General features: G+C 40.3%; 1 protein-coding gene across 2 annotated transcripts; it reads right to left on the bottom strand.

The window, feature by feature from the left end:
- Window positions 1–22,439: 22,439 nt before the first annotated feature.
- ATG4C (autophagy related 4C cysteine peptidase) lies at window positions 22,440–49,136 on the bottom strand. Of its 2 annotated transcripts, XM_069861836.1 has the most exons (11): window positions 49,037–49,136; window positions 44,877–45,007; window positions 43,468–43,551; window positions 42,699–42,932; window positions 39,267–39,597; window positions 37,321–37,391; window positions 35,721–35,857; window positions 32,114–32,192; window positions 31,374–31,450; window positions 27,026–27,145; window positions 22,440–23,719 (listed from the first exon to the last, which is right to left on the bottom strand). In XM_069861836.1, exons 2-11 carry the CDS (start codon window positions 44,950–44,952, stop codon window positions 23,549–23,551), a joined length of 1,380 nt encoding a protein of 459 aa, XP_069717937.1. In that variant the 5' UTR covers window positions 44,953–45,007; window positions 49,037–49,136; the 3' UTR covers window positions 22,440–23,548. The 2 variants fall into 2 exon arrangements, with proteins under 2 accessions (XP_069717937.1, XP_069717938.1); XM_069861837.1 differs by lacking the exon at window positions 31,374–31,450 and having other exon boundaries at window positions 23,608–23,719.
- Between the last annotated feature and the right edge of the window lie 9,056 nt (window positions 49,137–58,192).

Genomic DNA, 58,192 nt, shown 5'->3' with positions numbered 1-58,192 from the left:
AGGATGAATTATACTGTTCTCATGACGTTTTAAAAAATCAAAATCAGTGAAATGTCTGCTCTGAATGTGTAAGAAATACATAGAGAATAAGATATTACTCTGCATCATTCTAAAGCTAAACAGAAGAGTGTCAGTCCTAGTGCCCCAGAGCCAAAAATAAAGGTAAGCAGAAATAAAAGCAGAGCGGATCAGTCCCATCTCGCTGTTTAAAATCAGTGAAATGCAAACAAGAAATTAGATGCAGGGTTTAAAAGTAACTATTTTCAAAATTCTATGCAGTGCCAAAAAAATATGTTATTAGTAATAAAACAAACAAGATAATAAATTATTTCCATGCAACCACAATGTTATCACTAAATCCAGGGAGGAAAATACTAATAATCTATCTAGCTTTCTATGTAGATAAACTGGCAAATGAACTCCCCCAACCAGGCTATTTATTTTTGTGCAGAGATTCACATGGTCTTTGTGATCCCTTCGAATTGCAGTGCTGCTCCCTTGACTAGGAGAAATGCAGTAACAAGTCATACTGCTGATATTCTTTGCTCTCATTTTTTTATAAACACCTAAATGTTTTAGCAAATGTTACAACTGAGTATTCTGTGACCAAATCTGCTGTGCATGGGAAAAAAAAAGGTGCAGTCAAGTCCGTATTGCTTCCATGTTAATTTGCGTTTATGTGGTTGGTTTACATATTATTAAAGCCACCCATCTGATCTATAATGGCAGCCCTGCTGACACTGTCTGACCCAGTTTGACAATCTGGATAGAAATTGTAGGGCTGGCTGTTCAATGTCTGTGACTTTAACAGCATTGCTTTGGGCCTGGAATCAATTCTCTCTGTTTACAGACCATTTCACAGCCCTTTACCTGCAACATCACTTGTGTCAGTCCCATAAATACTTTGGTGTATATAATGCTTGAATTAGCATAATGGTTTAGGCACAGAGCTTTAAGCACAAAGAAGGACATGTCAACATGTTCTCTTCACTTAAGCAATTAAGAGCCATTATGCTGCTTCAGTGGAAATATCATCAAGGTTAAAGACAATCCCTAACACCCCTCTAACCTTTTTATTCTAAGTCTAATAAATGAGGCATAGAAATTGAAATGTTAGTAAACAGTGCTACTTGCAAGCTCTTTTTGTATCATGTTTAATCAGACCTCTCATTCACCACTTGTGAAGTGTAAGGAAACGTACACTAACCAGGGTCACTAGTTAAAAGGATTATTTGTCTTTTTGCAAAAGTTCACCTCTATGCAAATGTTTGCTTTACACCTAATGACAAGTTATAGATGCTCTGACATGGCAATGTAAAGAAAAAATAAACGTATACATAGGTAACACACAAACTCAGTCACATAATAATTCTTGCTAAAAATCGTTCTCTGTATGTGTAGGTGGGCATTGTCTGATTTCTTTTTATGTTAACTCCAGGTTCTGTATTTTTCTCTCTGTCTTAGGAAAATGATCCAGTGGAAATCTATTTTTATAATGGCTTAATTTTTATTTTAAGCTGGCAAGATTCACTCAAGACCAGAACTAAGCTGTAGTTGCTCACGTGTAATCCTGGTGAGATACAGCACAGAGGAACTTCGGCACTGAATTTTCATGGCTCAGTTTTGGGGTGTGTGGTGGTTTGTTTAGGTTTTTATTTTAATCCATTCATAATACTCAGTGTCTTTGAAAAGCCTTAGGAAAAAGTGAGAGAGAAAGCAAGCAGCTGCAGCAGAGGAAGTTTTGATGGGGAAAGGCCCTAAAAGCATGAAGACACAGCAGCCCAGCCAGGCTCCCCTAGACCTCCCAGCAGGTGCTGCTGCAGACAACACGGCAGGATGACAGAGCAATCATTTCACTCCGAGACTGCCCTTGTCCCAGAAGAGAACAGTATGACCACTTCAAAGTGTGGTGGAAGCCAAGCAACCTCTACAAATGTGGTAATTAAAAGGGAAAGGATTTCTCCCTTTGGAAAGATTGGCTGGCACCACAGACACCAAGGTCTGTATCCCGTGCCTTGCAGTGGCACGTGCAGCCCACAGTGTTTCATTAAATCAGCTAAGGTAGCCCAGCACCAGCTTTTGCACCTCACAAGCCTCGTCTTTAAATGAAAGGGACAACCTTGGTGGTCCAAAGAGCCACTCAATCTCGAGGCTCTGTAGTCTTGAATTGGCAACACCTGGGATGGAGTTAGCTCAGTGTTTTCCCAAACTGTCTATCTCCTAAGCACCCTCCTAGGCTACGTCCTTCTTTTTCTACTGCCGTATTTGAAGTATTCATGTTTGGGAAATACTTGAGCTCTGTTGTGTGTCAACATAAATGTTGGAGTTTAAACAACTTTATTTTATTAATGCTTTGATTAATTCTTAATTTTTATTAATGATTTTATTAAATTTTTAACTAATGTTTTGAGTCACTTCACCAAATATTCTGGAAAAAGAGTGAGTGGGCAGTGTGGGCTACCTCAGTTGTCTAAAGGCTTAACAATTACATGGCAAGCACCTGTGGTGGCTACAAGCCAGGCTTCTCAGGCATTCGTTGCTGTTGTAGCTGTAGCAATGGCATCTTGGCTACTAGAAGCAATACTGCTGAACACCCAAAGGACAAGCAGTCAGTGGCAGATCTCTTCAAGTCTAGCTTGGAGCTGTACTTAGCAGACTTAGTGACATTGTGAGCACAACAGAGTTTGCAGTCTTGTCTCCATTCTTAGAGCTTTGGTCTTCTTTCTTTCTTCAAGCATATGATTTTTATATGCTCCGAAAAGGACAGTTTGAATCACTCTGATTTCAGTTTTTGAGGACCTCACAGTTCTCCAGGAGAACATGATGAAGTTTTGTATGGATCATCTCATCACACCTGCACCTAAACTCCATCCTCCCTTCTGCCACTCCGTGCTGATATACACCAGTAGCTGAAAATGGCTGTCTCACTCCAGAAGAGGTTTAAAGAAATCTCACTTTCATTTCAATACCATCAGCTTAAGCTGCAAACCCAGAAGCCTGATGGGAGTGAATTGCCTTCTTATTTTATGCTACCCCCTCAGGACCATCCTGAGAAGATTGCCAAATTACAGCAAAGGTTTCCTCAGAATGAGGCAGAGCTGAAATTAAGCTAGGCTCAGTTTTGAAGAGACTCAGCAATGGAAACTTTATAATTGAGCCATTTTGTTCTGCTCTCAATCAGCATCAAATCGAAGGACAAATTGCTCAAAGACAGCATAGGCTGCAGTTTGAAAACTGACAATAATAAGCAAACATTGCAGTCTGATTTGATCTGCTCTCGCTCCAGTGTAATAACTTTATTTGAAGGTTGGTTTGAGATACATGTTAGTGCCTGGAGGCCAAGAACTTGATTTTGTACTTCTTACAAGTTCTGTGCACTGTAATCTCTGTAATATATATCAGAGGAAGCTTGGCAGCCTCTCTTGACTAATCATCAGCATCATCCACATTCTTCAGGTGCAGGAACCACAGAGCATAGCCAAGCTGAGGCATCAGTGCGTAGCCATCCATATTTCATACATCATATGGTTTAATTAAAGGCTGTGAATTGCACATTCAAGGTGTACAGAAGCACCTGTGAAGCTCCTGCAACAGGATTTCTATTCCATGTTCAGATTTCATGCGCCAAGTTGTGTTCTTCCCATAAAGCAATGTTTGTGTTCCATTGTGAGGGTGCTCCTCTGAGAAGAAAGAAAACAGGCTGAAGAAGAGTAATTTGGTAGTGTTTGGAGCTTGGATGAGAAAACTGTTTTACAGAGATGCGAGGCATACAGAAGGGTCATTGCAGAAAGGTCTCTGCTTTCAGGAATAGAGACAGTACATTACACACTTGCTCTGTACACTTCATACAGTGCCTTCCAAAGTGACAGCTAGTTAATAGTCCCTTTTTTCTTCTATGTTTAGAGCTACAAAGATTGTTTTTAGTATATAGTAACACTTTAGCACCTTTTGAGGATCTCAAAGCAGATATTAATTAAGCTTCCTAGCACCTATGGGAAGGGAGTAAATAGCGCAATTGCCACTTTATAGAAAGGAAATGACTAGCCAAGGTCATCCACTGAGGCAGAGCCAGGAATAGCATGAAGGCGATAAAACAAGAATTACACAGCTGCCTTTTCTCCAAAGATGGCCCAAAACCAGGGCTCACTTGAACTTTTACTCAAATCTGGAGGAAAAAAAAATCTGCAAAACAATTAATGAGAATTTTTCCATCTACACCACAAAACCTCTGTTACATTTTCCAGCCCTAAATATGAACTCTCTCACTCCATCTGAGACAGGATCTGCTCATGATGAAATAAAACAACAGATATTATGCTCCTGTCAGGATTTTTTGATAAGTTTGGGAGTTTTGGGGTTTGTTTGTTTGTTTGTTTTAGGGTGATTTCCTAAATGGCTGCATGAAGGTAATGTTAATTCTGATATGTTTTCAGTAGCTAAGTATTAGTCTAATTTACCTGTTGCAACAGCCTGCAATATATCCAAAATTATAAATCTATAATATTCGTAGGAATTTCCTAGTTAAAGAAAACAAAGTCAGTTGCAAAGAATTATGACTACAACTGAGGATAAAAAAAAATTCCTTTTGAAATGTATTATGTTGCCAGACCCACACAGTGGTGACCCACCCCCACAAAGATACAGCTACATTTGCTTCCAACCAGCTGCTAGGACCTGAGCTCCTTGGCAGAAACAAGAAACAAAGCAGTCTCTGCAACGCTGTGGGAACTGTTTCTTAAGTTATCTCAGGCTGGAAGTAGTTTGTAGTTACTTTTCAGGGTTGGTCTCAACAATGGAAATCAAGAACTAGAAACAGAATGCAAAAAACATTTTTGAGCAACACAGCAGATCTTTGCCCATTTGAAACCCTCTCATTAGAGCTCCACAACAGCAGTTGTGCGACTGAGGTCACCTCTTCACCTCCTGAAGGCTAACTACCTGCCACTTGCCTTCCGGTACATTTAATATCTTCTATCAACGGTGTGGGACCTACCACAAGAAGTTGTTCTACCCAGGAAGAAAGAGCAGGTGTAGCTCTTGTTTGTCATTCAAACATCCCCATCCATTTCATACTATAAAAGAAATCATAATTGAAAGCATGTTCATTTGTTGTTGAGGGCAACTCTGTGATCATTTAGCTTTATCCAGGCTTTAACAAATGCTGCCACAGATGCTTATTCCACTTTTTTCTGCATGAAGAACTAAAGAGCACTTGTAGAAATGATATGTATGTCGATCTTTAGGTCACAATACTTCCCGAAGCTGTATCCCGAGTAGAAGCTGTCAAGTTAAAGGCATTTAAGAATTAACAGTCTGTACCCAAGACAGGAAATGGAGTTTATAAAACAGGTGGAGGAAGACCAGTATTCACTTGAATCACATTAAAGTAAATCCATTTATATTTTATTTCCTGTATACTGACTTGAATGTACATTTTTGTAATAATCAGGCTCTGCAGTTTCTACATGATATTTGCAGGTGGATTGGTGTGGCCTGGTAGACCTTCCATGTAAGAAATGGTCCCTTAGAGGAGAAGAGGGAGATACTGTCCAGACAATTCGGTAGCTTCCCCAGCCGAGGGTTTGGCTTTCCACCCTAGATCATAGCATTCTTCTGTAAAGCCATAAGTTGTACTTAAATACAGGGAAAAGTTAGCACCTGGTGCTCTAAGCAGTGTCAGTTCTCTAGATTTTTGTACAACTGCTCACTTATATTGGTATTGCTATCCTGGGTGCATATTAACCATGATTGAAACAACGCCCATTGGAAGTCTTAAAATCTTAACCACCAGTTTTACTTCTAAAATAAAGTAAACTGCCAAAAAGTTCTGATAAAAGTGACAATTTATATTTTTAAGTAGTACGTCCGGAATTTTCCTATAGCTGTAGACAAAGGAATTCTTACCCAGATAAGTATAAGCGCACCAATAAATTTAAGGTAGCTTATGCAAGTTAGGCACTAATGAATGTCATCTTCTGTTTTGTCATGAAAAAAGATCTTTCTGCTGCTAAAGGAGACTGATTTAGATTATGAATAGCTGTAGTGATTTGCAAAAATGGCTCCAGAGAGATAGACTGAGATTCCATATACTCATGGCACTTGAGGTTTCTGCCCTTTTTGTTGAAAATTAATTTGTCCTGTGGGTTATTGGATTCTAGCTCAGCCAATGTATATTGCTCAGTCATCACAAATTTACTTAAAATTTAGTGTGGCTGAAGTTCATTCAACAAGACAAAAGTCTACAGTTGAAAGCTTCTAAAAATCTTTTTAAAAAAATGGCTAACTGTAATTGAAAGCGGTGGAATCAAAGTAGATTCACAAAATGTTTTGCAGTATCAATATATGGTTTATTATATTAAAGACACTCTTCAGTTTCCTCTTTTGATGGTGAAAACAAATGGGTAGTTTACTGTTCCCTTGATGGAAGGGGCTTTTAGTGTTTGGCCCCATGCCTCGAACCCAAAACTTACATTCCTAAAATGAGAAAAGGTGCCTTGTAACATATTCTACAGCTTCCTACACTGCTTCTTTAATTTGACACATATTCTTTTTTATGGAATAGGGAGAGAATCTCTGGTTATAAAATGGCAAATGCCTCCCTTTACAAACTATACTATCTCTTTTCTTTTTTCGCTTCTATTTTTTTTCCTTTCCTTTTCTTTCCCTTTTTTCTTTGTTTACCCTTGCTGCATGAACAGAAATTTTGTTTGTATTTTTGGAATTCCCACCTACTTATTGCATTAATTCTTAGGATTAAACATTGGTGATGCTGTAAATTTGTTGTCCCAAAGACAAATAGGTTACGGTTAAAAAAAATCTAATACTGTTTAAATCACCAAGCTTCTTGTTTAACTTAAAAGGCTGTAACTAATTTGATTGATGGGTCTAAGTCATCTGTTAGCCTCCATATTGGTGAATCTGACTACTGAACCACCATCAACAGGAATCTGGAGGTAAAGGTTATCAGAAGTAGAACTATACAAAGGTAGCTGTGGAGAAAAAACTAACGTGGGCAATGATATAAGGAGCTATGATTAAAGAATAAGCGGATCTTAAACGTTCGCAGAGAGTGGTTTTTGATTAAGTATAAAGGATAAGAATCTTCTTGAAGAGAAATAATTCTCCTTTTTTTAAGCTTTATCAGAAACAGTTTCATGTCTCACTTAAACGATGGATTTTTTTAAAAAGAAAAATATAAAGGCAAATAGAACTGATGGTACATGGGAAAAGCTCATTTTGTGCAGAACTGCTGTAGATGGTTCTTAACTAGTATGTCCATAAACAGTTTGTTTGTGTTCTTTCTACCAGAAATTATGCTTTAAAAGACAAATAAGAATTTAAATTTCAGTTTAAATTTAATAATAAAATCAGTTCATATGCATCTCAGTAAAATAAGAGGAAATATTCTGAATAAAAATTCGTGCACAGTCCAAATCTCTGCTCAGCTGGCTATTTTTTATGTTTCAATTTATTATTTTTTTTTTATTCCTAGCTCTAGTGATACATCTGAATACAACTGATCAAGTTTAAGCTATGAGGCTCTCATCTCTTTGCTTGATACACAAGGCTTATACAATTGCAAGAAATGAGATACAGTGCGATAACCAAATCATGACACAATGGACTGGAAATTTTAGATTAATAAACCTCTTTCGGAAGAGAACTAAATAACTTTTACAGTTTTATCTATGGCTATTTGTTTCTTTGAAGATTTATGGTCCTTGCAACAGATATGCATTTTATCTTTCACTCTTCAGATTAAAGGAAGATGATTTTAAACAGGTTTCTGACTGGCATAATCTGGAATTGCAGATGATCTTCCTTTAAAAAAACGCTAAGAGTGAACTTGCAAGTCAAATGAGAATATCATTACACATGTCAGGGGGTCTGAGAAAAAAAATTTGCATGCAGCTAAAGAAGATCTAATCCTTATTATCACAGCCCGGTATCCTCTGGCGGGGCTTTATCAGGCAGGTGCAATCGGTAACACTTAACAAGGAATTAAAACTTTTCATGCTGCTGCTGCTTTAATTGATTGATGCTAAAAGTTTAGAAACTAAAATCTAACCAGCTATTACAAAGCTCCTTTAACCAAGCCTTCGCCTTTGAAAGCGGGATCCTCAATTGAAACTGGCAGCCCACATTTTTAGGTTTCAAGCAGCTCTGTCATTCTAGGAGGAATGTGTCTGCCACTTCACACGATAGCTTGAGCTGAAAGACATGTACTTTGAATCAGAGAATCAATAGAACACTTAATGGACAATTAGGAGAACAGCTGTAGGACTGTCAAAGGCCCATCTGTACACGGCTCAAACAGCCTCGCCTGGACAGGGCACGGCGAACACAGCTAACTGCCCCAGGGCACCCGCTCCCATTACAAAATCCCCCTTTCATTTCACATTTAATGTTAATATAGTATTCTTTTTTTCATGACAAATTTTAACACGTGTAGAAAATTATGGAAATTGCTCGGGCCATTTGTCAACTTATATCATGTGAATTGATCAATAAATTTCACCACTTTGTTGTTAATGTAGATAAATTTTGGCATTTAATTAGGCTACAGCGAAAATGTGGCCACTTTTAATTTCAGCAGATGCTACCTTTTCATCTGTAATACAGGAATACATTGGCAAATACAATCCAGTTGCTAAATATTTATAGACAACATGACAATTCCTAAAAGAGTTATCACCAATGATTTTGGTTCTGAAACAATTAACATTGTTTAAAAGAGCTCATGTGGAAAGCTGAAATAAATTCTGAACAGCAGATTAAGTTATGGCCATTCAGGTACATTGCATATATAAAGTACATAAATCTACGTGTTATTAACACATATGACACACTGGTTATTATAGGAATAATGTCTTCAGCACATATATGTTCACAAACATACATAAATTCTGATAAACCAGGGTACAAATTCCCACATGCACAAATACTCGTGCACTACACATATGTCTTCAGAGAGATCTCTATGAATCACACCTGTATAGTGATATTTATCTTTAATAGAGCTGCTTTGCAAAAATGTAATGAGAGAAACTGATGTCAGGAAGTAACATCACAGAAGGAAACGTTTCATATATAAACAGTTTGTGCAGAATAACTAAGAGTTGACAAAGGCATTGCTGTTTAAAATAATAAATACATTTAACTTCTAAAAATACAGAGTAAATTTCTAAACCACTATAATCGAGGATCAGCCTTTAAACTGCCGGATATTTTTTAAGCACACACAGATTTGGCCAGACAATAAGAAACATAAATGAACATTTTAGGCTTTCTATATGGCCTTAGGGACCCCAAGATTAAATCCTGCCTCTGACAGCCAGAGGCCCTAGACACAGCACTCAGCAGCAAGGCTTGACATGATAAACTGCCGTATCTCATTTGAGTGGGTAGGGGGAGGAGGTAGCCTGGTGGTGATACTGCCAGTGCCTCTGGGGTAGGAAAAGCCTTGAAATCCCATTGCTGGTTTTGCTATAAACCTCCTGACCAAGCAGGCTCCCACCCTGACCTGCAATATTTGCTAGAGAACTTGCTTATCATTTAGAGAACAACTGCGCTGGCAGCATGAACTTGTGTACAGGAGGAACCACAGAACAGGGAAATCCATGGTGGTCACACACACCTAATCCTCCTGAAGGACAATCAGTAATCTGAACAGAAATGTTCAGCATCTTCCCACACTGAGGCTGCAAAACAATCCTGTATTCAAGCACCAGGCAGATGGGCAGCCATCCAGCATGCTGTAGGTAAAATTCCTTTTGTTTGACTCCATCGTGAACATCTCAGTTTTCACTGCTAGGTAAAATCATCTAACTTGGTAAGAGGAAAAAAGAAAGAAAGTTAAAAAAAAAAAAAGAGACCCACTCAGACACACCAATCATTTTTAAAGTGGAGCTTCTGGTTTTGTGGATTTGTTACCACTGCAGAATGTTTTATTTTCAGGTTTTCAGAGAAAACAGTCAGCAGATTTCTTGAAGTTATTGGGGAGTGCAGGAAAAAGGACTGGAATAGTGTTCAAACTGATACTAACTGGCTTTTAGCTGAGGATTTGCAATTCACACAGAGAGAACAGGGAACCCAAATGCAGTAACGGCGGGTTATGTTTGGCATTTGAGCCACAGGGAAACATCTGGACAGTACAGAATATACTCAATAAATATGGAACATTCTAACCAAATCTTGAGTCACTGTAATTATCTCATCAGCCTTTCCTCTTAAACAGAAAGCTTTGTCTCAGCTTAACAAGGATTTTTTTTTTTTTGCATTTCACAGCACAGGCATTTACTGCTTCTGTACTGGACCAACACATGAGTTCATCAGTGCGTGCCTGTGATTCCTGTCCCTGCCAACACTGTGATGCAGAATCTCTTCCCTCTGAGAAGGAAGCGCTGCCATAAAGGAGGTGTTGGGGCCAGGCTCTCGCTGTGGCTCCTGCCATGTGTCACCCAGCCTACCTGCGCACAGACAGGCTCTCCTGCTGTGTCTACGCTCCCAACACTCTCCAAAAAAGCCGGTGCACATGTGCATACACTTGTACGCAGACACACACAGAAGGAGGAGAGCAGTTCCAGTGGAGGATGATCCAAAGACAGGTGGTGATGTGTCCGTGTGGCTTTGACCCAGAAGTTAACTTCTGCATGATATGACATGCTGGAAGAGTGAGAAAAATAGAAGAGTGGAGAAAAGTCTGTTGAGATGACACATTTGTGTTACCTTTTTTATATCTTTTGTGGCCTGGCACGATGGCCCACACGTTTAATGACATTTTTTCTAGGGAAATGAGGAGAACTTTGGAAAAAAACCTAGCTCAAAGATAAAAAAAATTCTCAGTGCCATCTGCTGCAGTTAAATTTCATGTATGCCCATAGAGGATCAATGGGGATACCCACTGCTGAGCTGTTTTAACCCTCACCCTTTCTCCTCATTTCTGTAGCAAAAGCAGAGGCAGTGAGCAGAGCGTGGAAGGACCCATCCCAGCCAGAGGCACAGCAACAAAGCCCTAAACCCTGACCTGGCAGCTACAGCTCCTCTGCCATGCAAGTCAGCTGTGTCGTAGTAGCTTCATCAGTGAAGTGAAAAGTGCTTGACAATTTGAGACAGCAGGACTTATTTCACAGCCTGATGGCACTATGAGGAATATTTACTAAGTTTTTAATGGTGAAGACCTAAACGCAACATAGGAGGGGGGTACACTAGAATGAGAAAGAAACAAGTCTATTAAGCAATTCTTATTTTTAAAAGGTGTCAATAACAACAAATCCTGGTCTGTTTCAACAGGAGAGCATTTTTGTGGGAGATCCCTATTTATCTGATTTATTAGAAATGGTCCATTGAGACACAAAGCATTTTTCTAATAAACCTAGAGGTTAGCACTATTGTTTGCAGTACAGCTGACCCTTGGATTTGCTCTAAAACCAGAATCATTAGAAATGCTCCATTGGCTATATTGGAGCATTTCTAATGAATCAGAGGGTCAGATCTATTGAAATAATGTAAAATACCTAGATTCATGAGAAAAACTCCATTGTAATGCACAGAGTGTTTCTAATAAATCCAGATTTTAGTGGAGCTCAACCCTGAATCCATTAAAACGTTATGAAAAAATAGTTACTGAGCATGCACCTTAAGTACTTTTCTCTGCGTTAATATCTCATTTATTTTAAAATGCATTGTAAAAACAGCAAAAGACATCAGTGAAAATTTGTTATTTAAAGTCTGCCATTTCCTCTACTTAGTTATGAGCAGAGCCACTGTTGCCTCCGGAAAGACACCCCCTGGTACCTCATAACACAGGCTTGGCTCACATTGTGCTCAAGCAGCTTCCAGGCAGGGGGATACTGCTTGTTGAGAGCTCTCAGGTATCTCAGTCTTTTCTCAATGTGGGACTTCACTGCTGGAAGGACTATAGTTTTCTTCACAGCCACTTAACAGAGATTGGAGCAATGCTGGTGCCAATTCCCAGCAGAAAGCTTTGTGGGTCCCCACAGGAGGCTGCTCTTAGCAGGATCACATTTTTCATGGATTACTCTGAAGGGAAGGTCCACTACTTTAGCTAGATATTTAAATGCCGGTTGTCTATAGCAGCTAAAGGCAGTTAAAGGTCATGTCCATGAGCAGGTTCACGGGCATTCTCCTCCCAGAAATATATAGTTACCAACTTCATAAAGAGCCAGGTCACTAAGAATAAGAAAAACATGTATATGATGGAAGGCAGGTCAGAAGTGTTTGGCTTTTGTATCCTACAAAAGAGGCTGAGCCTGAAGTGTCTTATCCTTTACTGACTAATAGATGTAGAAGAGAATTTTCCTATGGCTTCAGGAAGGGACACCTCAAGTTAAAGCCTCAGTACCAGCTACAGGTGTGATGTACTTAGTGCATGTGTCCTGAGATGAGTTGCCAGGTACCGAGGCTTCCCCAGTTTACTGGCGTCCTTCCTGATGGAGAGATTATGCTGGCTACACTTAAAGAGAAATCACAGCCTGCTTTGCCCTGCAAGTTTGATGCCTATTCTTAATTTACAATCACAAGACCAGCAATAGAATGGCTGAATTGGCTTTTTCTACCATTTTGACTGTACAAGACTATTCAAAACCTGGCAGACTTTCAAGTTTACTTTAAGGCAGATTCAGCAGCTGTAATCTTCTAAGACTGTGTGTCCTAAAGATGGGATAGTTTTGGTTTTGTGCAATTTCAGACTCTGTTCTTGCCGTACAGCTAAATTACACACCCATGGCAGGTGACATCTTTAACCTATTTGTCTATTCGACATTGTCAGTTTGATAACTCCCTGAAAACTGAGGCCTGATAATAAAAATGACTTATTAATAGCAGTATGTTATGGGCCAGAACACGAAAACCGAACAAGAAGTCTTTCTAATTTGTTATTTTACAACATAACAAGAAGAAGTAAACATTGGCAAATTTATTTTAAGGGCATGCATGAGCCAGTCCCTCAGTGCCTCTCTTGGATGATCAAACCCTTCCCCAGAGCAGAGTTGAGGCTAATTTTGTCGATTTTGCAGATGAGCTTCATGTGAAAGTTGCTGTGGCAAGTTTTCAGGATGACGACAATGATAATGCCTTACTCCTTTTTTGAAGCTAGTTCTGTATTATTGCACCTCTTCTCTTCCACTGTACGACTGCTGAAATGCCCCTGCTATAAACATAGCACTGCATGTACCGGCTGGGTACTACACTGAGGGCAAGTCTTGAGAAGGGTGTGGATCAGCAGCACTCTGGCTTCCCCCTGCTCTCAGGTAACACATCTCAAAGACTCTGAAAACATAGGTAAAAGGGATGCTTGTATTTATGTGCTCAGCCAATAGACCCTGAGTGAGTGGTCTGGGGTTCAGAATACCTGATGCAGTAGGTGAAAGAGCTGGCTTGGTCGTGGTTTAATAGACCCATGCTATGTTAGGCTGCTTTCTCCCTGGTGTTTATGGCGACTGTCTGAAGGCAGGGTAAGAAAGCACTTGAAAGTTTGGACATCACTGCTCTGTAATCCATGGAGCTCTCTAGCCCATGTCCCAGTTTCAAAGCAATTGGAAGACGTTGTCAGAAGGTTCTTTTTAGTTCAAGGGCAAGTCACGTGCCAGCTTTGGACAAAGGAGAATCTCCTTTGTGCTGTGCAACTCTGGCACCTCCAATGCTGCATATTTGTTGTTTAAGGGGTCATGACAGCAGCCACAACAAAGTGATGTGCAGCAGGGCTGTGAACTCCTCGAGCAAATTCTCACTTTTGCAGCTTTGTAGCCTACCTTGAATGTATTTCAGAACAGTTTGCTTAAAATTAAGTACAGAAGGACAATAGATTCATTGCATCCCCTTTAAAGGCTGTTCAAGGAACTAGGCTTGTGTGTGTCATAGGGTTTTATAGCAACAGTCTTTCTATAGGTCCCCATGCTTTCAGCAAATAACACAGAAGCTGGCTTGCCTCAGATGCAAACTAGGTTCTGTTTATTTTATGAATGCATACAGTCAGGGTTATCTGCAGTTTGTCAGCTTATGGTGCTGTTCATTTAGCTACTTTGTACCTATACACACAGAGATATATAAAAAGTATATGAAAAGTATATTAATATAATTCTATCTCAACAGATTCAATTCTTAAATGCTACATATACTTGTTTAATCTCTCATTTTAGAAGTAGGAAAGGTTAGATTATAACATCAGGTTAGCTCTCTTTGAAGCAGGTAATAATTAAGTTGATTCACTGTTGCAATTACTGTCAAATCCCCCTTAATTACCACGGATTTTATAGCAGCTTCATTATACGTCTGCTGTAATGCATTGTGGCCCAAAGGAGAAGTGTTGCAGGAAATTCTGCATAGCATGTATAATTCTAAGCTGCAGTTAAAGCTTCTAGTGAAAGCCTCTGCACTAAATTTATCTTTTTTTGACATTTTTTCCCCTATTATTTAAAGCAGTTGGACACGAGTAACACCACTAAAATATACACCTAACTTCATAAGTGAAAATTGATCTCTTCACAGGTATTAGGAATAAAAAATGGAGAAATTATAAAATTAGCTGTGAATTATTCTTGGAAAACTGCTCAGCAAAAATGAATGCCTCTGGTCTGGCATCATGTCAGGGAAAAAACTTCTGCCCCATCCTGCAAATCATATACCCCTGAACAACCTTTTCTCACTTGAGTAGTCCCAGTGAATACAGTTTTTAAGGCGGTAAGAATATGCTGGATCAGTCTGCTATACATCAGTATGTTCATCCGTTGTTCATTTCGCATTTTATAAACTGGATTATACAAATACAAGGTTCATGCACAACCAGTAGCTTTGATGGTTGTTATTTCACCCGCACATTGAATATGCTGCTCCAGTATACTATAAAAATATTTCATTAAAATAGCAATTTGGACTATAGTAACACCTATTTTATTATCAATTGTGCAAGAATTTTTAAAGCAACTCTTTTTTAGCACTGACCTTCCAACTAACTTTCTAACAACATAGCCTCCTGAAACTGCTGCTTTATGGCTCTTGTGTCACTGCTTGTTTCCATTGGAAAAATCTTTACAAATCAGGGTCTGTAAATTGAGCCTGCAACAGTTCAAAACAGATAACTGCATAACGCGTCCCATGGATTCTCTTGTAACGAAGGAATTTACTCCACAGAATATATTAGATGCAGAAAGGGCTTCAGTGTCAGTGACACTATTGGCAGCTGTGTTAACAGTTAAGGAGCTGGCTTTGTACAGCAGTACAGTTATTAAATTTCTCCAGAGACCATGACTCATTAATCAAATATTCATACATCTCTGTAAATACACACTGAACAGAGAATACCCTTAGAGTTGAGCATCCCAGCACAAGTGCTCTTTCATGTAACACTGACAAAATCCTGAGAACATGCGGTCATGTTTTGCATTTCTAATGCTCTATGTACTCTTTAGTACCCTAATTCCTAAAAACAGAACACAAATGATCTTACTGATCGCAAGTGTTACACAGTCACAATTAAAATTGCTTCACTATTGCTTCATGCCATCTTTTTAAAAGTGAAGACAGTGAATCGATTCTTCTGTTCTTTGTTTACCATCAGACAAGTAACTTTTTCCCATACGGATGGAGAAACCCAAGGCCATGCTCCTATTAATACAAGAATTTGTATTAGCATGAAAACAACAAACCACTGGTTGAACTGTGAAGGCCAAAGAACTTCATATATTTGCAAAGACATGAGCTTGTTGTATTTAACAAATACTGCATTCTGTGTTTCTGCACTGCCATAAAACTGCATCTCTTCTCACCTGCTCGAGGGGAGGTACAAACACGCCTGGGTTGAAGTTTCGACCTTGGTCAGGTTGAGATCACAGTTCAGAGCTGAGGCATCTCTCTGTGATCAGCTGAAGCTCTTCTCTATAAGACTTTGAAAAAAAATCAGTTTTCTGTTTGAACTCCCCATCCTGGTGCATTTGTATCTTGGGCTTTGGTTTTGACCATTGCAAGCTCTGGTCTATAATTCTGATTCAGATAGTCTGTGGGTCGAAGTAGTCAGATGACTTTATACTGTTATTTGTAAAGGGGGTTAATCATATCGCTGAATGCAGATTTTTAAAATCCTGTACTGTTGTGCTGTGCTGAATTCAAGGGAAAAAGAGAATGGAAGCAAACAACCTGAGTCTTTATGTCCAGCTCCTTGAAAGTGTGGACAGTACAAAATCCCAAGTGATCTTGATAAGAGAAGGAGGATTTACGGATAAATTCTGGAAAGAGGTGAGTCTCAGAATATATTCCTTTACAGTTTTTACATAGAATTCACCCCTGGAACCAGTCCCTAACTGCAGATTTTGAAGGGAAATTTGTAGACTTACATAACTTCCTTATATTCTGTAAGTAACTTGTAAATGGCCCAGTTTAAGGATTGAACTGATATAAGAAAATACCTCATTTTTCAGTTCCCTTTCTAAAAAATACAGATTCTCTAGCTTAAGCACCACCACAGTTCCTACCACATTAATTTCAGTGCATTTTAACTTCCTTTAACAAGGCTTGACATTTACATTTTAAAAAGAAAATCCTCTCCTGTATTTAATAAGGGCACGGACTGAGGCAGCATGGCAATAACCTCCCGCATTACTTCTGTGTAAGATAAGACCCAGGCCACCTTGCACCACAAGTCAGCACGTGCCAGTAAAGCAGTTGTGGGTATTTACTGTGTGCCACGCAGAAAACAGGACAAGGCTGCAATCACAATTCCCCTTTTCCACCTACCCACAGGGCCCCAGCCCTGGCCATCCCACAAGTGATCCCACTACCCTGCGTGACCTCATTCACTGATCCAGCAAACTGCTGGATGTGGATAAATACCTAAAACATTGACTTCAATTACATTCCCTTGGGGCAGAGGGATTCACTGGCGGGATCAGAGCATAGGAAAGGAAGAGATGAAAGTAAAAATAGAGCGTGAATGCTGAGCGGAGAGCCCACAAAGCCTTGGTTTTAACACATGCCTACACACCCACTAGAGCTAGATGAAAACAGCAAACATTTATTTGCACATCTTCTTGCATAAATAAAACCCTGCTGATTTGCTTTGATGGCATTTACGACCACATTTATTCATAAACATTAGAGTGAGCAAGTTTTTATTTGCAGGAGTGTTCATAGAAAACAAAAGCATCGTGAATTCTGCTGTGAATAAATACCAGAGAGGTCTCATATGAGAAGGGCTTCTGCAGTCATTAAGTAAAGCTCTTTTTACTATTCGCACCTTGGATCCAAACAATTACAGCTGCCCGTGAACTGCTTACAAACAGGGTAGGGAACTGTTTATAAAGCTCAGTTCATCCAATTAGACAACAGAAACCATCTCATGAAGATACCAAATCATAGGGTCAAATGATTACTCAGGGCTCAATCCTGACTCCCTCGAATGCCTCTTTACATCTTTTGGGGAGTGCAAATAAGTTACCAGCATTTTAAGACCCATTTACATAAGGTCGATATGGCCTAACCAAGATGGTAGGTGGCTTTAACTCTTTTGTGCTGCCACAAAGCAGCCACAGACTGACAGAGGCTCCAGCCATAGGGATGGCACAGGGAGTGTGTTCCACTGCCTTCCACACAGGGCCAGGGAAATGCATCCATGCTCCTACAGTGATCAACTGCAGGGTGGTAAAGGACCGTCAAGTAACCTGGTGTATTCTGCCCCCTTGGAGGCTCCTGGTAGTACAAGAAGAGCTGATGCTCCAGCCTCCCCAAAAAGCCGTCTCACCTTGGATGAGATTGTTGCATAAACAGAATGCAGGGTGGGTTGGATTTCAAATATGCTGTTTGTATTCATCTGTGGCATTATTGACCTTTTATAACGCACTGATGGTTGATTTTCACTCCATCATTCCAGTTAAGAGATTGTCAATAACTTTGGAAATAAATCAGGTCTCCAGAGAGAGCATTTTCTTACTGTAATTAATAGCAAAGAGGAGATCCCTTCCCCGCCTTGCCAAATACCCATCGTGTCCATCTGGCTGCATCATGAAAAACCGAAGTACCCACCTGCTTCCTGTTACCAAAACTTCCTGGGGAGGGGTAAGTTAAAGAAAAATAAAACGCAAAATACTTCCCCTATGTTAAAGCAATATAAGGGCAAGGGCATAAAAACAAACCTGGAGCCTGTTATTGCCTTTCTAGCATAGCCAGGCATGGCAGAGTCTGCCTGGGGCCACTGCATAGCCAGGCAGTGCTCAGGGAAGCAGGGGGATTCCTTCTTTCACATCCACGCTCCCTATTTTCCAACTGCATTTTCATGCCAATTGCAGATAAATGAACCTGATGTTTAAAGTGCAGTTAATGTACAGAGGGCAACCGCATGTTTGCTGTTACTGCTTGAACCGAGGAGCATGTCGCCATGTTAAATGTCAGTCAGGTGTATTTACCACATTGTTTTAGAAGTACAAGGTCATGCAGGCTCCTCTGGGAGGCAGTGAACTTACCACGAACAGATCCAGACTCAGATGGCCTTGCCTTGTACAGAAACCAGGGAAGAGCGAGTTTTGTTCAGAACACGAAGCCAGTGTTGGCTTTGAAAATCAGGCAAGGGGATGCGTGGTGTCACCTCAGCATCAGTTAGCACTGTGCCTGTAAGGAAATTCAGCAGCTGCCTTTACGTAGTTCTTACAGTTGGCTGCTCATGCTCTTGTCATTCAGGGGTGTCTCATTAATTCTGTGTGAAAAACGTAACTGCCAAGGGAGAACTGCTTGGAGGAGTCCCACCTGGCTGTTCTCACAGGAGCAGAGCTGCTCAGAGAAAAATTAGAGCGGTATCAGTTTTACAACTCTGCTGAAGCACAGAGGGTCAACAGGAAGGAAAACAAGACTTTGAAGAATTCTGCTGGTAGCCACAGATGGGTACTAACTTGGGAACAGTCTTGAGTACCTTTCTATTTCAAGTCCTTCTAGAAGTTGGTCTAAGATTCTCCAGAGCCTGTTTCTCTCTGAGGTCATTTGTCTCTACCAACATGAGTAAATAACTCCCTCTCCTAAACAGCCACTTTTAAAATTGCTAGTTCATGAGTCATTTCTGGGAAAACCCAGCCTTCCAGCCTCATTTTTCCCCAAGAGCTACCCCTGAGGGTCTGCTGGCTTGTTCCGCACAGAGTTAAACCAGTACACTGGGTTTCTCCACCAGTCTCCAGCCCAGCCTAAGACTTCGGGTTGGAAAGTTGTCAGAAATCTGCCACTGCCTTTCATGATTGCCTGTAAGGAAGGTGGGTGATGGCCAAAGGTGTTTTTAAAGGTCGTGAGTTTGGCTTGAGACGCCAATAGCCACAAAGCCAACGGGAAATGTGGTGGCTGGTAGGTTTTTCCCATGGAGGAGCTGCCCAGCCAGGTCAAACAGAGAGGTCCTTCAGAACATGGGCTACTTGAGCTTCCAGTCCCAGCTATAGTGCTGCTTGGGGAGGGACAAACACCGACACCTTAGCCGTTCAGTTATGAGCGTGATGAGCTTTGAATCACCAGGTAGAGGAAAGTCAGAGAAGACCCTGAGGTCACACATTAGCTTCAAAAATGAAGGGGATAACTTTGCTAGAAGGGGAAGGCAGAGTCCCAGCTAATAATTTAGAGTGCTGAGGTTGTGTCAAGCAAATATTAGATATTATAAACAAGCAAGAAATATTTCTTCTAAGGAAAAATGAAATGGCAGAAAAGGAAAAACAAAAAGGTTATCAGGAGATTAAAAATTCAGGCTTTGAAAAGAGTGACTATTTGCCACCTTCTGTGGTCTGTGCAGTCTGGTTCCACCAGGCAAGCAAGTAATCAGTCAGTGATTTGTGAAAGTCCTTTAAGAAAACAGGCCACTGCTGGGTGTGTGAGTAACTAATGCTCCTTCGGTTTGTGTTTGAAGGCAGCAGCAGCAACAGCAATGACACAAATTAATTGCATGGTTTTCAGGAGATAATGCAGACAAGGTAAAGAGAATTACTATGCGATTAACATAGTTTCCAATTAAAGTCCCCTGTAGTTACCAAAAAACATTAATTTCTAGTAACTTGGTAATTTAACTTGTGTCACCAGTGTACACAAGTGCACCAGGGCAAGATCTGGGTTTGTCTGTGCTTAAAAAGCCTATGGGAAACATGAAAAGCAATATGAAAATAGCCGTTAGTTTTTAAAAACTATTAGTAGCAGGCTTCAAATAAAACACCAGTGTGATAAACTAAAGGAATTACTAATAGGCTAAAGGACCAAAAAACAGGTGCAGTTCTAGCAGTGAAGTCTTTCTTGCCCTTAGTCAAAAAAGAAGGGGAAAAATAGCTGCTCAGCAAAGGTGTTTCAACCATTATGCTTCTTTATCAACAAGTTGCAACAAGACTGACACAAATAAACTATTCTTCCCTTCCAGATACGTTTGACTACATTTTTCTTTAACGCTTATATATATTTCCATTTGACCCTTCCTGTTACAAGAACGCCAAACCCAAGGTCTTTTGAGTAGAAGCTCCTTTCTGGAGACCCAGCCAGTTTAGGTGAGAATGCACATATGAGTTTTTTTAAGGTACCTGAACTTCAGCCACTGGAGCTCAGAAGGAAAATCCATGCTTTAGTCCCAGTTGCTACCATACTGCAGCACAGAGGTGCCCACAGCGTGCTTGCAAACGTGCAGCAGACATACAGGTATGAAGGCCCAGACACAGAAAGTTTGCAGAATTGTCAAGCCCAAGCAGTTTTGTATCGGTCTGATGACAAAACGTACTCACCAAATGGTGTCACTAGTGTTTTTATCATGTGCATTTCCAGAACCATCCTTCTGCTTTTGCCCTGCCTGTTTCTACACACAGTTGTATTGGTGACCAGTACGCAAAGAGTTGGTCCTTTGATGCACTCCTGACTGCCAGGCCTGTTCCCAGCAACGACATGAAGGCTGAAGTCTGCAATGAGGTAGGACGGAAAAGTCTTTCAAAAGAGAAGTGCGTCTTTGTCTATAGGATTAAGACATGTATCACTGTTGTACAGTAACTTTCACTTAAAAAAAATAAAAATAGCACAAAATTGAGAAAAAAAGTCCACTGTACAGCTATGGATTTTTCTTAAGTGTCATGTAACTCAGCACAACTTTCAACTTGGTTACAAATATTGCTGACTCCTGTGAATAAAAGCCTCTGAAGCTTATTACATTTTATTATTATTACTACAACAACAGAAGCTGTAAGTGGAAAAGACATTATTGATTCAACTAATCCACTGAATGCAGATTGCTCTTTACTGCGCATTTGTTGGCCTTTGGGCCAGCTTGCTTTTTAATAGCCTTCCCGAGTAAGGCTGCAACACTTCTAGGTGAGAATATTACACAGCGTCGTATTCCCCTGCAGGAAGCTTTTCCTTGAGCATCTTTCCGTTCCCCAAGGACGCCTGTCTTTTACCCTTCCCTCTGACTCCTCTCCCCCTCACCAGTGCACATACACTACCTGTTTGTAAACGGTGGCGATTCCCTCACTCTTCAGCTATAGATTAATAAAGCCACACAGCTCCAGGCTAAATCTGCCTTAAATCCATCCCTGCAGGCTCCTGATCCTCTGTGCACTTTAATTAGTTAATGCCTTCCTTGTCAAAAAGTAAGCAGAAAGGATAGCAGCAGTGAAACCAGACCATACCGATTATATCCCCCTGCTCTACAACAGAAGCTATTAATGGTGCAGCACAGGATTAAATTTTTTTTTTAAATGTGAAAGCAAAGCACAACTTGGTCTCTAATTTCCTGTGTGCTGCCACCCAAAGGAACCCCTTTAGCGGCTCTGCATTATCTTTGCTAAAGCTACATTAACTTGTGCTCCACTAACAGCATTCTTCCCTTTTCTAGCTCTCAATGACATTCACAATTCTCCTCATTTTGACATCTAAATTCCATAAATATGTTGTTTACTCCCTCTTCTGGGCTATTAATGAAAAATATTAAGTAAGATCAAGCCAAACATCCTCCCATACATGCAGCATCCAAAAGTAATATTATGCCAATTATTAGTAGGATTCAACATTGCAAAGGTTACTAATTTAGACAAACGATGCATGTGGGGTTTTTTTTCCTGAAAATAAGTGAACACAATCTCATTTTGGATTTTTGGGACATTAACTCAATTAACACGTGCAAGTGCCCACTCCCACCCTGACACGCGCACAGACCTGATCGAGTTCTGCCTGAAATCTACCCATTAGTCACTTCCTCCTCATAAAAGGAGAAAAGGTGCTTTAATGAATACACGTGATGCTTATTATTTGGATCGGCAACATTTGTGCCTTCTGTGCCTGAACGGCACTTAGAACAGGTTAACATTTGGTTTACAGCACAACAATAAAACTTGCCTTTATTGCAAATAAACAGAGTATTCACACCTTACAATATTGTTTTAGATGCAGGGTAATATTCACTCTTAGACGATCCAATATTAATATAAAAGGCACATGCATTTAATGTTTTCATACCTTTTTTATTTTCCAAGCAGTGTTAATAGGTATTTTAAATATTGCATTTACTTTGTTAAAATATCGAACTACTTATGTACATTTGTTTGCAATCTGAGAACACACCATCAAGTCATCGTTTGTACAGTAATAACAGGTATCAAAAAAAAAAAATAATCACAGCCCAGAATTTTTAACATCCACTCCCCCATTTGCTTTGATTTAAAAGCTGCACTCGTAGGAGAGAAGCCTCAACATTATCGTAGCTGAACAGGAAACAAACACCGCTCTCTTCTAATAATTGTCTTAAGCTGCTTTGATTGGTTGCAGTTAATATTAATAGTATAACCTTTAAAAATTGTGGGGAAAGGTAATACCTTATCTTCACTCCTCATATAAAGGCTCCAAAGCAAGTTTAATGAGAAACCATTATAAAATCATACTGCTAAATAGTATCTTAACTCACAATTCAGCCTATATAATTATACCAGTATTGCAACTGACAATTACTACTGATATATCAAACTTACCTTTCTCACCCTGTGCTGCTCAGAATGTGTGTCAAGATGACAGCATTAACTATTATTTGGGCTTACTTAGCCAGAGAGATGAGAGCTCTACCCTCACCCACAAATACAGAACTCAAATTTTGCTTACAAACAGGAGTAACATGGTCTCACAACCTAAAGATAAGCATCCATGACATAAATCCCACACATATCTGGCAGCCTCTGCTCAGGATTCGTGCTGGACTGACACAAGATCAGGGTCACAAGTCGGGCTTTAGGGACTGGCCAAGCTTTTTAAGCGTGCAAGACCAGGATGCAGGCACATTTTAGCATACCTGGCTCTACACAATGCCTCTGCCTTCACTAGCGCAACATGACGTTAAACTCACCCAACTAGCAGTGAGCAAAAATAATTAGTAAGTACATTTCTAAGTGACATTTCAAAGACTATTAACATATAAAACATTATAAACTTTATGAAAATAGACCATTTTCAGCACAGCTTGCCTTTCTGGGGGAGGAGCACACATACACATATTATTTTTTATTTTTCAAAAGGCAAGTGTACTCCTGGACAGCTGCCAATAATCCTGCGTAAAATGTCCTTACAACAAGACAAATTCCTCTGTACTAAATCTTTTTAATCTTTTCTTTTCATCCTCAGAGAAAAGGTCATTTTCTTCATGGAGTGGACTGGAAGAAAAGTCATAGTCTCTGGAATGACCCTTTACAAAAGTAAACAAAGGATATTTCTCCTTAGATGAAGACTGCAGCATCTACAATGTAAAACACACACCAGATAAAACGTTAATTGGAAATAAAGAAATACAGTAAGTAATGATATTTATCTGAGAATGACTGCAAAGTAAAAAAAAATAAATGCATTTTTAATTGTTATTATCATCAGATTAAAACAGAAGCATTGCACATTCTAAATACCCCCTCCTCCCATTAAGCAAACATTTACTTCCACTTCCTCTTCAGGTAGCTTTTAATTTTATGCCTAGACCTGCATCTTGTTCCATGCAGATCACCTCTACGTGCTGTTTGTCTCAGTGCAGCTGGAGCTCTTGTGGGAAGATAAAAAACTCTGCAGAATAGTTAATGGCCATAACACTCTCCTCAGGCACAGGTAGGAATTCTGTGGCAACTGAGCATCTCAGGGAGACACTTCTATGGTAGAATCAGCATCTATAATAATCAATATTTTTACTAAAAGTTTAAATGCAAAGCCAGTCACGGGCCCGTGGCTAAACCCAGACTGGAAGCAGTAACAGGCTGTAAGAACGAGGGTGCCAAAACCCTACTTCTATAAATAAGAAACCTGAGCATGTAGGAAGCGGGTAGTGGAAAATGATAGATGCTAAAACAGAACAGCAAAATAACTGTAACAGTAGATAAAAAAACTGCCAGTTACTGAAAGACATTTCAGCCTTTCAGGCTGTTTTGGACACTTAATTGTTCAACTATTTTTTACATTTTTTTTTTCTTAACTGTCTTCCCTGGAGCAATGCAGTGCCCTGCAGAACTACATTAGCCTAAGGGCATGCACTGTGTGGACTAAGAATCACTAAATATAAATTCAGAAGAACAATTAATCTACTATAAAGGAGTAAAAAATCCCTGAATAGATCTTTAAACAATAAGTACTATTTAAAAAAATAACAATCAGGGCTGCAGGGAGTGTTAAATTTTTTTTTTTTAAATCTCACTCTTAGTTAAAGCCTTGATTTTTACTGTGGTCTGAAATTTTCCACTTTATCCTGGCCTTTGTCCATTGTAATGTGAAGCATGGGTAAAAGAGCAAGGACATACAGGAGAGAGGCATACAGTAATAAGCAAAAGAAGAGTAACAAACATTAGAAAGAAGAAAAGTTGGCAAGATGTACAAATGCTTTGTTTTTTGAGAAGACCAGGTAACTGGATGCAAAGCCTTCCATCTCTAGGGGTGAATACGAGCTGTCTTAGGAGGAACAGAAATCAACAGCCGCCAGAAAGCTCTTTGCTGGTCTGTGCAAAGTATGGCTGGACTTGGGCCAGCTGCTAACTGCAAGTTTGCAGTGGAACACTCATCCAAACGTGGCATCTCAGGGAACAGATAGTGACCAAACAACCGCTGCCTCTTTACAGAGGGTCCCTCCAAATCCCGGCAGAAATATGCCTGCAGCTCCACTGCCGCAGTCTGTTTTCCACTGTCCCTGAAACCTCCTTCCCTATGGGTACCTGTAACACCTCTCTCCACGTAATCAGGGAAGGGATGAAATGCTACATACAGAACACAAACTGGACAGACCAGCAACAGGAGCCAACTGGAACCTGGTTAAGATGACTGCAATTATTATCAAGCTACATCTCACACAATGATCACAGATAACTGGAAACTCTCCAGAACACACAAATTCTTTAGAAACCGCTGTGATGATTTCCACAGAGAATTTCATTGATAAACAAGTTTTTTTTTTAGTATTCCAGTATTAGACTTGGACTGCCACTGTGGTCGCTGCAACACTTAATTCTTTGTGCTGAACTGCATCCAAGTTCATCACCCCATCAGCCCAGTTCTTTAGAGAACTCTTCATTTCTACTGATAACCTGGGCTACAAATAGGCATGTGCAGTTGTAGCCCAAGTGGATTATTTATATTCTGTCATAGGTTTTGATAGCTAAATGATTCACTGCATTAAGCGGAAAGACCAGCCTGGTATCTGTAGAATAACAATGCAGCCAGGAAAAGGCAGAGGCATCCCACAGCCTGCACAAGGCCAGGGCTTCTTGCTGACCTCCTGAATCTGCCACATGCTGTTAAAAAGCCAGACAGAAACTGCTGTCCCTGTTTCTGCTGTACAGAAACAGAGGGTTACTGGAATGTAATTTGGATGGAGTTACACTAGTCACTGCATTTAGGCCCTTGATTTCAATGCCCTAATTTCTCTGTCACTGAATACACTGCTCATAAGGCTCATCCTCAAGAAATAAAAGCTAAAACTTTTCTCCCACCTCTTATTGCCCACAGAAGTAGCAAGAGTCTAAATTTTTTAGTCCAGCCTACAAAAGGCACATTGGGAGCATACTGTGCTATACAGTTCAAGAGTTATCACATTCAAATTGTGAACACAAGGAAAAATAATGGAAGAACAGGAAAAAACAAAGGACATGGAGGAAGAATTGAAAGATCCTAAATGTTTCGCACATTGTATTTTTATCCAAACTGTCCTCTGTTTTCAAACTTACTATGCCTGAGATACATTTATATAAAATAATGTCACCAGTGTTAGAGTAGCTAAAGTACCAGAACAACAGCTGTGAGACTTAGATCAGCCATGAGAGTTTTCACAACACATGTTCAGAAAAGAAATTTCCTAATCCCAAACTTGAAAGAAAAGAAGGAACAAAGGAAATTTCCACTGCAATTGATTTTGTAATTTTTTTTTTTTACCATACTATTACATTCTTTCTTATACATGACAGAGCAGGAAAAAGAAACCTTCCACTTATCTGTCACTTAGGGACTTCTACTTCTTGAAATCTATTTTCTACCCCCGTGTGTGAAAAATCAAAGAAACAACTTTAGCATCATCAATATCTGCTGAAGATGATATAGAGCATTAAGTTTAAAAATGTTTTGGTTTTTTTCTCTAACACTAGTACCACTGCACAGGCCACGCAAAACACTGTAAAACGCTAACTCTGCGTGCAGCTGTGGTAACTCCTGTGGTCAGAACATCAATATTGTGACCAGCTGCTGCTGCCTTGGAACCTTTTCGCAGACTATTCTTTAAAATCACAACACACAGCGATTGGCTGATACAACGTATTAATAACGCTGCATTTCACACACTTGCACGCTGTAACAATCCGGGGGGGGGGGGGAAAGTAAGCGACACTGGGAGCCAAACGATGGAAGCGGCTCCCTGGGCGACACCTGCTCCTCCAGCAGCCACCGACCCCCCGGTTCCCACGGCCGCTCCGAGCCCCCGGCCCGCAGCATCCCCGGCGCACGGGCGCCCCCTGGCGGCCCCGAGGGAGGACGACGCCCTTGGGCTCCCTCCCCTCGGCCCCGGCGCTGCACCTGCGACACCCACCTTCGTTATCTCCTCAGAAGCCTTCTCGAAGTCCTGCACGGTTCTGCAGTAAAATCCCACGGTGCAGCTCGGATCCATCTTTTTGAAGGACATCTTTTTGGGAGAAGGACAGTGGAATGACTGCAAATTTCAAGACCAAAAACCATGACAGATGCTTGAGAGCGGTACCTACCAGTGCATTTACTCTTTTTCCACTAACAGCTTTAACACACGACCCCCGCACCCCTCGAATTCACACCCAGCGCACACTTTCAAGGTTATTGCTTCCACTTTTGAGGTTATTCCTTCCAAATCCCCTCAAACATTCAAGTAATCCCACTCTCTCCGCATGTCTAAGACCTCCCGCTGTTTGTGCTTCGTTCACCAAACTTGCACGAACCGACCTGATAGTTTGAAATTTGTCAAAGCTCTGCCGCTCCGAGCAGCACTTTATGAATATTCCCAAGGCAGAGGAGGTGAATGCTTTCCTGTAAATTGAATCTGTAACAGCTTTTGCACTATCTTACAATCACTGCTTTACTACCGCCACCCATTGCCCCTTTCCCTCCCCCAACCTCTATAAAAGAGACATAATGGAATAAACCAACCTCATGCATTTTCCTTTAGTAAATGAAACGGGTTAAAAATCCCACAAAAACCACAAAAGCAAAACCACATTACAATAATAAGGCACAAGTAGGAAGAAAACCAAACATGCCCTGCTTTATAAATGTTTTTTCCCTAACGTGAAATCTCTTTTCATGACAGATGATGCTCTGACAGTGCTGTGAACCGATCCTGTCAGCAGCCATGCTGCAAGAAAAAACAAACAAATACAACCGCCCCTCCCTACGCTCCTCATTCACAGTTTATGAAAGAAAAGATAAGTATCTGCCATCTACCTTGATTATATGTTTGTTTATTTCACGAACTGCGGTTTTGGAGAAGCTCACTGTCTAATAACTGAAATGATTTGGTCACTGCAGGCTGTCTCTCAAAGGTGAGTCTCTTCACTCTGCTTCGAAGTAGCAGGACTACCTCATCACCCCACCTTCGTTAAATCACCAGCAACCCTGCTGCAGCTGCTCGGAACAAATGCTAACGCACCGCATTCACACCACGCTGCCACAGAGACATCGCTGCACTGAACCGCAGGTTTTGTTTTCCATGAACTTCCCCAGTGATCAGTAGTCTTGAGGGGCTATTCTGCGCAGTTTCCTTTCACATTTACAGGTAAGCCGTGCACAGCTTGCAGCGGTTATAGCGCAGTGCTGGTCAGCCCAGGAACACGGCAGCAACACCAGGACAGAGCAGCGGAGGGGATTTCTTACCAGCACCCCTGTGTTTCCTCCATAAAGGATCACTGGCAACTCTTACAATGCAATTTGAGCATAACAGCAGCAGCCCTGGGCAGCTAACACCAAGCAGTCTGGATACTAGAAACCTGTTTTATCGGAAGGGTGTGTTTGCCAGTCAGAAAAGTGAATCTACAGAAGGCTACAGCACTTGTTACCTGATTGATCTGAGAGCATCTGTCAGTGTAACAGTGCTACACATTGAAAGAGATTGTTCCTCACTTGTGATTACAAACCTGAGAGGTATTTCTATTAAGCCTCTGCTAAAAAAAAAATAGCAAAGTGGAGAAGTCTGATTTTAGTCACTGTTTTTTCTACTAATTCTGTTCAAATTTTATATGCAGGAATTGTATTTTGAACATTCATTCCCAAGTCATCAAATACACAAACCAAACCCTGCCATACACATCACATTTCAGCACCAACACTGGAACTACAGTTGTGCTGTGCTCTTCAGGGCAGTACTCCTAATGCTACACAAATCACTGTGCAACAAAGAGAAGTGGGCAGGCATTTTTTTTCCCATTCCTCCAAACAAATGGATTCTGGAAGCCAATACAGAGTGGATTGATTTCCAACTTATTCCAGACAATTTGTCAATTTTGAAAATACTCCCTACAGATAAATCTAACAAGCTACGATCCACACTAAGAAAGCAATTTCTGTTTACTTTTGACATTTCTGGACAAAGATATAATACTATTAAATGCACAAAGCATTAAATTGCAATATATTTTCTGTCTGCAGAAAAGCATTGGGATGCGATCAAACCAAACTGGCAGCTTGTGTACCTTCAAAATACATTTTAAAACCTTATCATTTTTTGGAAATTCAAATTAATGCCAGCCTGCAGCACAATCGGGAGGATTAGTCGTGGGAACAGGAGCTAGAAAGATGTGTATTTTTTGTAGCTCGGCCACTGAGCTACAGTGTGACCTTAAGTAAGACACTTCAGCTCTGCATCTCTGTGCTCTTCCCACCTTTTGTCTGGCTTACCCAATTAAACTGTAAAATCTTCAGAGAAGGCACTCTATTTCACTGCAGTTATTAGCCTCAAGCAGCAAGGATCTCTGGCTGCTGCCACAATACAAACAGGTAGAGCTGCGACTCTCACCAGCTCTCCTCCTTCCAAATATCTCCACAGGGTAAATCTAAACATATCTTTAAAAATAATGAATGTTTCTGTCTAAGATATTTTTATACATTTTACTTCTGTATATTTTTTTAATTCAAAACCCTGTCACTTTCTAAAGAATCCTACACTTCCATATTTTATGTCACACTTATTAATGCATCTTTTTAAGTATAAATATTGAAAAACATGTAGTGTTGCCTTTAAGTTGGCCCTAGGACTTAACATTAACCCTGCATAAGTCCTTTTATAAGTAAAAGTGCTTCTCCTAAATACCAATTTTGATTAAGGTGTTAGGATCAATTCCAACATATATTAACAGATCTTTCTTTTCATGACAGTAATAGACAGGACCGCTGCAGTTCATTCCACTCTTCTCAATTTAAGCTAACTCTCAGTTTCTCTAAAAACAGAAGCCATGAAGCCATGTAACTTCATTACACACCACGGACTTACATTTTAGGTATAAACAGTCAAGATCACCTGCTCAGTTCCTCAGGTGTGAGCTTAAAAGTTGCATATGACTGACTTGCAATGTTCACAGGACTTCATAAGAATTCTACATTAAGTAATTAGTATTTCAGGCATGGTGGAGATGAATACATACTCCTCTTCCTTATTTAAATGCAATTTTTTTTCTGCAGGTGTGTTTCCATGTTTAGGAGTATGTACCTTCACAGAACAGAGTGGCATGAGGAACCACTGATAACTCCATTCTAGAGCAGTGATCCTGTCTTAATCAGTGGATGCACCCTAAGGGTATTTCTACACTGAATGAGGATTTGCTCCAAGGAGGCTGGAAATTCATGTGGAAGCTAGACGCAAGATCAAGAAGAAGAGTTTGTATGGATGCCATCAAGTACTTCTCCTATAAGTACTGTGGTACACATTTTCCCATGGTACTTGTAAACTGAGTCTTTAATAACCTCCTTCAGCTCTACCTGTGCAAGTTATTTGGCAAAAGGTTAAAGAAAAGAGAAAACATCATTGTAAAAAAAGAAAAAAAACAAAACCAAAACCAGGCATGATTTTTAAAACCTGGGCAGAGCCTGAAAGACACATTCACTACACCTAGATGGATGTACTCAGAAAGCCATGGCCCAGAAAGGATGGGAGAGAGAAAGACCAAATGCAGCACACACATTTCAGACCTGTCAATTTCTTGGAAACTACTGTTACATAAAAATAGCTTGATTAAAAATAATAATAAAACTTGTTAAAAGAAACAGTTTGGAAGACTTGAGTAAAATTAACCCAATTAACCAAAAACCGCACTGAGAAGCCTAAAAAATTTCCACTTGTATGAAGCTAAAAGTGACCTCCAAAGCTGTTAGGAGCAAAAGTTACATTTAAATTGATAACTGGCTACTCCAGCATAGAAATATTAACAATTCCTGGATAAGGAAGCAGCAGGTAAACCTATCAGAACTTTAGTTCCAAACTGACAGCAGGCTCCTACTAGCGAATACTGCAGTAATTCCCTCCATTATGTCGACTGCAACTTGAGCGTAAAAAAAAGATAAAAATGACCAAAAAGACAAACTAACAAAACCAAATCCAAATAATTCAAGTGTAAAACCTCCAAACAGTGACTGTTTTCTTTGATGGAAAATTACTTAGATGAAGTGATCATCTATTTTTGCAGTTTTCTGATCATTAAAAAGAAACAGGCAAGGATTAATGAAGTAAAAATTAAAAGCCCATATTGAGTTTTTAACCTCTGGTCATTTTTGTTGATTATAGGCCTATAAAGCAGGGCAGAACGTTGATAAATAACATGTAACTGTAAACCCATAAAGATGCAGCTAGCTAGAACATCTCTAAATAATTAGTGTTTGATTCATATGGGAAGAAAACAGTGCCAGGTCTATATCCACACTACCTCAAGAGGGAAATCCTTTATGCTGACATCTACAAAAGATTGGCAGTAATGAGGATCCATGTAAATCAAACTGTCATCTACAAGGACAAAACAGAAGACAAGTAATTCAAAAAACACCTTATTATTACACTGCTTACAATCCAATTTCTATGCAGAACAGCTGAAAAAAAAAGCCAGCAAGTAACTGCTTGCCAGGCTGATATTCATTGACTGAAGCATAGGTTTTTGCAGGACAGATTAACTTTTGCATAATCAAATATGCTTGTATAAGCAGAATTTTTATAAAGTGATGAGACTGTCATTTAATTTTTGGTGATAAAATTACTTTTACAAACACACAATTATATTCTGGAGTTTGCATATGAAAAATGTATTGTGCTACTTCATCATGACAAGAAGAATATATTGCTTGTCATTTCAGCATCAACTAACACCACTTAAACCAGTAAAAAGTAAATACGCAAATAAGAACTGCCAGATAGGAACAGCAAAGGCTCCTGAAGTTTGGTGAAACAGATAAATTATGCCTTGTTTATGCAACAATGGAAATTAAATGTACATTTTACAGAATCCAATTACTATACAGGGTAAATGACAAATGACTGGACTTTGGTAGATATGATGAATTAATAAGGTACTCATTTTGCTATTTTAATCATGCTATTTCCCACTGGTTCAATATTAACTTCCTAACTCTTAAAGAAAAATATTAAAGAGACATAACATATTAAAACACTAACCTTGAAATCCAGCAAAGTAATATGACTGCTTGGGTTTGCCACCAATAATACCAACACAATACTCAAGGCTTAAAATGCCCTGTAAGCAAAACGTTAAATAATTAGGACAGTGTTAAACACAGTAAGTATTAAACTGAATTAAAATCTTTGCTCGTCCTTTACTGGTTTTAGGCAAATAGCTTTTTTATTATTTTTTAAAGACTGAATGAATAATTTTTCTGGGGTTTGACTCAATTCTTAGGACCTTACACCTGACCAAAGTGAAAACATACCATCACATACTCCAGAGAAAGTCCCCCCTTTCCATGAGATGCCTGTTCATTGAGAGAATTGGCAGTGTAATTGTCAGGGAGAGGACAAAATGCAACGTAATAAGAGGTTTAGCGCAGGGTGGTTATTCAGAATGTAGAGACGTATACATTTACATTCTGTGGCCCTGGGGGCTCTCTTTTTGCACTCCGATGTAGAAGTCTGTCTACAGTATGAACTTTTACATCATAGGGAGAAATGCCAGTTGAAGCAAGAGTAATTACAAGTTACACCTCTAAGAATAGCAGCAGAAAATACAAGAGGAAAGAGACACACACAACAGACAAGCCCCATAAATCTTACTGGATTTTGGCTGTGAGGGTAGAGGAATCAGAGCCATCAGTGTGTAGTAACTTTAAGAAAGAGACACTGCAAATACACCTAAGGGGACATGGGGTGAAATACAGGAATCTTTTCAGTCTGGAGGTATAAAGGAAGAAACACACACCCCCAGCCACTGCAAAGCTAGGGGCCACCAAGGACAAAAAGGGTTGGAATACCAGCCATGGGCCACAGTCATAGCAGTGCTACCAGAGTATTTCTGTTGATTCACATTGTAATGAATTGAGTTCTGTATAATCCACATGTTGGTGTTAGCACACAAACCTAGCAGACTTATTACATAATAACATTTTATGATATACCTTCTAGTGCTGGGAGAACGATTTACCTGTATGCACACAGTTTTATCAAGGTAAGAACATCTCAGTGGTGAAACTGACTGAAATTCCTCCATTGTCCACAAGCTCTGGATGCAGTCAGACAAGAGAAACCAAAGAAATCGCCCTTGATCATTTCTTTATTAAAAGTATGTAGCAAAGGAATGGAAGAAGGCACAGAAGACTCCTCCCTCTCCCTTCAACATATTTCTACTCTTCACATTTTCATGAGGTTCTGTTTCTTAACAGGGCTCATTAGGATTTTTATGAATATTCAGTCTTGGCTTAACATAATTCTCCATTAGTTATCTCATCAACTCCAGTGGGAGCTGGATTTTGCCAACACTGGGCACTTCCCAAAGCTGAGCCCAACTGTTCTAATGCAACTGAAGCCCAAGACCATTAAGTTCACAAAAAACTGAACAGCCTTTAAATGTTCAGAAATCACAGTGTTTTTCTTGTGGCACCAGACAAATCTTGGGTCCAAAACTTTGGACACTGGCCCAAACTGGGACAACAATCCAGAAGACTATCAGTTGAGCTAACACAACATCTCCAGTAGCTGGCAGTCAGATGAGAAGCATAACCATGACATTACCATTGTATGAGCAGGGAAGATTTCTCTCAACAAAACAATGGATTTTTCATGTACTAATAAGGCCAAAGCTTCTCGAGATACATTTTTTTTCTGCTTAGAGAATGATACCTTCCTGCAATGTAACAAAAACTGCTGTACTCCTCACCTGAGATGCTAACAATGTCAACTTTGATATTGTTTATACATGTTAAGAGAATGTGCTGCTTATTTAGAAGACAAATGAGGAGACTTTTATAGAAACTGCTCCTCAGCAGCTGAGCGTTACAGAACACACAGATCAGAGGCAAAGGCTGACACAACTATCGAGGACACATCCTCTGCCAGTGAAACAGAAAGGAGCAAAGCTACTTAAAGTAATGACAAACTGTTTAATCTATGGGAATTTTCTTGTAAAGTGAATTATAAAAAAAATTATCAGTTGTCATCCACAAATATAAAATCCTTCGTAAATATCACCTCGTGCTACATTCTAAAATCTAGACCCCTAGAAATTCAGTCGCTTGTTGTGAACAGTCAAGACAGAGACTGGAGTGACTGATAGACACAATTGAAAGCCCTCTTACCACAGTCTCCATTATAACTGAGCACAAAAGGCAGTACCAGGCTTGGCGAATGAGCAGCAAAAATCACCCCGGTAAAGACCACTGTACAAAGCAAGCTTAGTTAATGTGGCTATGCTAGGGAACCCAGTGCCACACAAACCTATTTTACTCTGGCAAAAGAGTTTGAGAGCTAAAAAAGCCTCTGCAAAGTAAAACTAGCCATAGATATCCACCAATAACAATAGCCAGTATTAAAGAACCAACATCTTTAAAACCTCTTTTTGCTGAGAAAGCCTTGTGAAACCACAGAAGCAACTGTCTGTTAGCTTACAAATGATGGCACCACATGTTTCCCTGCACCTGACTTATTCAAAGGCTCTTCTGCATTTAACACAGAAAGTACAGTAAGGTTCCTGTAGATCATGTCTGAGACCAGAGGCTTGGCTTGGCTGCGCCAGAATAAATCAGAAAAGAACTAAAGCTCTTCCAAAACTAACTGTCTGGATATACAAGGAAAAGAAGCAGGAAAGAAAAACAATTTAATAGTTTACCACTTAAATAAAAGGCTTCATCACTCATACCATTAAAAAAAAATGTTTTCCTAAAATTTTTCAGAGAAGAGACGGTCACAAAAGAAGAAGAAGAAAAAAAAAAAGATGTAACAGACACTTGGATTTTGTTCCTGCTACCACACTGTGGCATTTTCAAAATTAAAACAAGAACTTAAAGACAGAGAACAGTAGCACGGAAAACAATAAAGCAGCAGGGCTGAGAGCAATCTCTTCCCTAAAAGTAGCATTCCTGTGCCCCACAGGTAGGGCTCCCATACATCGTCGGGCGTTAGCATCGTAAGTAGAACCTCTGCTGAAAAACAGGACAGCAGAGAATTTCCTCTACTTTCTCCTCAAGTTATACTTATTTCCAGTTCATTTTTGTTTGCAGTAGATGCTTGCTACTGCTGCATGACTGTCCTTAGAAATGTTCATCCTAATGTCCAGACAGTGAAAAAACACTTGAAGTAGTAACTAAAGGTATTAAAAAATTCTATCCCCTCTCTTAAGGGGAAGAAAAAGACAAAAGAAAATGGGAAGGCCACACAAGCAACAACCTTAAACTATTTGACATTTAAGAAGATAAGATACAGAATAGGGAATCTGGTATATTTATATTTTAAAATGCTGACTGATACTTAATATAGCACAACTCTAATAGCATATGTAACTAAATTACCATTTGTAATTCGAGCTACTGCATTAATGTCTTTTCAGGTAGGACTTTAGGAGTAGGACAGTTATCACTGCTTTACCAAGGGACATCATGTGCTCTGCAATTACAGCTGATCTTGTAATAGGGAAATTTAAAATCTGTAAAGTCAAACTTTACAACCTCCAACTGTAAAATCACCACCACACATTTAATAGGTAGATTACCATAATGAAGTCGCTTTTCATATCACCTAGTTCTACTGTTTGAGAAATGATTGAACTTTCATTTCATACCTTTACAAACTCTAAGTAGTCCATGTTTGTTCTCTCTCCACCGAGTCTCACAGGTACTAATATAATTACAGCTTTTGCATCTGCTTTTCCAGAATCCATAAAAGAACACTGTCTGTCAATAACATCTGAACTGTAGACTGAAGAGACACACAGGAATATTAATACTTAAAAATATACCCACGAGCTTTTACAAAGACACACCAGCAATATGTCATCACTTAGTCTGACAAACTACAACTGCAGTCCTTCCAGGTATTACTGTCCTCCTGAAACATAACTCCTGAGTGACTGATAAAAAAGTGTTACACCTCCTTTTTTCAGCTTGTAGACTGGTAATCTGCTGCTGCTCAGATAAGATACATTACCAAGGAAATGCAGAAGGGGTAAGCTAGGAGAAGTTAAAAAAAAATTTATTCACTTTGTATAAACTACTTCTAAAAGGAGTCATTTCAAACTTGAAGGTCTACAACTAACAGGAACATCTACACAATAAAGGAAAAAATACGATGATTGGTTTTAATAGATAATCAAGTTCACTGCCAAAGTTAATATGATGCAGCCACTGAAAACAAGTGAAAAAAACCTAACGCAGTATTATTGTTTATTCCCTCCAAACTGAGAGAGATGCCAGAATCACCACCAGAACAAAGAAGTGAAAAAATAATAGAATATTAAGTTACTCTGTCATTCTAAGTCAGGTAAAACTGGTTTGCAGTGCAAGATTAAACTGCATCTCTCTAAAACCAGCATGATTGACTACCCAGGGACGTTGGTCTTTGTTTGTCCTATGCCAAGATCTGTTATGACATAACTAAGATTCCTGGCGGCTAAACATGGCTACTGAAGTAATATGCTGTGCTTAGATTTGAAAGACTTTAGTCATTAGTGTGAAGTTTCACCACACGTCAAGTTTATCTTGTCATCATTTTCTGCTCCTGAACACCCAGAGCTCTAAGCTGCTCTGCCTGTTATTGATTATTTAAAATGCCACGTTGGCGCAGAGGAAAAGTTACCACTGACTCTGGTTCATGATCCTGATCACATCTTTGAACTCTAAGTGAAAATGACTTCTTACTATTCTAAGAGACCACTGCAGGTTTGGTTTTTTCTTCACTAGAAAAATGAATAAAACAATTCTGCGACAAACAAACTGTAAGTAACAAATCTAACTGCACTGAAGGATTTCTCAGCAGTTTGGTTGGTTTTTTGGTGTTATTTTTAGTACAATATGGAAGATCTTACCAGCTTATCACTACAACACCATTGAAGCGAGTACAATACTGATTATTTAAGTCCAAAATAAAAAGTTACAACAGGCAGATTGTAAGGAGAAGTTGTTATCTTGCTGGATTTGTAATTCCACTATCTTCCACTGTAACATACCAAACAAGCAATGCACAAAGCTTTCAAGCTGTGATGTCTGATTCTCAAAGAGAATAAACATCTGCGTATCTCGAGAACCCCTTTGTCTACATAATCTAAATTTTGTGGATCCATTTTTTAGTTTATTTTCTTCCTTTAGAGCTCTATGGTTAAGTGCTTACTGAAAGACATAAAAAGCATCTAAAATGTTTGCAAAAATCTACATAATTACATTTACCTGTACAATCCTGAGCAACATAGACTGTTACTCCTTGTAGCTCAGGGTCTCTTGCTTCTTCAACAGCTTTTCTAAGTACAAACACAAAACTATTTAACTCATCTCTAATTTGAAAAAAGTTAACAGTAAATAAACATAAAATATTTGATTTTTAGAAAGAGATTTGTTTTAATTGTTTGAGGGTTTATTTGGTTTGGTTTTTAATGCAAGACATCTTTCATTCCTGATAAATAGGCATGAGGGTGGGGGGTTGTTTGTTTGTTTGTAAACACTGAATATCAAGACCCAGTGTACATTCAGCAAGTTTTTTCCAAGCAAAGATGACAGTGTCTGTCCCAGAAACCAAGGGAAAAAAAGCCCAAAGAAACATGTTAACTTCCAATGACTCACGTATTCGCTACCTAATTTCCTTCTGTTTATAACAGTTTTCTGTCATGTATGCTGGGATAATAAAGGCCAAATTTGCTGACAAAAATATTATTTTCACCTGTCTTTAGCTGACCTCAATTCACGTAACTACCCCCAACTAAGCACCCCATGTCTACGGAAATGAAGACTGGCACATAAAAAGCCATAAGGTTTCACCAAAACTTTCAAAAAGATAACTGCAATGTTGGGCTATCCTCAAAAGAGTAATGGACCTAAAAACTGAAGAGAAAATACATGTCAATAGTCTGAAGTGTGACCATCAATCAACGACAACATTTGTAAAGAAATTAAACTGTTGAAAATAGAAGATTACCCTTTGATGTCAATACACCCTTGCATTACAAGGCCACTATCCTTTTATTTCACAATATATTTTGAGGAATCGTTTAATGCAGTCATTCTCAAGTTATGAGAGAGCTATACATTGTTAGCACTGCTGCAAGAGAGGAAGGAGATCCAGGAAAGAAAACCTTTGCAACGCTGGAAATCACCCATGGGTTTGTTTTGAAGCTAATCCTGGACAAAATCCCCCCCACTCCCATGAGGCAAACAGCCTACTGCAATTTAAAGCAAGCAAAAGGAAGTCTGACAGCTTCTATCATCAGAAAAAATAGAATAAAACATGTAAGTAATTATAACCTCTCGCACCTCTGCATATATTTGCATGTATGCACACACTTTGTATACTTTTATACCAAATACTATGTATACTTTTATACCAAATATCACAGTCTTTTATTCACAGAGATAAACCTACAGACCTTGGCTTCTTCTGCTTCAATAACTTATTAGCGACTGAGTTTATAGATAAACTGGATTCCATTAAGAAAATAAGGACATAAGGCTATATAAAACCCAAAACAACATAAAAAAAAAAATCAGTAATATTCAAAGAAATGGCACGTAAAGGCACAGAGTATGGAGGAACTTGACTTTTGACTTTTTTTTTAACCACACTGAATGTCACAGACCCTTTACTTTTACTGTGATATAATTATAATATTAATAGTCCCATACATTTACAGTTTCACAAGAATTCGAGGTGTGCGAAGAAATGCTGAAAACATCAATTTTATCTCTGACATTTCATTACACTATCAGTACGTTACAGCCCCCAAGTTACAGTATAAAAAAAAAAAATCTATAATGTTATGCATGTTCCAAGGTTGAAAGAGTGGTTTGTTCTTAGAACATGTTATTAAACATAGCTCTACTTAAAAGCCTGGATTTGGGAGAGATACTTGGGACTTCCACTGTCCGAAGTACAGGAGAACAGGAATCTTTTTTTCCTGAAATAAGACTGAACAAAGGCAGGAGAGTTCCATCCCTGCACCTGTCGCTATTTCCCTTCCTGCCTCTGACAAAACAGCTAAATATGCTATTACTATGGGTATTTTACAAAGCCAATAATGAGCAGTTAGATGCTCAATTAAGCTGAAGTAATCTCATGACACCTTGAAATGCTTCTCCTGTAATGTGTAAGGCATGGTAACAACTGAGAATAAAGGTATTTTTACCTTAAAATATGTGCAACAACTGCAGGCCCATACCAATCTCCTGCAATTTTTCCAGACTTCTTTCCATATTCTATCAGCTGATGTAAGCCAAAAGCTGCCAGCGGAGAGTCGCCAAACCAAGAAATTATTTTTCTATGATAAACTTCATTTCTCAATTCATTGTCATCACGGTTTCTCCTCTGTGTTCGTTTATGGTGATTTGACAGGATCTTGGGTTCTCTTTCTGCTGTAAGTGATGCTTCGAATGATGCTGTCAGCTTTTTCACTGTATGGGCTGTCCATGAGTCAGAATCTGAACTGTCAATGTCCAACGCATCTGGCCAGACCCAGGCTGCAGCAAAAAAATTTAAGATGCATATTAGGCTTAATATTAACTTTCTGGTGTAACAAAGCACATCCTTTTCTCCTCCACGTACCTCAAACGTATATATTTTGCATACTGAGATGCAAATGTCATTGTGAAAATGTAAACAAAGATTTTGAGTGGAATATTATTTGCTTTCATTTTCTGTTCAATGACAGATGAAACAAAATACTACTGAGTGTACATTTGTTAGCAATTTGTGCTGAGGTACTAGGTCAGACTCCACAATCCCAGTCAGTTGAGATATACCTGACTACAAGGCACAGGTTAGAACTACCTTACATATTACAAATATGCAAGTTAGCTACTCAGTACCATCTCAAAAGTTTTATCCATGTCAAGCAAAAAGCTGCTTTTAATTCTTCTGGTTTGTCAGTTATTAAAAACATAGGCAAACCTGAGGAATTATTCATGTAAAAACAAACGCTTTTTTCCTGGGAAACTGTCAAAGGAGAACAGCTGAAAAACGGACAAGATTTCTTTTTTCACTAAATTTGTGAATTTTTTATGCAGATCACACAACAAACTTGTTTAAATACTACCCAACCGTGTCTACAGTCTGCATGTCTAGCAAAATGCCTCTCTACCAGTGCGCCCTACATGCAGTGCTCCTCTGCAGCACAACGGTGGCTCAGCACATCTAGAGCACAGCAACACTTCCCCTGTCAGATGACTAAAGGTCTCTCCCACAAGTTCCAAACAAAGAGCATGTGAGGAAACCTCTGGAACACAGCGAACATTGTGTTAGATCAGAACATGTCCTGAAGGTCTACACTGAACATCCCAGAAAGCATGGGGCAGGCTGCCACAAGCAAGCAAGGAACAAACCCTCTATACGGGGTGCTTTTCCTCTCCAAGACAGATTTGCATGAGCTGCTGGAGGTGCAGAAAGCTGCAACTACAGCAACAAGAGGAACCTTTCTGACAGAGAACAAGAACTGCAGCCCTCCTTGTAATCCTTACTGAAGTATCCATTCAAAAGTTTTCAAGAAATCAAGAGGAAGCACAGAGGCAATTGTGTTTCAATTCTAAAATCTAACTCAGCGCTCCAGTAACGTCACAGGTATTGCTGGCAAAGGCCATGATCCACCTCACCCACTCTTACTACACTGTGACAACCACCCCTATCAATGCCGCCTACCACACAACACCCCTCTGTGAAACGTCACATTAATTTTTCACTGCACACCCACACAGATCATTTGTAAGTTCAATGTAACATCACAGGTCTTGCTATTCCTGTACTGCGAGCTCCAAATTTAAGTCAGTATCTTAAGCACAAGCATTTCAAAGTAAAACTTACCGGTACCATAATATTTAAAATAAAAACTCGTTTACAGCATCATTCCGCAATATCTGGAACATTCCACATAACAGTGGAAGTGTAAGCATTCCAGCTAGCAACAACAGTCAAGTTTTGCTTTTTAACAGAAACAATACCATTAAACTATAATGAAAACATCTCTGGGAAAAGAGTAAACAGCAATGAAAAACTTCATGTAAACACTTAAATATGTTTCAAAAGCTACCCAGACCTCATAAAAAGCTTTTCAAAAGATAATTCACCAGCTGTCAGAAGCTTAGCTGATGAGGAAAGTAGTCCAGAAAGACCATACATATTCCATTTTTCTACACATTTGGATTGACACAGAAACACCAGCACTGTGCAATCGCTGATCACTTTCCAAATTAGGATGCATGGGGCATGCTGCAAGGAATTCTTTGTAACCATCGATTTTAAAGATATAAATTTGGGGCTTTTTTTTGTTTGGGGTTACTTCAGAATGAGCCACTGTGTATTCCTGCTCACAGGCAGTCTTCTGATCAGATTTTCTTATTTCTTTGAATGTACACATAACCAAAGTTGTGTTTAAGGGATTTGTGTTCTCAGCAGAAGTATTTTCATACATTTTGATATCTGCAGTCAGTTGAAAGGGATAATGTATATTTTATGACTTAAATATCTAGAGCAAAAGGAACATTCAGAAAGCCAATCTGACAGTTCAGTCATGACACTGCCAAGAAAGAAGACTTTGTGATGCAGCTTGTTTGGGACTATGTTCACAGCTTACATCATATTTGCACAGTAAGTACAAACTATTATCAAAACAGGCTTTCAGAACCATCTTCTCCCAAAGGGTTCCTGAGGGGCAGCAAATGGCTGAGTAAACAATACGCTGCATTCTCTCAACATGCTTGGGTGGCTTCAGGCTCATGTCTGGGATCATTTTGACAACAATCAGTGGTGACAGAGGACAGGACCAATTGTTTGAAAGGAGCAATGTGGTAGATTATGAAAAGAATCAAGAAGAGGATGGAAAGAAAAGGTATTTAATTATGAAAATCAAAAACACCTCTATGCAGGACATGGCTCAGCTTGGAAGAATGGGGAGGACCACGCACACTTAACCTTTAAAATCAGGAAGTGTTCCAAGTCTCCTAAAGCTGCTGCCTTGAAACAGCCGTGACAGTATTTTGAGACAGACAATGACAGGGGAAAAAAAGGAAGTTCCTCTGAAAGCATATGAGGGGGGAGGGAGGAAATTAAATAGCTCAAATTTCAACACAAAGAATGATGTATTGAAGTTAGATTAGAGTCCTTCTATTAACTCAATATATTAATACAAGAGGAATTGCATAATGTACAACCTGAAGACTGATAAAAGAACATCACTTTTGATATAGCCCACAGCTATGGACTGTGGAACTCATTTCCACACCTTGAGTTCAAGAAACGAGCAAGATTCAAGAGAACTGGACACCTGCATGGATAATAATACCTAGGCACAGGATCACAAATTGTTGTGGTATTTTACTTCACAGCTAAGCTTCTGTGGAGTTTCCAGTATCTTTCTCTGACACACTTTTGCATTTCCTTTTTCAGAAATGGAAGAGTAGGACAGGTAGTTCACTGCTCTAGCACAACGTAGCAATTCCAATATTAGTGAGGAGTCCAGAAGCAAAGCCAGCTTGTGCCTCAGATTTGGGGTACATAAAAGACCACCACACCCGCTACAGAACACCCATGTTTATCATGCTGAATAAAAAGATCTTTTCTTGTAACTCACCTCTACCAAGAAAATGAAGCATAAGACCTTGAGCCAGCAGCATTTGACCAGTTCTCAGTGTGCAACCCCAACCACAGTCTGTTGTTAATGCAGACCCCTTTATCTGAGGAAATTCCTCTCTGTAAGTCAGCCATATTCTAGAAATAAAATCTTTACGAAATTCCTCAACATTTCCTGAAATCTCCGTCTTGATTTTATCAAAATTGGACCCATCCATAGAGAGATCACCAGATTCTGAAAGGCAAAGCATGAATTTAAGTTACAGTTTGGTGTGGCATTTCTGTTACTAGAAGGAAAGTAAGAACATTCAACTACTCTTTCAGAAAGAGAGGGCAAACTTGCAAAAAGTAACAATCGCTTCAAATACAAGAAAGGAAAAGTGGAAGGCAAACACAATAGAAATGTGCGAGCTCGCAGGTAAGCAACTGCTTATTCCACCTAAACACCAATGGCCAAATAGACAGAGATTCTTAGAAATTCGCATACCGGAAAATGATAATGAAGGTATTGGTGCAGTTACTCTGCACCAAAATTGCAGTGTAAATTACAGCACTAGTATTTACAGAACGAAGAGGACTTAAGTGTAACATATGAATAAAGCAGGTTAGGATGGGTTCTGTTAGTGGTGGTTTTGCGCATTTAAATAAGCTTTTCATATTTATATTTTGCATTCAGTAACAGTTAATGAGGGTACTTCTAGAAGACTAAAAATATATCCACAGAGCTCCTGCTGAATAAAATTGGAATGAGTGAAGTGCTATGAACATACCATCGGTTTTGAAGTGGTAACATTTTCCCAGCAGAAAGACTGGAGAATTTCTACTGAAGTAAGTTTTAGTTTTCAACACCCAACCTAAAACAGATGCAAAGAACAAACACAAATTTGTGAATCTGAAATTTCAAAAAGGAATTTCTAATATCATCTGGTTAAGCCAAGGATAACCCATCAAAGGGGAATATAGGGAAAATGTACTGAAATTGGGTTTTGCTTTCATGAATAAAAAAGCATTTAATAGATCTACAAAACAGAGATTAGAGTTCTGGTCTAAAAGTAATAACGTTACCCATAGATCAATGTCTGAATATTAATACAATGGTTCTACTGTGCAGAAGTTGCCAAGATACAGAAATGCTAAAGCTGAGCTCAAGTTGTTTTGTCTCTATTGTGAATCCATTACTGTAGTTTGATTCTGTGAGGTTTCCAATTCCTACAATAACATACAAACCTCACACATGACTAGTGAAAATGCAGAGAATACTGCTTTTCCTGTAGGGTTAACTAAACATACTTCATCATAAAATTAAATTGCAGATTTCAGACACAAAAGAATAGTACGATATGCTGTACAAACTCAAATGGACAGAATTCAGTTTTTAGGATCTGACAATTGTCCCCAGACAGCAGCTTTTTCACTTAAGTGTAAATCCTATGCTCTTTTAGATCCCAAGACTTGAGTTTCTTTAACTTTTCCCTATCATATGGGATGTAACAACTACTATTGTCCTTCAGACATGTGTTAGCCCTAAAGAAAGCAGAATAAAAATATCTTTTCATCTTGGCAGACATCTCCAAGGCTCAGTTATGAGAATTAACAAAATTTTTTTCAGAAGCCAGGTAGTAAATCTGAGCAACCTTGGTCTTAGAGGGGAAGTAGGAAAATTGAGGGGAAGTAGGAATATTAATGCTAATGACAGATTAGTAAGAGGCACACTTGAAAATTTGGTTGCTTGTAAACAAATTACTGATGTTCAACCATGGAAATGTATGTTACTCAAGTGTGTGAAGTAGATTATTCAGTGGAGTTTGTATTTCACATGCTACCCTATTTTTCCCAGAAAAGTAAATATAAAAATAAAAAATATTTGTACAGATGACTCCATATGATCCCTGTTAAAAAGTTTATGAAACCCTAGTGTCACTTACATAATGCATTGACTGTTTCCAAAAGAAGTAATTTTCAAAGAGGTTATGCAAATTTATTTGAAAAACTAAAAGCTAAAGAAGTTTGTTTAATTAGGCTGTTTATAGTATCGAAGTAAAAATGGTTTCAAGAGCCATACTGCATTTTTAATATTAGTATCAGTTAAGTCCCTGGATCATGATCCCATTCATGTCAACAAGAAACATTCCATTCATCTCAATGGAGATAGGATCTTACCAGACACTGTTGCACTTACTGTATTTCATGTTGTGCCATGCAGACATAAACTTTGATTTTATCTTTTCTACTTCATCTGTCCCTGTAGCTTCCATATTGAAATCCTAGAGAAAAAGCCATCGCTGTCTCCTACAACATTCAATAATGCTACTGTAAAAACAAAAACAGAAACATATTCATAGGTGTAGATAACACAAGGTAGAGCATCACCGACAGCCCACTTAGGTACTTAAGCCTAACATGACCAGGAACAGTAATAAACTTGCAGAATCCTCCACTACCAGGTACTGAGAAGCAATCACATGTTCCATGAATAAGTAATAAAACCATTTAATTCCAAGTATACACCAATAAAATGACTATGCAAAGCTAAATAAAATATATTGTCCTCCAACAGCTCTCTATTGCACAACAAGGTGCTAAGGGGCATGGTTTAGTGTTTGATAGGAATGGTTGGACTCGATGATCCGGTGGGTCTCTTCCAACCTGGTTATTCTATGATTCTATGAAATGGATATAGAGTGTACAACCTGTGCTGGCATATGAGTACACTCATTCTAACTAGCAGTGAAATGAAGAGCTACGATGCATTTTGCTAAATAAAAGATGCTATTCTTTTCTGCTAAGTAGAATACAATAAGCACTACTTTTTCCCACATCACAGGTTCTGAGCACCAATAAGCAAATTTTGGTCTAAAAACCACATCAGTTTCAGATTTCTAATCAATAGTTTTCTAAACCAAACTTTACAGGCAGTGGAGGAACTGAAAGACAAAGTGCAAGATGCCTTGCTGTACAAGTGCAAGGCAGAAAATGTGTAGTATTTGAAAATGTATGTAGTAGTGAAAATACGTGTAGTAACAGCAACATGATTTTGTATAGAACTAACTTGCTGAAGGTAACATGAAAGATTATTAGAATACTGTCATAAAATCCATGTTTACACCTCTTCTAGTTATCATCTGCAGTGCAAGAAAGGCTCTCTTCTGATTTGATTGTGTTGTCAACAGTCATCCAGCTGCATTATGAGAATAAGAGGTATAAAATGGTGGTAAAAACCAACACAGTGAAGATCAGCTCTGTAAAACTGCTCATAAATTTCCCACAGTGGGGGCAGGGATCAGGAATTCACTTTACTGACTCTTTCTGAACCGCAAGATGGATTTCACCTTAAAAGCAACCTAAACTGGTAAGAATACAGAAAGAATATATACTACCTTTAACCCCATTCCTACAAAATCCAAGAAAATGGGACAGAACTCCTGCCCTATTTATAACAGGAAATTTGCTATTAATTAATAGAACTTCCTTCACTGCATGCATTCTGTCAGTGGACACTTCCAAATAGTAGGTACAGGAAGTTCTACTAGTGATATTTGGTAGCCCAAACTCTTGCACAGAGAGCTCAAAAATTTGGAGCTCCTGCTTCAACAGGAGCTTTTGTAGGACATCTATGGCTGACAGATAGTGGTATATCACTGTAACCTTCACCAAGTTTTTAGCTAAGTTCTGATAACATCAGATGACCTGGAGAACACTGAACTATCTTGTTTCATTAATAAAACTGAACCAGGCACATACACCACCACTGACACTATATATACCCTCCTTACTTTACAAGGAGAATCTAGAATTCTGTTCACCTTTCCACATGTTGTTCTCCATTTAATTGGGATAAAAAGCAGGATGAAGACTAAACCACATTACTTCTCTCCACTGGAAGCATACTTCAAGTAAAACCTAACCACTGGTAGTGTAATCAAAGCCAGTGTGAAGACTGGGGTGCCAGTGTCTTCAGAACCTGAAGGTACGCATGCAGATGCACTGTTTCTGCTCTCTGCAGGTAGGGCAAGGAAGACGGCAGTCCACTGCCCAAGTCTTCTGCAGCATGTTTTTCTACTACTCCGTTGTATTATTTCACAAAAGTCTGCCACTAGCATTTTGTTGGAACAAGAGGGAACGCAAGCTCACAAGCATGGAGGAAGACTGTCTTTTTTTGATAGTGAAAATAACAAATGGCTACAACCCTTCTTTGATGAGCTTTGTGTTAGGCTGGGGCATTGCAGGGGAAGGAAAGAGAAAGACAATTTAGGGTTGAGTTTTATTTTCTTGTCCTTTTTCCCCTACAGAAGAAAAGAGGAAAGGCTCTGCATAGAAATGTATCATGAACTCCAGCTGGTAAGACGAACTTCGTCAGAAGTATTTGGTCCAGCCTGGCCTCCCATGATCAATCGGCAACAGTCATTTACGCAGAGGCTACTGACTGCCTTAAAAGCCAATACCTATATAGCTTTCTCTGGCTAAAATTAGGAATGAAACAAACTCTATTGTTCCCAAAGGGCCTGAAGAAAAAATTACTGAAATGAGAAAGAAGTTCATTTTCCTTTAGAAGACAATGGCCATCACAGCACATTTTTCTATCACCAGGTTACATTTCTTCCCTAGCATTACACTAAAAAGTGGAAAGGACTTGGAAGAAGTACATTAACACAAAACAGGCACGTTTATTTCACTGGAAAAATGCAGGCTCTTCCCATCAATGTAAGAAGGCATCAATAACATTTCTGGTGAAACGAATGAAACAGCATCAGGAGAAGGTCACAGGGAATGCAGATTCAAGCCCAATGGGCACAATGCAACCACTATTACTAAATATAAAGCTAATGCTGAAGCTGTCTTCTTTAAGAAGTTCTCTAGAACATACATTGCTAAGACAAGGTTACTTCCCAGAGCAGCAGGACACACCTATGTCTGAGGGGACAATGGCAGCAAGGTGGCTGTTAGCAGTGATGGGGAAAAACCTCCCTAACAACAGAACTGGTTTTCATTAACAGAAAAGCAACTGAACCTGCTGGTGCAACCACAGCAAATCACAGAACCACTAAGCTGGAAAAGACCTCTTAGATCATCAAGTCCAACCATTCCTATCTGCTACTAAGCCATGTCCTTGAGCACCTCTACCCATCTTTTAAGCACCTCCAGGGATAGTGACTCAACTACCTCCCTGGGCAGCCTCTGCCAGTGCCTGATGACCCTTCCTGTGAAAAATGTTTTCCTGATGCCCAGCCTGAACCTCCCCCGGCAGAGCTTGAGGCCATTCCCCCTTGTCCTATCACCCGTCACTTGGGAGAAGAGGCCAGCTCCCTCCTCTCCACAACCTCCTTCCAGGTAGTTGGAGAGAGCAACATGGCCTCCCCTCAGCCTCCCCTTCTCCAGGCTAAACAACCCCAGCTCCCTCAGCTGCTCCTCATAAAACTTGTTCTTCAGCCCTTTCACCAGCTTTGTTGCTCTTCTCTAGACTCGCTCCAGAGCCTCAACATCCTTCTTGTGGTGAGGGGCCCAGAACCGAACACAGGATTCGAGGAGCGGTCTCACCAGTGCCGAGTACAGAGGGATAATAACCTCCCTGGACCTGCTAGTCACGCCGTTTCTGATACAAGCCAAGATGCCATTGGCCTTCTTGGCCACCTGGGCCACTGCTGGCTCATGTTCAGTCACTGTCAACCAACACCCGCAGGTCCCTCTCCTCCAGGCAACTCTCCAGCCAGACCTCTCCCAGTCTGTAGCACTGCACAGGGCTGTTGTGCCCCAAGTGCAGGACCTGGCACTTGGCCTTGTTAGACCTCATGCCATTAGTCTCAGCCCATGTGACTATCCGTACGAATCACTTTAAGAACAAAACCCCGTTCAACTTCTTTTCTACCTGGAAAGAAATCGAACCGGCCGCGATGACCGTCAGCAACGCCCCCCGAACCCCCAGCAGAGGCACGCCAGGAGGTCCCCGGTGAGGAGTTACCCCTCTCCAGCCGCAGCCACACAGTCACAAACAAACTTTGCAAAGGGCAGGTGAGAAAAAACACCTTTTTTTTTTTTTAAACAACCCTCTAGCAAAGACCAACGCTTTACCCACGCGCGGCTCCAGGCCGAGCCGGGGCCGCCGGCGGTGCCGTCCCGCTCCGTCCCCTGGCGCTCCCGGCGGCAAGGGCAGCGGCCGCGGCGGGCAGGGCCCCGGGAGAGCCGCGGGCGCGCTCCCGGCCCCACCGGCCGCCCAGGACCGGGCCGGGGCGCCGCTACCGTCGCAACATCCCGTTCCGCTCCGGCCCGGCCCCCGCGCGGCCGCGGGACCGGCGGTTAAGCGCGTCCCCGCTGGCACCGAGGGGTCGCGGAGCCGCCGCTTACCCGCCCGGGGAGCTCCGTGGCGCAGCCGGCCGGGGAGCAGCCTCCCGGGGGCCTCGGCCGTGGGGGAGCGGCGCGGAACTACAGCTCCCGGCAGGCGCTGCCGCGGGAGCGAGGCCGGCCCGGTGGCGGCCCCGCGCGGGGCACGCTGGGAGTTGTAGTCCGGCCGCGGGGCGGCTCCTGAGGGCGGGGCGGGAGCCGGGGCTGGGAGCGGCGGCGCCGCTGGAGTGGGTGCCGTATGGTGGGGTTTGGGGCTTTTCGCTTGGTTTTGTGTTGTTTATTTATTTTTAAAATTGTGTCTTTTGACTCTGCTACAGCAAAATGGTTCCCAGAGCTGCACGTTCCCTGGAAGGCTGCAGTGTTTGCGTCTCCAGCCGACGCTTCCCAGGCGTTTCTTTCTCTTCTGACCGCACCTGCGTCTCCCCCCGCTCTCCCAGAGTCTTTGAGGGTTTTTTAAGTCTTCTGTAAAGTAGGTTTTTCATTAATCTGTTAGAGTTAAGCTGCTTAGAAACAATCATTGGCTGTGTGAGAATTAATTGATAAGTTTTGCTGCAGCTGTTTTGTATGTTTAATTATCTTGTCATATAAATCTGTCTTGTATCGAGCGATAACATGCAGACAATCTCCAGACGTGATGTTTAGTTGTCTAGCAAGATGTAGCTGTCTTAGATCAAATGATAACCTGAAGGGAGTCTCCAGACATGGTCGAACACTCCAGAAATATAATGAGCAATCTTGGAGAGATTTATATGGTTCTTCGTCTAAAACTAGTTTGTATACCCACCACTTTTGTAAGACGGTGTGCCTTTTTCAGAAGGGCATCCAATTCAGTGCTGAATTGTAAAATAAAAATATTATTATCTTTGCTTCAGAAACTTTGTCCTTTGCAATATTTTACCAGTGAATGAGCGTTTCTCACAGATGTATCAGGAGGCAAGAGTTTAAACACAAAAAAAAGTGCAGGATTTGGGGAGGATGTGACTTGGATTTGTTGAGTGTCGCTGCCAAGCATCCTGTAGAGAGATGATGTTGTCTGTGTACTGGAGACTCAACAGCACAAGGTTGGCTTTGTGGAGAAAGTTAGGTGTTTTTTTCCATTTTGTGATTTTACTGCCTTCTGCTGGTCAAAGGCGATCTGACAGAGTTCAATTTTTTATGATCAGCATATGATTATAGCACGTGATCTAAAATTGAGCTTCAGTATAAATATCAACCACAGATGTTTGACATATTTCATGGTAGGTTTCGTTATGCGATCTCATGGCAATAACATAACACAGCACAGCACAATGTGTTTCACGTGGTAGGTCCAACCAGTGGAGATGATCATAGGTGCAAAGCAGAAAACATCCTGTTTCAAAGGTCTAGCTGGCTTTAAGTGGTATGCAGGTGTTCACCTTTCTAATCTTTCCCCTGCCTTTCAGCTCACTAGTTGCCCTTGCTGACAGCACTTCACTTCTCTGTTCCTGTAAATTAGTTATCGGAATCCTGTTCTTTTTTAGGAATCCTTCAAGCTCTAGCAGCAAGCATCTCTATATAGCAGAGTGACAGGAATAACACAACCATGGCAGAATTTAAAAATACTGAAGAATGGTCATATACAGTTACTGTTCCTTTTCAAAACTGGAAAGGAGAGGTAATACACAGACTGCATCACACATGCCATGTATGCCTTGATATTCCAAGCAAAGATAAAAATTTAAAAGTAAAAAACATCTGTTTGTACTAAACTCATGAAAGGCTGTGGCCCTACAGCAGTGGGTAATCTGTCAGTGCAGAAGGCAACAAGCCTCCTGCCTCCAGAATTTTATGACCTGTTTTAGAAATAACAGTTCTTCAAAGTTTCATCTTTGCTTTTATTCTCAGAGACAAAGATGAATTGCTTGTCTGTTTGTGTATGGTCTCGAATATTGAGAGCTGAGTAGCTGATGAGGCTTGGATTTGGCTATATGTTGAACAAAGAATTATTCTGTTGATCAAATGAAATGACTGTTCCCTTGCCTGAAATTAGTTGCCTGCACCTTCCTGCTCTGAAATTTAATAACCATGCCCTGATTTGATAGGCCACGCAATGTGCCATCTGGATATACATTGTAAATCCCCCAGGCAATCGGGTTATGAGAATGAAGATATTTATTTTCTGCTTTTTGCATCAGTCAGATCATGCAAAACAAAGCTTTGATTGCAAAATAATTACTCAGGCAACCATAAATAACTATCTGGAGAGAGAGAGTTTTCTTCACGTTCACTAATTCCTGTTTCTGTAGGAAAGATTTGCAGAGGGAGTGGGAGAGAACATATTGCATTCAACAAACTTATAACAAATATCACAGAGTTTACAGTTTTCAGCATTTGAACGGCATAAAGGCCATGCAAATAATCTGTGAGCTCTATTTGTGCTAAATTTTTATTATAGAACTAATAAGGAAATATTTAAAATCTGTGTTCATGGAAAATATTATTTGTCTTTGCTTTTTTAATGGGTAAATCAAGCAGCCATGCCAAGACGACTAGAAATTGGAGAAGATACTCTCTGCTTTATAGATCTTTGAGATACCATGGTTTCACAACATTTACCCACCAAATACTGCAGAATGATAACACCAAATTGCTGCACAGCCAGGGGAATTAAGCTTCTACTCCTGTATCTGCCACTAGCCTACTAGACTACCTCTGGGACATTATAGAGTAGAATCGTAGAGTGGTTTGGTTTGGAATGGACCTTAAAGATCATCCAGTTCCAACCCCCCTGCCATGGGCAAGGCCAATTTCCACTGGACCAGGTTGCTCAAAGCCTTATCCAACCTGGCCTTGACCACATCCAGGGATGAGGCATCCAAAGCTTCTCTGGGCAACCTGTTCCAGTGCCTCACCACCCACACAGTAAAAAATTTCTTAGTAATAGTTAATCTCCTCTCTTTCAGCTTGAAACCATTACCCCTTGTCCTATCACTACACTCCCTGATAAAGGGCCCCTCCCCAGCTTTCCTGTAGGTATCTAAGTCATCTAAGCATTCATCAATAATCTGCAATATATTTAGAAAAGCCCATTAAACATTTGGCCAACAGTATGTGCTTTCTAATTGTTTAAGTAGAACAGACCTTGGGTCAAGGAGCTATAGGGAAGAGAATTTTTTGGTTTTAGTTCTATTTCCCAGGGAAGTAAGCCATCTGTGATCTATTTCCCTCTGGAAAGTTTTGAATCTGCTCTGCAATTTAATCAAGTTTGCAGAGCCTCAGAGATACTAAATACCTCCAGTTTCTGTCAAAATAGCTGCTCGGGTAAAAAGAGGCTCTAGAACAGGATAAAGGGAGAATACAGGATGCTAGGCTGTGTTAATTCTGCAGCTTGCAGAACTACTTCTTAAAATAGGTTATAACAAGGTTGCTCCCACCAATTTAAGAACAGAAAACCTCTGATGTACTTGTAGAAGGGTTGCTTACACTCGGCAACGCTGCTGGAAATAGAATGGTTAGATAAATGATACAGAGCTTTATAAAGATGAGAAGCATTATTGATTAAAAACTAAAATCTATGACAACTGTTTTGTCTCTGAAGCAAACCCATTACTCCAGAATGTCATGAGTTTTGCAAAGAGCCAAGATCTCCACATTTAATAGTCAGTGCATGCACACTGAAAAGCAACAAAGAAGCATGTAAGCTTAAGAGATCCTTTCAGGGAACAAAGGATTCTCCCAAGCTGCTGCTTGTGATGTTCGCACATGCATGCACCAACTCTGACTACCCTGTCTGCTAAGGGTAGCTCTGAGGTCCTTCCACTATCTGCCCAAGTGTGAATCTGTTCACGTGTGCCTGGTGTGTCAGCCTGCCTGTGGAAGACGTTGTGGCAGTAATTGGTGCATCATCCTTTCAGGCAGTAACACAGGATGAAAGGGGACAGTGTGAGCATACCCCTCACTGGACTACTGATTGCTTTTGAGGTGTTTATCTCCACTGATTTAGCCAGCATGCTTCTCTTTACACCACTCACTCCGAAACTAGATTTTCTTACTCTGTGCCAGGATTGGGGTAGGAAAGAAGGGGCTCCAGTAGGATACCTGTAGGAATCTGTGCCAAGGCTACCCTTAATTCAAGATCTTTATTTAAATGTCTGGAAGAGAAAATAAAAAGCCCATTAGTGGCATTTACAGAGTATTAAAATGGGAGAGATTGAAAGCTGTATGCAAGGTAGAAACATAAACTATCTGAAAATTATAAACAGAAATTAATGGAAGCTCAGTTGGGAAGACTGTGAGTCCTTATATGAAGAGATTTAAGGTCATGAAACCATGTATCAAAATGAAGAAATCTGAAAGTAATAATGCTAGGGGACAAAGCATAAAGGCAAAATTTAAACAGACATAAAATACTGCCAAATGAAGAAGGCTGTAGACAGGCTAGTGCAGCTGAGGATTCAAATTTCCATTTCTCCCTCAAAAGGAACATTTCGCGCTGTAGAAATATGAGTCTGGCCACCATTTCTGCTGCAGTGTCCCCTGGTCTACCCAGCTACTCCACCTATAATAGTGGAGGTAAGTCCAAGAGAAAGGGAGGAACCAGGCACTGCTGCTTCTTCCCTGCCATCTTCGAATAGCATTGGTGCCTGGAGCTGCTGTGCTTCTCCCTGGCAGAGGAAGCAGGATTCTCCTGTGTGTCAGGCTCACAGGCTGGGAGATTCCACTCCAAGCAGAATTTTTTACACACAGCCATTTTCCTTCATGCAGTAGATTATAAGATTTGATTTGATATACAGAACTGCAAAGTACCTCCCTTCCTTGCTGTGAGGATCTCTTGTGATCTCCTTGTATCTGGGATGAAGAACACCATTCTCTATAAAAATGGTCTTTGAAATGCTGTACTTGGGGCACTTTTGCTGTGCTTCCATCTGTGCTGTCATTAGCTTTTGCTATGCCTGGCTTGAGCCATCTATAAAAGAAACAGCACAGATGTGAGCGATGTAGTGAAGGCTGCGGGCACTCAGAGAGCCTTTATTACTTCTTTACTCTACTATTTTCTCATTTGCCCAGCAGAATCTGAGCAGTGATCAAACAAGGCTGCTCCTTCTTGTTCTGAGAACATCAGCATCTTCACTCTTACCACACATGTCTTCAGACACAAGCTTAATCATTACTCATGTGTGATAAGAAAATAATTTGCAAAGAGATTTGGCCCTTAACGAATTCACGTCGTTTCACGTAGCTGCCAGTAGATGGCTCTCTGAATTTGCAATCCATTATTTACTACATTGTTTATTGAATTATGTTGGGCACATTTTCAGTGGAAAATGTTTTCAGTGTGTTTGCTTTGAGGAAGTTTACGTAAGAAGAACAAGGAAGCAATGGACTGAGCAAATAGACTGCTAACAAACAAGTCACAGGATCGGTTGTTTGCAAGATGTTTTATGGCTACAATCCAAAAGATTTTTCTTGTGCAGGACCTAATCTTAGAATTATCAGGCTCAACAAGTTACATCTCTGTTCACAAGCTGCATTTACTAAATTTAAATACAACTGAGTAAAATTAATTCTCAATAAAAAAGCATTTTGGTCATGTATTTTAAAGGATGCATTTCATTTATGGAAAAGTACAGAAGCGAATTGATTGAAACGCTTCTTCATTGACACCCCCTCAGCGTGAGACGTTGTTTCATGGATACACGTGTGTTTATAGAGCCCTGTGTCTAGGCCATGAACTTGAGATAGGTGTTTTGCCCAAATATAGCTCACAGATGTAGACTCAAATGATCATTCTCCACCCTTTTCTTACATGGTTTATCAAAGAAGACAAAATGGTGACTTTCAACATGATAGCCCATGTTTTGCTGAACTGCTGGGCTTTTCCCCAGCCCCCAAAGCAGCAAGATAACTAGAAGAGAAATGCAACAGCTATGGTGGGGACCCATTGCCTTTCACGGTGTCCCTCAACTCACAGTTTACTGCATGCTCAGTCTTTGTCTTGGTGGAATACTACTGCATCCATGACACGAGATCACCAGATCACCCACTACAGCTTCTTGGAGACCACTGACCCGGAGCAGCAGATGCTGATTGATGATGGCTGCACAAATGGGCTAACTCCTTTTTGGAGGCAGTGTGATGTCTTTCTGAGGCTGATGCATCGTACTGTTGGAATCCAGTGTAAAGCAAGCTAGGTCCCTTCTTTGCTGTCAAAAACATGATGAAGAATTGCAACGTGTTAAGGCAGAGAGTAACTATTCAGTATCCTTATAATGCTGTGAAAGTTCTAGGTTTTAAATTGGTTGCTAGGAATACGTAACCTCTAGCCAAACATTAATTTAAATTAAGTTGGGCTGTATGTAGGCATCAATTGCCATGTTAACAGTCCCTCCACTGAACTTAGTCTTGATTTGTCTTCACCCTCATTCTAAGATACCAGTCAGAGATACCATACCATCTGTCCTTGAGGACAGTACATAGGCAAAAAAAAACTTTATGAAAATTAAGCAGCACAACACTCCAAATATATCAAGTGCATAAAATTTCACCCTAATTTAAAAGAAAATATTTTGGTTTTATACTGCAGGTAAAAACTGCCACACAACAGGGGTTTTTTTGAATCAGAGGAAGCTGCTAGTTCTTAAAGAGATGCCTGAAAAAATTTTTGCTGCAGACTGAAACTCCATGCAACAGGTCTCTGCGTCTGGTTGGTCACATTCTCCTCTTTGCAAAGCAGGAGTTTGTTTCTTAAAACGTTTCCTTCAATAATTCTCTTTTAAGGTGAGGAAACAAGAAGCAAAAAGGTTATGTGACTCAGTGCCTGTCAGTGGCAGCACTCACCTTAGTACTTGAAATGTTGCAGTGATGCCAATACATCAGTCATACTGACTCACCAGCGATAAGGAGGCAGGGTTTGTTGGTTCCATGAATGTGAGTGTTTGGCATTATTTTATTTATAATGGTAAAAGACTGCTTTTTTTTTTTCTTTTGTATTTCTTCACTTTTTCCTTGACTTCTTTTGGTTAATTCTCCAAGCACTGCAAATATGAGATAGAAGCTCTTGGTTCTCTTTACAAGGTCATGTGTACATTTCTACCAACCTCAGTGATTTCTTACCATTTAAAGTCATTGGCACTGACTTGGTGGACAGTGTCTGGGCTGTTACTATCTGAAAAGTAATGATGAATCTTCTGTATTTTTCTGTAATTCACTTGTTGATGTTGACCCTTAAATGAATTGAGGGATTTTGTCTCTTTTTACAGCAACAAATGGAGAAAGCCTATTTATCTCCAAAGCAATACCATCCCATTGAGAGCACACAACACATACTGTATTTGATGGAGATCTATTTTATATCCATTTTGTACCTTTGAACTGAAAATACATATATTTTTGTATGTAGATTTTCCACATTAGATAGGGTGGAGTTACGGTTTTTTTCCTTCTCTGTTGGTACTTCTGTCCATTTATGTGCTTCAACAAGTTGAATAACAAATCATTCACAAAAGTGGGCAAGTGGGATCCTGGCCTCTGCTCCATTTTAGCTTTGTAGCCTACTGTGGTGATAATATGCGATTAGTACAAAGGCCCTTCCCTCTCAAGGAGAGACTATTGCGTTGGTTTAGAGCTTGATTGTTCCCAGTTGCTGTCCTGCTCTTCCACCGAGGCTGCAGCATCTCTGGCAAGGGTGGTAGAGCAGGATGTGTGTCCCACCTTAGCTGGCAGTTTCAGACACTGGTAACCACACACAGACTTTCCTTCCATGCCTTTTCAGATGTCAGAGTACATCTGTCAGGTGCAGCAGAGGTGCAGGCACAACTCATCTGACTGCCCTTCCGTCAGTCGCCTCCAGCACAGAGGTGGGTGGACAGCTGGAATCAAGTCTGCCAGAGCTCATCTGGCCGAGCTCTGAACTGCAGAAAATGTCAGTGAAGAGCAGGGCACTGACAGATGTGCAAAGGTGACATCAAAACTCAGTAACTAGTCACCCTGAGCCCTTGTGCTGTAGACTTTGGAGACGTCGGAGGCAGCTGGCATACAGCTGGGATGCCAGAGCAGAGTGAGGCAAGCAGTGTGAGCGGTGGATGGCTGTTTGAAGCTAAGCCAACCTTGCTCCTCAGACAGAGACCTAAAGCTGCCTGTGGCATTATTGCATTTTGAAGTGTATTGTTGGTCTTTAAACAGCCCACATGAACAGATTAGTTGTAGAAGGCTATTAAATAAGCTATACCTAGATTTTGGGGTGATACTGAGCCTACTTTATGTGTCCCACAACTTATTAAAATTCTTCTGTTAGTGATGGTAACCGGCAGGAGGGGAAAATGACACCTAAAATCCTAGAGGTCTCTTGATCAGTCATGGATACTGTGTGCTCAGTGTATTGGGGCTTGACTGCTTTTCGCACCTTCTTGCAGCTATAGGAATTTCCCTTTTCCGAATGCAGGATTCCCAGTTTCAATATAAAAGAATTAGGCAGGGATGTTTTCACTTAAGGCAGGACTAAACTGGCCCTCCTGCATCCCAGACTTTGGAAAGGAAATTCCATGTAGAATGGAGGATGGGAAAGAGGAAACATTTCTGCTGGTCTCTCACGCTTGGGTCTGTTCTTGTATGCACACACCCTATCTATGAGCATTTATTCATGGAGTCATGGAACGGTTTGTGTTGGAAAGAATCTTAAAAGTCATCCCGTTCCAACCCTCCTGCCGTGGGCACGGCCACCTTCAGCTGGATCAGGTTGCTCAAAGCCCCATCCAACCTGGCCTTGAGCACATCCAGGGATGGGAGATCCACAATTTACGTGGATGTAAGAAGGTAAACAGCTCATTGGCTTATCCTGTCCCCTCGGTGGCATTTGCTTACCCTGTGTTCAATTCCACATGCAGGCAGTAATTCAAGAGGAAAAGCCTTTGTCTTGGCAGGCATTTGTGGATGTTTCCTCCCCTCCCCCCTGGAGAAGAGCAGCCCTTTCTCAGGGATGTACAATAGGTCTTTGCTTTGCAGCATCTCCGTCTGCACGCGTGTGTGTGTGTGTGTGTGTGCGCGCATCTGTATAATGCACGGCAGCCTGTTTCTGTAGTGGGCCACAATCTTATCCACACGGGATTTGCTTTATATATGCACAGTCTGATTAATTCCAGTGGGATTTCTCACATATGTATACATTTGCAGATCTCGGGGCCTGACATTTCTGCTGTAAAC

Source organism: Phaenicophaeus curvirostris, chromosome 8 (assembly GCF_032191515.1).
Source record: "Phaenicophaeus curvirostris isolate KB17595 chromosome 8, BPBGC_Pcur_1.0, whole genome shotgun sequence".
In the NCBI taxonomy this organism is placed as follows: domain Eukaryota; kingdom Metazoa; phylum Chordata; class Aves; order Cuculiformes; family Cuculidae; genus Phaenicophaeus; species Phaenicophaeus curvirostris.
Note: the sequence above shows the minus strand (reverse complement) of the source record. Positions and strands in the feature narration are given on the sequence as shown.

Excerpts from the sequence above, each read along its gene's own strand:
- ATG4C (XM_069861836.1), bottom strand. The coding sequence starts at position 44,952 with ATGGAAGCTACAGGGACAGATGAAGTAGAAAAGATAAAATCAAAGTTT. Across the intron at positions 32,193-35,720 it reads ACTACTTAGAGTTTGTAAAG|GGCATTTTAAGCCTTGAGTA; the intron begins GTATGAAATGAA and ends TTTTGCTTACAG. Across the intron at positions 23,720-27,025 it reads CTTCTGAGGAGATAACGAAG|ATGCTGCAGTCTTCATCTAA; the intron begins GTGGGTGTCGCA and ends TTTACATTGTAG.